This window comes from Lampris incognitus, chromosome 14 (genome assembly GCF_029633865.1).
Source record: "Lampris incognitus isolate fLamInc1 chromosome 14, fLamInc1.hap2, whole genome shotgun sequence".
Classification (NCBI taxonomy): Eukaryota; Metazoa; Chordata; class Actinopteri; order Lampriformes; family Lampridae; genus Lampris; species Lampris incognitus.
In genome coordinates, this window is record NC_079224.1 from 14,904,115 (window position 1) to 14,975,453 (window position 71,339).

General features: G+C 43.4%; 4 protein-coding genes and 1 pseudogene across 4 annotated transcripts in view; 1 reads left to right on the forward strand and 4 right to left on the reverse strand.

Annotated features, from left to right (window-relative positions):
• The window catches only part of nadkb (NAD kinase b), a 17,051-nt gene extending 2,804 nt beyond the window's left edge, over positions 1 to 14,247 (forward strand). Inside the window, exons 4-13 of the mRNA XM_056293164.1 lie at position 1; positions 323 to 431; positions 2,852 to 2,937; positions 3,171 to 3,273; positions 3,917 to 4,095; positions 6,340 to 6,439; positions 6,827 to 6,984; positions 7,842 to 7,924; positions 8,536 to 8,731; positions 14,199 to 14,247. The exon at position 1 is cut by the window's left edge and continues 129 nt beyond it. Coding sequence (XP_056149139.1) covers position 1; positions 323 to 431; positions 2,852 to 2,937; positions 3,171 to 3,273; positions 3,917 to 4,095; positions 6,340 to 6,439; positions 6,827 to 6,984; positions 7,842 to 7,924; positions 8,536 to 8,695 — 979 coding nt within the window. The 3' untranslated portion in view covers positions 8,696 to 8,731; positions 14,199 to 14,247. The remainder of the gene's footprint in view (positions 2 to 322; positions 432 to 2,851; positions 2,938 to 3,170; positions 3,274 to 3,916; positions 4,096 to 6,339; positions 6,440 to 6,826; positions 6,985 to 7,841; positions 7,925 to 8,535; positions 8,732 to 14,198) is intronic.
• Positions 12,820 to 13,991, reverse strand: LOC130124334 (rap guanine nucleotide exchange factor 2-like; annotated as a pseudogene).
• A 4,416-nt stretch (positions 14,248 to 18,663) lies between the features above and the next one.
• On the reverse strand, positions 18,664 to 32,822 carry sec62 (SEC62 homolog, preprotein translocation factor). The gene is made up of 8 exons (XM_056293031.1): positions 32,767 to 32,822; positions 27,738 to 27,846; positions 25,985 to 26,090; positions 24,220 to 24,451; positions 23,300 to 23,395; positions 23,093 to 23,153; positions 22,805 to 22,924; positions 18,664 to 22,166 (listed from the first exon to the last, which is right to left on the reverse strand). The coding sequence occupies exons 1-8, from the start codon at positions 32,800 to 32,802 to the stop codon at positions 21,622 to 21,624; spliced, it is 1,305 nt and encodes a 434-aa protein (XP_056149006.1). The 5' UTR covers positions 32,803 to 32,822; the 3' UTR covers positions 18,664 to 21,621.
• An 839-nt stretch (positions 32,823 to 33,661) lies between these two features.
• samd7 (sterile alpha motif domain containing 7) lies at positions 33,662 to 37,752 on the reverse strand. The gene is made up of 8 exons (XM_056293718.1): positions 37,650 to 37,752; positions 36,628 to 36,751; positions 36,029 to 36,153; positions 35,837 to 35,915; positions 34,904 to 35,580; positions 34,662 to 34,777; positions 34,111 to 34,221; positions 33,662 to 33,898 (listed from the first exon to the last, which is right to left on the reverse strand). Exons 1-8 carry the CDS (start codon positions 37,750 to 37,752, stop codon positions 33,662 to 33,664), a joined length of 1,572 nt encoding a protein of 523 aa, XP_056149693.1.
• Positions 37,753 to 65,940: 28,188 nt separating this feature from the next.
• apoda.2 (apolipoprotein Da, duplicate 2) lies at positions 65,941 to 67,899 on the reverse strand. The gene is made up of 5 exons (XM_056293489.1): positions 67,797 to 67,899; positions 67,296 to 67,429; positions 66,935 to 67,056; positions 66,614 to 66,702; positions 65,941 to 66,337 (listed from the first exon to the last, which is right to left on the reverse strand). Exons 2-5 carry the CDS (start codon positions 67,413 to 67,415, stop codon positions 66,096 to 66,098), a joined length of 573 nt encoding a protein of 190 aa, XP_056149464.1. The 5' UTR covers positions 67,416 to 67,429; positions 67,797 to 67,899; the 3' UTR covers positions 65,941 to 66,095.
• Between the last annotated feature and the right edge of the window lie 3,440 nt (positions 67,900 to 71,339).

Here is a 71,339-nt window from a genome sequence, read left to right on the forward strand (position 1 = left end):
GGTTGGTCTCGCCATGCTGTGTGACAGCTATTGGATATCTGACAAGAGTACAAAGCAACCCCCATGTCTGTCAACAAAGCTGGCATGTAATATTAAACTCACCTTATGGAAAACATAGTGAAGAAATTATGACTCGTAGAGCTGAGTTTACAGTCTTTTCTACAATCTAAAACCAGAACCACAGCAGATGTTCTTATATTTGATTTTCAAACAAAGTTCAAGGTCCCACTGTAAACAAACAGCCCATGTATGTTCAGTTTTGAAAGCTGTATATGTGTGGTTTTTCCCGTTCTGTTGGTGAAACCCTGTCTTTGTACACCAGGAGAAGCAACTGATGGTTTATGTGGAGCGTAGGGTGGTAGATGATGCCACCCTCTCAAAGGATGAGGCCTTTGGCTCTATTCGCAATCAACTCTGCACCTTCAGAGAGGGTATGGCTCTTGCATATCCCCTTTTCACACTTCAAACATATTTGGTAAAAAAAAAAAAGTTTAACAGATTGACACTTCATGTCGGAATAGATTTCTGGAAACTATCATAAAGCTCAGTGTGAAGGGATTTTTTTGTTTTTTTGTTTTTTGAGGCCACCAAGGTTTGGCTGTTATTTTGGATGTCTTCAAGTTGTTTTTTTTTTTTCAAGGTTAGATAAACAGGTCTGCAAATACAAGGGATCTGGCGAAGTGAGATGTTCAACTTGAAGACATAGCATTAAAAAGAATCGCAATGTGCATGATAGGGGTGTCGCAAATGAAATATTGATATCATGTTAATAATTAGTATCATTAATTAATATGATTAATTGATATGTTAATAATAAGAATTAGAAACGAGTATATTAGAGGGACAGCTCAGGTTAGACGGTTTGGAAACAAAGCAAGAGAGGCAAGATTTAGACGGCTTGGACGTGTGGAGGAGAGATGCTGGGTATATTGGGAGAAGGATGCTGAATATGGAGCTGCCAGGGAAGAGGAAAAGAGGAAGGCCAAAGAGGAGGTTTATGGGTGTGGTGAAAGAGGACATGCAGGTGGCTAGTGTGACAGAGGAAGATGCAGAGGACAGGAAGAGATGGAAACGGACGATCCGCTGTGGTGACCCCTAATGGGAGCAGCCGAAAGTAGTAGTAGATGTTATGTTCATAATACACATATGACAATATTGTGTAAATAATCCAGCACCTTAAATCATTTCTGTTTCTTTCGGTTCTCGCTTTGTCCCCCCCACTCATCACCCACACCCACACACACACACACCTGATGTGATGCAGTAACTAGCTAGCTAGCTACTACCACAGTGTGTGGCTACTACTGCTGCACAAAATCATGTCATGAAAAGTGGAAAGAGGAAAAAATTATGTAAGGACATCGTCTGAACATCGAATCACACTATATCAGAGTGGTTAGTTGTCAGCCCGTGATCTCACACACAAACTCTCTGTCCCCTGCTCCCCACAAGTGATTTTGTGTCAGTTGACATTGTATTGATGGCAGATGTTAGGCCTTGTGGATCTTTTGTTTATCAATTCATCTGGTTGCCTTTTCACTAGCCATTAATTGTAATAGTTCTTTTTGTATGCTTTTGTACAGTTATGGTTACAGATTCTCTCTCCATCTCCCGACACTCGTATTTTGAGTGTAATTTATTTGTCAAAAAAGAGATAAAACACACAGTAAACAAAAGTTAAAGATGGATTTGACTGACAGCGGGTTTTTTTCCCCAAATTTTCGATAATCATGTAGTGAAAATCTGATGTCGTCACAGCTCGAATACATGAAAGTACTTGCATACCTAAGAGTAACCGTGATGGCGAGTAAGTAAATTAAGTTGGGAATACTGTTTTCTGTGTGTAGTAGAGGAATCTTTGCAGTGTTTATTGTGATTTTCAGTAATCCCAATCCTAACTCCAGTTCTTCGATTCGAGGCTTCCTCCATCATGTCATGGGGGATACCTTCTCCCAAAGGTGGCGCATTTTTCAGAATGGGAAAATTTAAAGAATAGACAAAAGTTCAGGGAAATTTCTTTTGGTTTCCCGGGTGCCACTGCTGGTTTTACCTCACTTTGTTTGGATTTTCAGTTTAGGCGTCTTGCTTTTTCCAGACTGGATTGTCTGTGGGCTTATCCATTTTGGCGGCTCTATTTGGCGCCTGTACTGTGTGTCTTATTAAAACTTCTTTAGCTGTTGGTTTATTACCCACATCCGGAGCCCCAAGGACATTTTATTCCCTTGACAGCTTGCTTTCTTGTCAGTCGTCAGTTTTAAGTGACTCATACAGTTTTTGAAGTGACGTTTTATTTGATTTGTTTTTTTTGTAGGTAGCCTGATGATGTGAACAGAATAACAATGTACTATTTTCTTGGGCATCGGGGTAGCATAGTGGTCCATTCCATTGCCTACCAACATGAGGATCCTGGTTTGAATCCCCATGTTGCCTCCGTCTTGGTCAGACATCCCTACAGACACAATTGGCCGTATCTGCGGGTGGGAAGCCGGATGTGGGTATGGGTCCTGGTCGCTGCACTAGTGCCTCCTCTGGTTAGTCGGGGCACCTGTTCAGGGGGGAGGGGGAACTGGGGGGAATAGTGTGATTCTCCCACGCGCCACGTCCCCCTGGCGACACTGTCAGGTGAAAAGAAACGGCTGGTGACTCCACATGTATCGGAGGAGGCATATGGTAGTCTGCAGCCCTCCTCGGATCGGCAGAGGGGGTGGAGCAGTGTCTGGGATGACTCGGAAGAGTGGGGCAATTGGCCAGATACAATTGGGGAGAAAAAGAGAGAAAAGAATAATTTTAAAAAAAGCATAACAATGTAATGAATATAGTTTTTTTCACTGCAGTTTTTGTTTGCCTGCAGGCTACGATGACATCTCTGACTGCATAGACCTAATCATCTGTCTGGGTGGAGATGGAACTCTGCTCTATGCCTCCTCTCTCTTTCAGGTAATCCCAATGACCACACCTGGGTCGATTCATTCATATGAGTAAGATGCGGATTTTGGCCTGTGATGAGTCTCTTGAAGGGATGGGCTATCGGGTTCAGGTGAGAAATGGGAATTACCTTGCCATCCCGCCGTAGCTGGGATAGTCATTCCAATGCTGGCTGGGAGGCAGAAAAGAGAGCACCTGAGGGCTGGGGTGGGTTTTACAAGTTTTTCCCCCTTTTCCTTCTTCAGGGCAGTGTGCCTCCTGTGATGGCGTTCCACCTGGGTTCCTTGGGTTTCCTGACGCCTTTCAAGTTTGAATCATACAAGACTGAAGTGGCGAAAGTTTTTGAAGGTAGAGCACTGGTTTATATGAAAATAGTATAGCGTTACCCCAGGAGTCATAGCTACACAATGTGCCTTGTAGCTGTCAAAGTCATTGCCTTGTCAGAGGTGAAAAGGTAAAATGTTTAAATTTTCAGCTCTCCTAGTTGGGTACATATCGATTTATTCAAGAAAAGCTAAACTACTTGATATATGGCGCCACAGTCGCCCAGTGGTTAGCACTGTTGCCTCACAGCAAGAAGGTCCTGGGTTCGAACCCCAGGCCATCCCAGGTCCTTTCTGTGTGGAGTTTGCATGTGCTCCCTGTGTCTGCGTGGGTTTCCTCCGGGTGCTCCGGTTTCCTCCCACCATCAAAAAGACATGCATGTTGGGGTTAATACTCCTGCCTGTGCCCCTGAGCTTGGCAATGGAAAGAAGAACTGGAGTTGGTCCCCGGGCGCTGCAGCTGCCGACTGCTCCTATACAATAGGATGGGTTAAATGCAGAGAACAATTCATTGTAAGAATACAATGTCAAATAATTTGTGCCTTCCTTCTTCCGTCTTCTTTGCTGGATCTTGCAAGTGGAGGTACACCTTTCTGAATGCGGCTCGCGTGACTGAGTGCACTCAAACACATGCTAGATATTGTGTTTTCATGCATGTGGGTTTTCAGGCAATGCAGCCATCACGTTGCGTAGCCGCCTAAAGGTTAAGGTGGTGAAGGACATGCTCCAGAGGGCAGGCCAGCAACAGTATGGTAGAGAGCCTCTTCAGCAGGAGCAGGAACACAACGGATTCCTTCCACACGTGCACACCAACAGCGAGTTGGGCAAGGTCACCCTGCAGCTACAGGTGAGGATGCGGACATGAGCCCCATTTAAGAAGGGTAAGATAGGCGAGACATGGGCCTATATAACACTTTGGAAGTTTAACACATAAAGAGAACAGTACAGTAAAAAGCCATTGTTTTCTGACGGATATTCACAGCAGATTCCTTTTGATTACACTTGACAAACCATGAAGATTCGACTATGCCCTTTCACAGTTTACAGCTAACAGCCACTTCCTACTTCCTGTTTTTTCTCTATTGTGGGGTTTCAAAAATAAAAGCTCTGCTTTCAAAATAAAAGTTCCCAATCATTTGTACATATAACAATACAAAACATACTTGGAACAGTCAACTTAATGTCTCTTCAGCACACAAAAATATTTGGGGCAGAACACTCCCCGTCTGGCATTTACCGATGCCACTTAAGACTTAACTGTCATTACTTGAGCTCTGACTTTCTATGGGCTTATATATGAAGTGGGGTGGTTGTAGGCATAGGTATTTAACCTTCCAATGAGCTGTGATGTGCTTGGTTAAAGCCAATTGGTTTTAAGCCTGTAGTCTGCTTGGTCAGTCTTTTCAATTCCTCAAAAGCTAATTCTTTTTAAACTCAGTTTATTAACATTGCAGTGGTAATGCTATGAATAATGGCAATGAGGCCCGAATAGCTGTTTGATTTGAAAATAAAACAATAGGTAAAATGTACACACTAGGGTAATTTTTTTTCCCTGCGTGTTTGTCTTTCTGATCTCCCCCCTCCCAAAATGATGTCATTTACGAGCGCTGTCTCCCTGATGAGCCTCATAACGTTGATGTAAGCTGGCCATTTCTGCCTGTTTGACCAGGCCAATTGTGTGTTTGTGCATAATTGTATGTGTGCGTATGTGTGCGTATGTGTGCGCGCGTGTGTGTTTGTGTGTACGAGCATGAAAGCGAGCTAGTATCAGCCAGGTTGCTATGGCGACAGTCATAATAAAGCTGCTAGGTGAACACAGCTGCAAAGTTGGATGTTGTTGAGTTCTGTTGAGCCAGTTGCCATGGAGACTGTGCCGTCAACACGACTGAGACCAAATGGGGCTCTAATGAGCTCTGATGCTTTTAGCTGGACACACTCCTAAATCACATGCCACAGCACTGTGGTCACACAAATGCGCGCACACACACACGCAATCACATACACAGTGACAGGTCAACAGAAACAAGACAGTGACACACACAAACATGCTATGCATCATCAACTCATTTCCAGTGCACCTCTTTTCCATTTATTTCTTGGGGCTTTTCCCCATTTTTCCTAATTGATGACAAACGGTAATGGATTGTTTTTGTCTCAGAGCTTCAGTTTGACCTCATTCAACATCGTTTCTGTGGGACCTACCAGAATGTTTACGCCATGCTTACTGGCTGCCAGTGTGTCCTGTAGACTGTAGACATTTGTACTCAGAGGTGGTCATTAGCTCTCTGGCCAGATTCAGGTATGGGAGATGACGTGAACCCTTTTAACAGGACGTACACACAGGGACAGGGTGTCCCACTGGTTAGCGAGGTCGTCACCGAACTGGGAGGGCTCCCATTCATTCATTAGGCGATACCTGTAATAAATACTTGTGCAAGCCCCTCAAAACTCCCTGACGCACCTCCCAAACCTGAGAGAGACAAGAGATTTTACCCCTCGAGGATCTACTATAAAAAAAAGCAAAAGAAACTCATATAGAGATGCCCCCCTTCTTTATGTTTTGGCTAACCGATGATTTTTCCTTGTTTTTTTTTTCTTCTCTGATCACTGCTCAGTTTTCCAAGATGTCTGTTTGTTGCTTCCCCTCACCAACAAAATTCTTAATAACTCCCAAACTGATTCAGTCATTGCCCGTTTTCAGTGCTCACTCACAGATGTTTTGCATTTTATCCTGTTTGACTACCTAGCTCATATGCTTGTAATGTCCCTGCCTCTGTTTTGTTGTCCCATAAACAGGCTGATGGGTTTTATCACTGAAACATTGCTGCTGAACGGATTTCATTTGTTACTATCTGAATTGAGTTGGCTGGTCTTTGTCGTATTGGCTCTGATGAGGAATTCTTCATAGATGAACGTTCTAATAATGCTTAGTGAGAAGTGAAAGTCATACAGAATTGGATAATCTCACTCAATACCGTCTCTACATATGATAACACTGCAGAATTAGGATAGGACAGTAATGCTAGACTCAAGCCAAGCATCTCCGTTGTGTTTTATTCTGTCTTGTGTATTGTGTTCCCTGTGTGTACAGGTGTTGAATGAGGTGGTGGTGGACCGTGGCCCCTCCTCCTACCTGTCTAATGTTGACCTGTACCTGGACGGACGTCTCATCACTTCAGTACAGGGAGACGGTGAGAACAGGGCGGGGTTAACCTCAGAGGCTAATGGATCCAGTTTGTTAACACCTGTCATCTGATGCCACTCGTTTAGCCATTTTAAAGTAGTTTGCGCTCAAATCAGGTGTGTGTGTGTGTGTGTGTGTGTGTGTGTGTGTGTTTGTGTGTGTGAGCTAGACATTTGAAAAAAAGATTCCCTAAATTAAAAAAAATAAAAACAAACCAAACCAGTCCCAGTGCGCTCCATATCTTCCTTCCCTATTCTCTTTTCACTACTCCCCTATTCCTCTTCTTCTCTCTTACCTTCATCTCTGTTTACTTGCCCCTCATCTCCATCTGAGTACTGCCCCAAAACCCTCCTCGTTCCTTCTCTTTCACTCTCCTCTCTCTCTCCCCCACTAGGTGTGATCGTATCCACCCCAACAGGTAGCACAGCATATGCAGCCGCGGCAGGGGCCTCCATGATTCACCCCAATGTTCCAGCCATCATGGTGACCCCCATCTGCCCACACTCGCTCTCCTTCAGGCCCATCGTGGTTCCCGCTGGGGTGGAACTCATGGTGAGAGCCATGGGGTTGTGGATGGGGTGGGATGATGTACAAACACGGCACAGCTCCCCACAGAGGTCATTTTCAGATAAAATGGTCTATGAATCTTCATTGATCGACTACAGGCAGTCGATTTTTTATTTTTCGTTTTTATGGTGATGTACTACATTTGGAAGCTTTGCATAACAAAGACTTTTTCCAAAATGCAACATCTGATGTTACTTCTCCTCACATGGTGTATTTAGTCTGGATGTAGCAAAATTATTCAGCTGTGGACGTCAAAAAAAGGATAGACACCTATCTGAGATGGTCCTGTATATATGAATGGGAAGCGCTCTGCAATATGTGATGTTATAACCAGTCTGACAAACATGGTGATCTCTTACCACATTCTATCCCAAAGTTTGGTGCATTTTGCTCAGTGCCATCTGTAGCTTCTCCAGAAACTTTTGTGTTGGGTTGCATCATATCTTGTTGGGTACTTGACTCAACAAGTCAGTGGGGCGACAGTAGCTCAGGAGGCAGAGCAGTTCCTCTGGCAGCTGGAGGGTTTCTAGTTCGATCCTCGGCTCCTCCTTGCAAAAATGTCGAGGTGCTCTTGAGCAAGGCACCTAACCCCTAACTGCTCCCAATGAGCTGGTTGTTGCCTCGCATGGCTGACATTGCCATTGGTGTATGAGTGTGCGTGAATGTGAGGCATTCATTGATTGTAATACAAATGCATATGTCCATCCATTATCCAAACCGCTTATCCTGCTGTCAGGGTTGCGGGGATGCTGAAGCCTATCCCAGCAGTCATTATGAATGTATTTAAATGCAATCAATTTACCATTTGGGCACTGACTCTACCCTTCCCTTGCTCCAAACAGATAACCCTATCTCCTGATGCCAGGAACACCGCCTGGGTGTCATTTGATGGCAGGAAAAGACAGGAGATCCAGCATGGAGACTGGTAGGTAACGTTAACTATCCATGTGTGGCTCTTCACCATCTACCGTCGCATTGGAATCCCTTTACTTGCTTGGTTTTCTGTCCAAGAATTTTATTGATGTATTAAATAAGAGAGACTGAGTGGAAATGGCAAATTTTATTGAAATTTCCCCCAAGGTGGAAATAGTTTTTGTCGATAAAGGAATTATGGCAATTGTAGTCCAAATATAGCAATAGGAATACATGTGTTTTCAGGTAAATAATGACATGGGCTTGGTATGCTTAGTGATGGGCCAGCTGGCAAAGTGTTTTCAGAAAAAGCTATAAAAATGTGTTCACAAAGACCCTTGAAAATTATTATCAGTACTGCTGCTCACATGTCAAACATGCTTGCTGTCAGAATCATGACAGGTACATTTCTTTATTTTATTTTATTTTTTTGCTGTACAACAGCATGATTACATGAGCTGATCCTAAAGAAGGATAACTTGTCTAATGCCCATCACTTTTTACAAAAACTTAACTGTTCTGAAGGATTCATCTTATGATGTAGTCATATTTAGTTTTAAAGAGTGCTTTTGTACAAGTCAACTGTTTTCTCCTCCCTGATTTTGCCCACTTTGTCTCCCGCAGTATCAAGATCACTACCTCCTGTTACCCGGTGCCATCCATCTGTTGCCACGACCTGGTGTACGACTGGTTTGAGAGCCTGGCCCAGTGTCTGCACTGGAATGTCCGAAAGAGGCAGGCTCGGCTGGCCGACGTCTCCGACTCCTCGGACACAGAGAACTGAAATTGTTAACTTCAGTCTGCATTTGTAAATTCTCATGTAAGACCTTTAGCTATCACACTTTCCTGGAGAAACTGACAGGAACGTCAGCATGGTAGTATTGTGCATCTTGCACAAAGGCATGGTGCTCTTGTTGATCAGCTGTTGTTAGGAATGAGCTTGTGACTATTATGTACAAGTAATGTAACTGTCCAGCTTGCACATGGCATTTTAAGTTCAGCGCGTAAGCTATTTCTTCTTTCCCGAAACTTGATGATGACTAGCGCTGGGCCAGCAGAATTTTTTTTTGTCATTTTTCAACTCCCCATCAAGGAGGCTGCAGTCAGTTTATCTGTGATTTGTTGTCATCATTCGAATTGTTGAACAGTAGATGTAAGCGTCTGGGTAGTAATGACACGTTGCGCCTTTAACAACACACAATCAAACAAGACAAAAAAACAACAACCTTAAACTCTGTCCCTGCAAAATTGGAGACAGAAAAAATGATTGTGTCTACAATCAAAACAGTACAGAATGGATTCAAAACAAAGTAAGAGCTTAACTGGACTGTTGGTCCATGGTATGTTCTTCATACAGTGTATAATGTTGTGACATCGTATTTTCTTGAATGACCGATATGAATCGACACAGTGTAGCATGAGACACTATCCCGTTTAAATCTTGTCTGGGAATATAATGCTAGCTGTTCTTAAGTTTGGGTTCCCACCTGTCTTATAAGCGTTGAATGAGCATCACGCACATTTCACTGAGTATGAATTACCATTTTGAATAGTTTACATAGATAAAGCATAATTTTCATATTGATAGAAACTGGAAAAATCACTGCCCTCTACATTTCATTATCACTGTATGTGAAGGATGAGGAACGTCCAAAGCCCCTTATGAACATAGTCTGTGTCTGCGTGCTTTTGCACTCATTTGTCCATGTGTTTCAGGTTTAGACGCACTACATTCAGATGGTGACTTAAAAGTGATGCCCATCCCTGTGTGTTGCCGGGCTTAATGTGTAGTTCGGTGGCAGGACCACACAGTTAATTGATAGCGGTCAGCAATGATAGATGCCAATGACAAGACAGTGAAACCCTTGATTTAATATCTATTTGGGGCAAATGCCTCTATGTAGGCTAAACTGGAGGGCACATATCGTATTTGATCATTGTTTGACAAAAAGATTGCTTGTGAAATAGCTGAGTGCAGTCGCAAGATGTGAGTTCTTGTCATTTGCAAGTGCATTCGAGTCCTTTCAGGATGCACTGGTATAAGATGTGGGTCATTTAAAAAAAAACGAATGTGAAGAGGAACAGGTTAAAAATTCATGCATCATGCTGAAAAGGTGAGCATGAAGGCCAGCAGTGTGAATGTGGTCTAGGTGTTGACAGCATCTACTACTACTACTACTTTTGGCCGCTCCTGTTAGGGGTCGCCATAGTGGATCATCCATTTCCACATCTTCCTCTTGTCACGCCAGCCACCTGCATGTCCTCCCTCACCACATCTATAAACCTCCTCTTTGGCCTTCCTCTTTTCCTCTTCCCTGTTAGCTCCATATTCAGCATCCTTCTCCCAATATACCCAGCATCTCTCCTCCACACATGTCCAGACCATCTCAATCTTGCATGAGTTTGCCAATATTAGGAGTAAAAAGCAGAAACACCTCTGCAAAATTGGTGTTACAAACCCCAGTTCCAATGAAGTTGGGACGTTGTGTAAAACGTAAACAAAAACAGAATACAATGATTTGCAAATAATTTTCGACCTATATCCAATTGAATACACTACAAAGACAAGATATTTAATGTTCAAACCGATAAACTTTATTGTTTTTTTGCAAATATTCACTCATTTTGAATTTGATGCCTGTAACACGGTCTAAAAAAGCTGGGACGGGCATGTTTACCACTGTGTTACATCACCTTTCCTTTTAACAACACTCAATAAGCGTTTGGGAACTGAGGACACTAATTGTTGAAGCTTTGTAGGTGGAATTCTTTCCCATTCTTGCTTGATGTACGACTTCAGCTGCTCAACAGTCCGGGGTCTCCGTTGTCGTATTTTGTGCTTAATAATGCACCCCTCATTTTCAATGGGAGACAGGTCTGGACTGCAGGCAGGCCAGTCTAGTACCCGCACTCTTTTACTACGAAGCCACACTGTTGTAACACGTGCAGAATGTGGCTTGGCATTGTCTTGCTGAAATAAGCAGGGACGTCCCTGAAAAGGATGTCGCTTGGATGGCAGCATATGTTGCTCCAAAACCTGTATGTACCTTTCAGCATTAATGGTGCCTTCACAGATGTGCAAGTTACCCATGCCATGGGCACTAACACACCCCCATACCATCACAGATGCTGGCTTTTGAACTTTGCGCTGATAACAATCTGGATGGTCCTTTTCCTCTTTAGCCCGGAGGACACGACGTCCATGATTTCCAAAAACAATTTGAAATGTGGACTCGTCAGACCACAGCACACTTTTCCACTTTGCGTCAGTCGATCTCAGATGAGTTCGGGCCCAGAGAAGCCAGCGGCATTTCTGGGTGTTGTTGATATATGGCTTTCGCTTTGCCTGGTAGAGTCTTAACTTGCACTTGTAGATGTAGCGACGAACTGTGTTAACTGACAATGGTTTTCCGAAGTGTTCCTGAGCCCATGTGGTAATATCCTTTACAGAATGATGTCGGTTTTTAATGCAGTGCCGCCTGAGGGATCGAAGGTCACGGGCATTCAATGTTGGTTTTCGGCCTTGCCGCTTACATGCAGAGATTTCTCCGGATTCTCTGAATCTTTTGATGATATTATGGACTGTAGATGATGAAATCCCTAAATCCCCTGCAATTGTACGTTGAGAAACGTTGTTCTTAAACTGTTGGACTATTTGCTCACGCAGTTGTTTACAAAGTGGTGAACCTCACCCCATCCTTGCTTGTGAACAACTGAGCCTTTCGGAGATGCTCCTTTTATACCCAATCATGACACTCACCTGTTTCAAATTAACCTGTTCACCTGTGGAATGTTCCAAACAGGTGTTTTTTGAGCATTCCTCAACTTTCCCAGTCTTCTGTTGCCCCTGTCCCAGCTTCTTTGGAACGTGTTGCAGGCATCAAATTCAAAATGAGTGAATATTTGCAACAAAAAAAAAAGTTCATCAGTTTGAACATTAAATATCTTGTCTTTGTAGTGTATTCAATTGAATAGAGGTCGAAAAGGATTTGCAAATCATTGTATTCTGTTTTTATGTACGTTTTACACAACGTCCCAACTTCATTGGAATTTAGGGTTTGTACTTCCTTAACTCAAACAATAAAATTGTAAACTTATGTGTACATTATGGACGTCAGAATTCTAGAGTGTAATATATATATATACACACACACACACACACACACTGATGATTGTTTGTGGCATGAAACAGTCTTGTACTGTCTCATAAACAATTTACTTGACTCATTGGACTATTTGTTATTTTGCTCCTTATTTGTTTAGCACTTACCCTACCATTGAGTGTTTCTTTTAACAAAGTTTTATCTATCTATCTATCTATCTATCTATCTATCTATCTATCTATCTATCTATCTATCTATCTATCTATCTATCTATCTATCCATTACAGTAATTAATTTGTCAATGCCTGATTTTTTCATTGTATCCAGATAACTCATATAGACCATTGCTCAAAAAAGCTACCATGCTAACCATGCAAGTAGCCACCCAATAGTCCTCACGGGTTTTCAGATGCTTCCAGATGTCACGATTGACTTATTTCCAGAAGTCATCAATTTCACGTAACACATATACTGTTTTAGAACGAAAGAAATTTATTGAGAGAACTTTCCACAGGCTTCGTTATTGTGTTTATGCTGCGGCCAAATGGTTTTGTCAACCTTTGCTTCATGTTTATGGGGTACAGAGAGTTTCTGTAATAAAGCTTAAATGGTTTTAAGTCTTGGTCCATTCCTTTGCCCAGAAGCCTTTTAAGTGGAATGTCATCAGTGCATTTAGTAACTGTAGAACATTGCATTTGTTCCAGTCCATGTTTGACATGTAACAGCCACCATACTAAGGTAGCCACCTACTACTGCTACAGGCAGTCGGTCTGCCAGTTACATACAGAGAGTTCTGTTGTTTCAATCAATAAACTTGGTAAACGTTCTCCAGTGTCTGACCACTCGTCATTCTACACGGTGTCAGAAGTGGGATTTGTTTAGACTGCTTCATTCCCACGATGCCGTCGTCCTGCGATTGGCCCACGCCTGCATCACCATGGAAGCGAGGGACAGGATGGGACGGTTGAGGGAGCAGTTTTTTACAGTTTGTTAGGTAGAATGCTGGTGAGCATCTTGTCAAAGATCTTCTTGAGCTTGTTGCGGCTGCCCACAGTGTTGGCCTCGGCCTTTTTGCTGACCTTTTCCAGACCCATCACCTGTTTCACATCCACCGCCAGGTCAGGGATGGAGTACTGGCTCACCCCCTTGATATCACCAATCTTTGGGAGGTGAAGAACACCATGTTTCCTGTCAGCTCCTCCTCACCATTCACCTCGTGGTCATGCTCTGGCCTGGTTAGCAGCTCTTTAAATACTAATAGGCTGGTTTTCACAGTAATGGAAAGATGTGTGTTCTTTAGAATCTCACTGGCTTTGCTGAGCTGGAAATTCTCAAAGTTCTGTCCGTTCACTTCCAAGATCTGGTCTCCTCTCTTCTCACCAGCCTCTGCTGCCTTGCTCCACGGTGCCAACAAAGTTGCGGGAGCCCTTCTCTTGACCTCCCAGGACAGTGAAGGCAAGGGGAGCCTCCCTAGACAGCTTAGTGAGGGTCACCATTCGTGGCTTGGCTTTAGCCGCACACACTATATTTAACAGTCTGAGGTGCCCGCAGATTTTCTCTCTCCAGATTGTTCTCAAACTCTCCCAGGAAGCGAGTCATGGCGGGGTCTCCCTCAAAGTCACTGAAGTGATTGTTCACCCATAGCAAGACTACCTGTGTAACCTTGTCCCTGAGACTGGGGTCATGGAACCACTCCAGGAGCCTCTTGCCCATGACCATTGGGCTGGAAAGGAAGGTCCTGTAGGTCAACAGGAAGTCCTTGATGTAGGTGGGGTCAACCACTGAATGCTCCTCTACCAGGTGCATGGTGAGATGCTCTGTTGTGTCCTTGATCACGATGTGTCCTTTCCTGGTGCTGGTGTGGTCCAGTTTATGGTGCTCATTCACCATGACGATCGCCCCTTCCTCCTCCACCTTCTGTATGTTCTTCTCCACCTGGTTGAGGATGCAGCAGTAATCCTGCTGGGCTATACACATGAAATTGCTTGCTTACTGGTAGTCCATTGAGTCCGATGATGACATTCCTCCCCATTAACAGTGCATTCTTTGATGACTGTAGAGTACAATTCTTGATCCACAGGTTTTATTGCACATTGGGCATATGAAGTCTGAGTTAGTGGAGGCAGGTATGGTTGTGTGTCTCCTTAGTCTTTTCTGTTTTTTCACATTCCTCTCCATTTCCAGCTGTTCTATACTTCAGTGGCAGATCTCCTGCCAGTTGGAATGGCAGATGGCAGCTTGCTCCAATCTCAAGGGGTCGATACAACACTTCTTCAGCGATGTTTTTAGCTGGTCTTTGTATCGCTTCTTCTGACCACCTGCGGACCGGCGGCCCAGATGAAGCTGTCCATACATCACATGGGGAGGCCGTGTTTGTAAGCCAAACAGAAAATACATGCAATGAACGGTAGAAGGACAACGATCAGAGGGGCAGTTGGAAAAATAAAAGTTTGTTTGTATGCATACAGCAAGACTTTAGGATTTGGATACATTTGATCTCATATTCATTTTATTTCAGGACTATATTGTTATCCTTGCCTGCAGATTATTATTTGTGTTCTTACGTTTTGGAAGCATAGCTAAAGAGAAAGGATGTAGAACATTGTATTTGTTCCAATACATGTTTGACATGTAACAGCCACCATACTAAGGTAACCGCCGACTACTGCTACAGGAAGTACGTCAGTAGTCGGTCTGCTGGTTACATACAAAGAGTTCTGTTGAGAAAAGTTGTGCTTGTAAATCAATTTCCATGCCAGTAAGGCTTGCTTATGATAGGCTGGTAGTGTAAGAGGTAGGTTGTAATTTGATAATTACACATTAACAATAAGGGAAGACCCTCAACCTTTTTGAAGACAGTTCTAGAGATAATGTTCCACATGGGTGGGCTGTTAGATAAGAAGTACTTTAACCAGTTAATCTTCAGGGTATAATTCATAGAAGAAAAATCCAGAAAATCTAAACCACCATTCTTAATAGAGTTGACAACTACAGATTTCCTGGTATAGTGGACTTGATTTTTCCATATAAAATTAATCAATATTTTACCAGCGGCATTAGCAATTTTGTCCTCCAAAAATACAGATGAAGCAATATATTGTAACGTGCATGGATAAGAAGACACGCTGGCCGCTGGCTCGCGGGTCTGACCCTTTAGTCGAGCCGTTAGTGATGTCTTCTGCGGTGCGGGCGATACGGGTTCGCTTCCCGGCCGCGGCAGTTCCTGTGGTTGCGTTGTCCCCCGACTTCGCTACATTGGTGTCAGAAGTGGGATGGAGCGACCGTAAGGCCATCGGAAGCATATGCGCCCTGAGGCGTGAAGGAGCTGATATGCTTAAGCGCGGGGACGCGCTTCCCGAAGGAGGGGGGTAGTGTAACGTGCATGGATAAGAAGACACGCTGGCCGCTGGCATTTACATTGTACATTTTAATTTTCCTGTAACACCCAAAGAATTTGCTATAGTGATGGCAGCTAACCCCAGTGGTTCAATTTCTTTATTGCAAGATACTCAATATCCTTCCGTTATTCCTTTAGTACATCCAAATGAAAAAGTGTTTGGAAGGGTTTGCTTCACTGAAGCCATAAAAAAAACAGTAAGGCTGTCCGTACTCTTTTTCATGGGGAGTTCACCACTTCTCCATATGTTGCAGCTTACTGGTCCCAGTTTGATCAGAATATTCCATGGGGGAAAAAAAGTTGGACATTATCTCATAGATAGTATCTTCTCACAAACAAAGTAAAGGAGGTTTCCTTTAAAATGACTCACAGTTGTTATCCAGTTAAGCAATTTCTTCCTAAATATGTGAGCGATATAAATACATTATGCTCGTTTTGTTCTCTCCATCCAGAAACAATTTCACATATCTATGGCAAGACATATCAATGTTCATTAGAGAAAAGCTATTGGACAACTTTGAGTTATTTTATAAATATGTTTTGTTTGGTTTTCATTCTCAGGATAAGAATTTTGAAAAAAGGTGCTTTTGTGATTAACCTCGTTCTATTTCTGGCAAAATGTCACATTCATCGATGCAAGTTTTCTTTTACAGTGTTTTCACAAAGGACTTGGAACCTTACATGGACGCGGTAAAGTTACAATAAGAAGGCTGTAAAAACGGTGACTTTATTTAACGACTTTTTGTTATGGGAACAGAATTGATAGCCTTGCCGGGTATATTATGGTTATTTTTATTTTATTTTCTTATTTTATTGTATTTATTGTCCACCCCCTGGCATTTATGTTCTTGATTGTTCTTATAATGTCTGTAAGTTCATAAATGTTGCTATTTTAAAACAAAACAAAACAAAGAGTTCTGTTGTTCCAGTCAATAAACTTGTTAAACGTCTCCAGTGTCTCGCCACTCGTTATTCTAGAGTAACTACAGATGAGTCTGGACAGCAGCCCCCAACCCTTAAATCAGGCATAAACAACACAGGCTAAGGCCCCCTTGTCGCGCTTTAAGCGCATTTTTAGGTAGCTAACGTTCTGCCCGTTTAAAAAGATCGCGACACATAGCCTTTGTGGCAAAATAACATTAATATTATATATATTTTTTATAGATAATGAAAATATGATTGACGCTTGATGTAATTAGATTTGTTAGTCAGTCTATGTCCTGGCTAAATTACTGCAAGGTACATCATACGTGAAATTCTGTATGCAGTGTTCGCTGCCAATCAGAGGAGGCAATAACTTAATAACCAATCAATCTCTTGTTGCTGTGCGGAGTCACGAATCACTACGTTCACGCTGTTCAATACAGCTGGCAAAACTTAACAGCTTTGAGGGTGATCTGAGGAGATTGCGATCAAAACACTTTTATCATGCCTTGCGTATTCGCAATGTAATGCGGTGTTAATGTAATTTAAGAAGAGGCTACGAAACAAGACACCCAAAACTTAAAACACGACAGACCGAAAGCTTTAAAACAAACAGGCGAATGAACAAACGACACGGAAGTCGGCCATTGCTAGCTACAGGATTGCTAGTGTAAACTACTGTAACGTGCATGGATTAGTAGACACGCTGGCCGCTGGCTCGCGGGTCTGACCCTTTAGTCGAGCGGTTAGCGATGTCTCCTGCGGTGCGGGCGGTACGGGTTCGCTTCCCGGCCGCAGCAGTTCCCGTGGTTGCGTTGTCCCCCCCCCCCCCGAATTCGCTACATTACTAATAACACACGTTAGTCCTCAACTAACGGGTCTGACCCTTTAGCCGAGCGGTTAGTGTTGTCGCTTTGTGGCGCAGTACACGTCATATCGAATCCCGCACCGGGCAAGAAAATAACCTGTTAAAGTAGTCTTGCTAGCTTGTCCCGTCACCGACGGCGAGTTTGTGACATACTGTATGATGGAGGTAGCATACCGTGGCCTTTGCCCGTGGGCCAAATATGCTTTTAATTTTATTAGTGTCTTGATAACACAACTTTCTGCAAGCCAGTTAAAGAACGGGATCTGACACCTTAGCACGTCAAGAAGGCTCTTCCTGCTCAAGGAATTAAACGAATCGTCACACTTGGGTGCTTGAAAACTTGCAGCAGGCGTTCGCCGTCGATTTCAGCAGTTCAGGTAGGCTTCACCCAGACTACATGCAGCTCGCAGATCCATTCTCTGTGGATACTTAAACTGTACCCGGTGACGTAAAGCTTGAAGTAATTGAACTTGATTGCTCTGCGGTGATGAGGAGTAAGCACGGGGAGATGACCCTGCTGGAGTTTTATCAGGGCCTGGACCGGCATGTTTGGGCCTGGACCTCCATGTTTGGAAGCACCCACACATGCAAACACCTATTTTCCCTAATGAAACTGATAAACGGTTCAGATAATGGATGGATGGATGGAAGTGTCCCCTGAGAACAAGACTGGCAGATGAAAACTTGCAGAGTTGTTACAGATATTAACCAGTAGGTGTCAGAAAAGCACTACGTATCTCCCACTGACAAAGACGTCGGTGTAAGTGTACCAAACCGATCTGAGCAAGTCTATGAATAAGTTCATGTTATAAAGGTATGGACTCTGAACTTTTGTAGCCGTTGGTTGGAGGTGACTGTGAAATTGGCCCTTGTTAAAAATAAGTTGCGCGCCCCTGCCTTAATTATACTGACTTGACTTTTAGGCGTTTTCTCCTCTCCTGCCACTAGGGGTCCCCATTTACCAACCATTTAACAAGTATGGAGGCAGGACATGATACTGTAGCAGATTCTTACGAAAACTTCACTTTGTATTTTAGGTCTATTTTGTTCTGAGCAGTATTTAGTATAGTTAGTGCACTTAAAATGGCGACTCAAAGCATTCCTCATGTCATGCAGTAGTAGTCCATTTAGGAAGGGTCTGTCCTTACAATTACAGCTTCTCAAAGTGAACTACATGGCTTTCATGCAATGGCTGGATTTATTTTTATTCCTTTGACTCCAGATACTCAAAACAAAAATAGATAAACTTATTTAACCCAAAAAGGTGCCTGGTGGGTGTTCAGAATTGTAGGGCTTCTAAATTCTTGAACCAAATTACCCATTCATGTATGACCCCTACAGTTGAGCAGTTATTCACTTCAAGATTACATGTTTTGTTGATAGTCCTGTATTCTACATTGTGCTATCCAACCAAATAATGCCAGAGGAAATAGTCTGCTAAACATATCAGAAGAAGACAATGCTTTCTACATTTTTATTGCAATGATAAGATACAGATACATTTCCAGACATCCAATTCTTTAAATTATACTCCAATATTGCATGGGACAGTCTTAAGGATGATACCGATTGGAACGTGGACGACTGGGCGGTCGAAAGTTTTTTTTTTGACCAGTTTAAAACATGATGGATGTTTGCAGTTTCACTTTTTTCTTCCAGAAATGTGCAATGAGAAGCAGCAGCATAGAGTAATACTACAATATACATGACCGATACTGTGTGACACTCAATAATAATTGGGAGATTTTTTTTTTCCTTTTTGAAAATAATTCTGCCAATATTCAGAGTACAGCTACTGGCACTGGCAACTCTCTCGAGAAGACAATGGGACAAGATGAAAAAAAAATACAATGAACAAACAAAAAACAGAATGACAACATAAAGTGTGTTTTTTTTTAAAAGTCCAAGAGTTACAAGGGTCCGTGAGAGACGAAACAACAAACAAGGCTAAAGTTTTCCAAAATGGCTAAGATCAGCAAGCTCTGTCCAGATAGGGAAACACAGGTGGGCAGTTTAGACATCTTTCAATTTGCTTTATTTCAACTTCTTTTATAGACAAAAATAATGGGCAAAATTTGTACAGTGAACCACGTGGAATATATATTTATATATATAACAATCTGCAAGTCAATACTCGCTTTCACAAACAAAATTAAGCCACTACAGCTTGACAGATTCTTTCATGGGAACCTGTAGGACATAATCGATGTTATACGAGCCACAACTTTCCCAATCTCCAGTTAATGATCCACTGGTAGAGACATACACACACACGTGGCAGTGCTGTACAGTACCCGGCCACACGATAAACCCAGTTATCATTCACACAGTCAACATCATTACGGTGCAAAATGTAAAAAATATATTTGATGTTGTAATAATCTGATATTCTCCCATTGTTTTCTTACCCCAAATGTTAAATTATAATGAGTACACGCTTGACACAGACAACTGATGATCAGACAGGAAAAATAAAAAAATTCAAAAATAAGCCTTACAATAAACAGAAGGGGAAAAAAATATCTATACTTCTTTTCAGAGAGACACTGTTCAAGCTGAACAAGCTGTTCCACAATTTGTTGGACTGTTATTTATGTATGTGTATATATATATATTTAAACAACTCTGCCCAGAAAATAACGTGAACGCAATAAGGGACAGCAATGGACCACAGGCCCCGACAAGTGGCCCACTGCGCCTCGGAGAATTCAGATGGATGTCCAGTCAGTGGGCCAACAACCAGAATTTAGACAAAGGTGATGAGATGATGCAAGTTTATGGTCGACTAGATTCAATATGCGAGCCCCTCCTTTTAAACCGTAAAAACTTGTGCTACGAGACGGGACAGTTCTGCTCGCTCCGGATTGCTTCACGATTGCTTCAGTCTAGTGGGCGCAACCCTTGAATGGCTTTGCCGAGACCAAAAGATTTAGCAAGACACTGTGACGACCCTGTGCTGTGCTTGTTTGTTTTTTTTCCCCTTCAGATGTGTGAAAGGTGAAGAATTTGACACTACAGTTGCAATATGAATGAACAAATGTACCAAAATGCCATGCTCACACTTACTCAGTAGAAAATCAGCATGCATGATAATATCATTGTATGTTGTGTTTGGCACTAGTTTGTTTCACTGCGTATCCCCCCCCCCGTCTTGTTCGTAAATAGAAACTTGAATGGGTGAAGGGCTTATCTTCCTGCTTCGACCATACAGCAATGCTGCGCTCGTCTTCCCTTCCAAGGAAAAGAAATCAAATCAGCTTTGTCTCAAATGCTCCACTTTTACTCTCCAACATGAGTCCCACTGTGGTGAACATCAACTAAAAGCACATTTTAGACTGTGTGTGGAGAATTGCAACGTGATCATCATCAGCAATACAAAACCCATTACTTCTCAGTGATTGAATTCTCATTTTCTCATCTTTTAGTATCTCATACAACCGCTGCTCAAAAGCTCTATCCGGTCGACCTATTGTGGATCTTCGAATCCAAACGGTAAACTATGGAATTTGGTCCACGGGATCAGCTCAGTTTTTCATGGCCAACATGGACACGCTGGTTGGTTGGTCAGTTAAGTGCTGCCTGAGAAAGCCGTCAGACTAAATGGCATTGAATGGGGGGGGGGGGGGCTGGCACATTGGGCACAATGCCACCCAAAGGATCAAGAGGGCAGATTTTACTAGTTAAATGAGCTGTGGTTATGTGGCTCGATGTCGCCACCTCCATTCCTACCTTGATTGTATCAATTATAAGAGGGCAACCGAGTTGAAGACATGGGGGGCTGAAGGGAAATCAGATGCCAGCATATGTTCTCTAGCAAATCTAGCAGAACTGTATTCCTTCCTTCATATCGAAGGATGGTGATTTAGGGACTTGGTCTTTCGTTAAAAAAACAAAAACAAAACAGCAACAACAGAAAACAAAGAAATGAGTAACATACAAAGGAAACAAAAAGATGGACAACAAAGATAAACCATGAGTCATTTTGAATGTACGTGCTTGGGTGAGCTAAATCATGACGTGACCAAATCAGACGGAAAAAAAAACTTCCTCAGGCAAGCATTTCTGGTGGCAGTTTTCACTTTTTTATGAATTACAGAGGTAAACAGGGGGGCTAAGGGGCTCAGGTTAGATCCACCGTAAGGCCTTTTTTTTTTTTTTTGCTTTGTTATGAAACCTAGTTCCATTGTCCTCTCCGTGCTGTGTCTATCCCGGTTCTGGTCTATCAGCTTAGTTAAGTGGAAGATCTCAACAGACAAGGAGAGATGGGAGCCTTCCCCTCATGGCCTCGGCAAGGTCAGAGGGGACTGGAGTACCAGTGTGCCTGACGGCACACGAGGAAGAGTGGAACGTAGACAGAGCGAGAGAGAGAGAGAAAGAGAGAGAGGGAGAGAGACAGAGAGAGATTGGGTGGAGAAAGTTTATGTTTCAACAGCCTGAGGCTTAGTCTTGTGGCCTTCCTCTTCTTTGCTCGGCTCCGTCTCAGCCTCTTCTTCTTCCTCCTCCTCCTCTTCTTCCTCTGTATGCTGTTCCAGCTCTTCTCTGGTGATCATCTCGAAATCATTGCCATTGCTGTGTTGCGAGCCTTCGTCCTCCCTGCGGTCGCTGTCCGAATCCGAGTGTCGCTCTGCCCCCTCCCCCTCATTGGCCTCCCTGGTCTCCTCTGGCTCTGCCTCTTTGCTCTCCTCTTCTTCCTCCTCCTCTTCCTCATCCGCTTCCTTCTTTTCGTTGTCCGACTTCTCATCACTGTCTGACTTCTGGGCCTTGGCGGAGGCGCTGCCCTCCCCGGCTTTGTCCTCTGCCTTGTCCGAGCTCTTCTTGGAGGTGCGCGGGCCCTTGTACTCATGGGTGTAGAGGGGCCGGAATGAATCGATGAAGCCCACGTCAGCTGTCAGGTTGGGCAGAAACCAGAAGTGGTGGCGTCCGCCTGTCACCAGCCAGATGATCAGGAAGAGGATGCAGCGCGCTGGAAAGGGAAACAGGTAACAACCAACGGATCAGTTGTAAACCACAGAATTTGGCACTTTTTTTTTTAAACTTATGACCACCAAGACCTTCACTTTTGTCAAGTACTTCATTTCTTGAATGGATTTGAAGGAACTATAATAAACTTTCAATGAACTATAATTTAAAAAAAAGCCTTCATCATAGCAAAAGAAAATTATTCACAAGAAGGAAAATCACTCTACATGCAGAGACAGCAGACCCGTAACTGCGTAAAACATGTAGTGATTTGCGGACCAAGACTAGTAAAAAAAAAAAAATTGTTCCATTCATTTAGTTTCCAACCTTTCAATATTTAGAAATAATCACGTTGGCTTTTCATGTTCCAAGACTTTCCACAGCCGCACATGAACACCAAGGCTTTCAATTTTCACCAGTGAAGACAGTCCATGCCCACTGTAACTAGGTTCATATTCCATCAGGGCCTTTTCTCAGCCTCTTAACTTTCCAACAAGCTTAATGAACATCACACTAAAAAAGTAAGTAGACAGCCCATTAGTTTGAAAAAAAAAAAAAAACCAACCCCAAAACAAAACCAAGACAGTAATAGGTTAGATATCTTGTGTAGGTGCGGTGGATCAGCTTTTGATGACAACTTACCGACGGCTAGTAGCAGTATACTGGCCACAAAGCAGCCTGCTGCAACACTTAGGTAATACACCCCTACACGCATCTCAGCTGGCCACAAGGGGAAAAGCGTGGCTGCGATGACTGCAATAACTGAAAAAATGCAACAACAAACAACACACACATATGGATCCGATTTGAGTTGAAAGAGGGGGAATCAATGGTTAAGTATTACATACCAAAAAACCCCTGCAGCTTAGCGGTTTTTTTTCCCAGTAGAGGGCCATTTATCCCAAGCTTTGGTGTTACCCTTTCACTCACCAAGGATCAGTCCCATAGCGAAAGTTTTGAAATGGACCGGGTCGTAAATCCAAACGTAGACCTAGAGGGAGGGAGGGAAGGGACACATTTTCAATAAACTTAAGTTTATTCATAAATAATCATATTTACGAAGGCATCCATCAAGGGCGACACTGTTGCCATCAGCTCTTAGCCGAGGCCCTTTGTTGCCATCTACAGCCCACTCACCTCGTTTCCGTCCAGGAAGAGCTGGTCCTCGTGGGGCTCCAGTTTAAATTTCTTCTTCACCTCCTTCTTCTTCTTGGGAGTTCCAGGGCTGTCATCCTGTAACAATAATAATGGAAGAGAGGGGAAAAAAAAAACAAGTGTTAGAAAAACTGTTTCAATTTGAATTAAAACAGTAGGATTGGCAGGGTGGCCTAATGGAAAGAAACATTGTCCTGGAACTAAAAACATCCTTGCAGCGGTCTGATATTGTGTTAAGGTGACCTTATGCGCGACACCAATGCCCCCCACCTGATCACCCGTCATTACGCCGCTCTGGATAAGATCATCAGCTGGAAAGCGTTTGACTTTTTACACAAGTAATCCGTTAATCATCACAAAAGTAACGTTGGCACGTCATCAGTCACTAATGGCAGTAATGCATCACAACACAACTCGCCTGTGCTCTTGTGTGTTAATTTTTTTGTTTTCTAAAACCAAAAAGTCAGAGAGAATAAACCTTTCACACACTCCTGACCCATGCCTGTCTGGATCTGTAACTGGATCCTGAAATTTAAATGGGGTTGGGTCAAAAGTGGGGATTCTTTTACTTCATTGATAATAGTCACATTATTATTTTATCACATTATCACATGTGATTTGTTACTGGAAGAAAAAAATAACACTTATTAGCTATTCTATGATATTAAAACACTTGACCACACCGCACTGAAAAACAAAAACATTTATGCGCACAACTCTTAGTAATCTCAAAATCTTTGTTGCTGATTTCGTCACCGTCTTTAGTGTGATATTGTGCCATGTGTATGTAAGAGGCCAGGGAGGTGATAAGACTATCTCGTCAGGACAGCCACAATCTACAGCAGTGAGCTTTCAGCAAAAAAGGAGGTGACCGACATCGGCCGCTGAGGATAACAACATACGCTCTTCTCCTTCTTTGCGTCGAGTGCCTCCGAGTCTTTCTTCTTATCTTTCTCCTTCTTCCCCCTTTTCTCGTCCTCTTTGCTGCTGTCACCCTTGGCCTTCTCCCTCTCCTTCTCCTTTTCTTTCTTGGCTTCCTTCTCTGGCTTCTCCGGCTTCTCTGGCTTCTCTGGCTTCTCTGGCTTCTTCTTCATTACCTTGAGAGCGCGGTGGAAGAACTGCTTCTTTAGGAGTCTGCAGTGGGAGAGAGAGAAAGATGGGGGGAGGGCAGGTGGTGACCGCCGGTTATAAACACCGATTAATCGTCTCTTTCCAATGGACGTTACTTCAACGCAAACTAAAAAAACGCTTTTCGTAAACAATGGGAAGGATTTCACTATGGAATCCCGTTAACGCCATTTTGAAAACTAAACGAAACCTCAGTGCCAGAAACTCAAATCCATAAATCACTAATAAATACATCTTTCATAACAGGATTTCTCGATCAAATGTCTTAGAAGTGGTTAATAAAATCAGTCATTTTTTTGTTGTAAACAAAACACACCATTGCAGTGTCCAATGTTGAGAATTTTTTCCATTTACCTGGGAGGCCTGTAGGTCAGCGTCCTGCTTGCCCCTTGAATATTTTCAGTGGCCCAACATGCAAAAATAAATTCACTGGTAATTCTCTCCATCCATGCGAACATGATGAGGGGCTGTCTGCTACCCACCAAGCCACCATACAGGCAAGATGGTGCTGGCCCTTGTCGTGAACCTGAAATGCTTGCTTACAGTGGTTATCTCTGTGCCTTGTAAAACTGCGCTATCTTTGTGCCTTGTAAAAATTAGTCTGCTCGGTCAACTTATCATTTTCCACCCACTGAAACTCCTGTCTCCACAATGTAATAAACAGCCTTTTCCTTTTTGCTTTCCAACTTGAAGTAACCACCGCCATTGCCTCTGTCTCTCCTACACGCAAGCACGCACATGTACACACAGGCATCTTTTCTGCATGGAGGTGACTTGCAAACTGATTAGTCAGTAATGAATGGTGTGCAAGTAACAAAGTAGCAAAACTGATTTTCATCATTGGGTGAAAATGTGTAGCACTGGTTTGGTTGGGCCAGCAACTAATGAATCAACTGGCCCAATTCATTATCTGACTGGCCCCGGGCCATCGAGCTGTCTTTCCTCCCCAATTGTATCCGGCCAATTACCCCACTCTTCTGAGCCATCGCGGTTGCTGCTCCACCCCCTCTGTCAATCCGGGGAGGGCTGCAGACTACCACATGCCTCCTCCGACACATGTGGAGTTGCCAGCCGCTTCTTTTCACCTGACAGTGAGGAGTTTCACCTGGGGGAATAGCGTGATCCTCCGCGTGGGAGGATCACGCTATTCCCCCAGGTCCCCCCCCCCCCTGAAAAGGCACCCCGACCGACCAGAGGAGGTGCTAGTGCAGCGACCAGGACACATACCCACATCTAGCTTCCCACCCACTGATGCGGCCATTTGTGTCTGTAGGGACGCCCAACCAAGCCGAAGGTAACACGGGGTTTCTAACAGGCGATCCCCGTGTTTGTAGGCAACGGAATAGGCTGCTACACTACCCGGATGCCCTGACCCGTCCTTTTTGTTAGACACTGCACTATTTCTTTTTTTTTTTCTTAACAGTAGGTGTTAAATTTATGGATCTTTCAGTTGGGAATGAAACCATATGACAAATGGTATGATAAATGATAACCTGTTTGAAACACCAGAGGACTGATGGAGGGCGAGTGGTGGCTCACCTGTTGCAGTAATCAACCACAGACTCTCTGGTGGTGAAGACGGTCTCCTCTCCCTTCTTGGCCTTGGCCCACTTGGAGTCCAGCAGACAGTCCACTGCCTTGGAGGCTAGGGAGGGGAAACAAAGATACATAGTGAGGCAGAGCGAGTAGTCATCTAAGCTTTATTTTACGTAGCACCTAAACACATAAAACTAGTTTCAAGTGCTCCACAAAGCAAAGAAAAACAAAGACACCATGAAGAACATAAAGAAATAAATGTTTCTGCTTGCAGTTTGTACAATCAGGATATGATATCGCAACAAAATGCCATTATCACACTAATTTATCTACTCTTTAATCAGCTGAAAATGTTAAATCCCATCTCTGCCTCTGCTGCAGCGCAGAAACACTTAAGAAACATCAACGCTATAATGTTTGATTTGGCTTGTCACAAATGATTACATTATACACCATGCCAGCTACATAATGACTTCAGTTTCTGGTTTTGAACTGGTCAGTTGACTGGATGGTGCATACTCATCATGCTGCCAGGAAGCAACCATGGCATGGACTGGCAGCCATGTCAGTACCTTTGCACATAAATAAAGTGTTGTGCCAGCCCACGCCTAAAACAGAGTAGAATAACAGCCATGGACATAGAAAAATGTTGCTGCCCACAGGCTACACAAGCACCTTTAAAGCAATACTGACATCAAAATCAGAAAATTCTTATTGACAGGCTATGTTCCGAGTTGGAATGTGACCACAGAGAAATTCAGTGGCCAAAACAGCGCGTCTGCGGCCACTCGAGAGAGATCTGTGATTGACTGTAGATGGTGTCCAATGTCAAATTGTGCCGGTGTATATGTAGACACCAGTCAATTTGCATGTAGGGTGTGTCCGTAGCAAGATGCTTTAAAACCACAGAGAAGCCGTTCTTTCACTCCCTCCTGCTAGCTACTTGGCTCGAGTTTGTGCTATGTTGTTGAGACTTTATTATCGATCTTGCTATGACGTATTGCTACCTACCTACCTACCTACCTACCTACCTACCTACCTACCTACCTACCTACCTACCTACCTACCTACCTACCTACCTACCTACCTACCTACCTACCTACCTACCTACCTACCTACCTACCTACCTACCTATCTAGCTATCTAGCTATCTATCTATCAATGTTATTTGTATCAGTGAATCCTCCTCCTCAAAATTGTACTCCTCGCAGAGGATCTCCCTCTCGCTCTCCAACATTTTTTGTAAATAACAAGTGACGAGCGGTACCGAGCCTCACCCACCCAGGAAGATGGTAGCCAATAGCCAAAAATGTGTTCAGAAAGGGCATGTCAGTGTCTCTTTAAGGTCACATCATGAGTTTTACAAGAGATAACTTTGAGGACAAATACCCTGTACCCCCAGCCATTCGCAATGCCACAGTACTTGGTAAATGGCATTTACAGAATAAGATGACAAACAGGTTCCTGTGGGGCTCAAGTACAGGTTAAATGTAAACATTAAGTCTGAGGATTAAGTTTGCAGTTGCAAAAGTCAGAGAAACGTTTTTTTTTGATACATTTTTTAACAATTTTCAAAATGAAACCCACACACTGATTTGCTCCTTCTTCACCACTGACTAACAAAAACATAATGCATCACGGATCTTCCATCAGGAAAACATCTACCTGCATGTCTACATATTCTGGCCCCCGTAATTGATGGATTGATAACTAATAGTGCACAGATTCGAACAATCTTGTGTGTGCAAACACTGACCGATGAAATAGTCCACTCGGTGGCTCATCATGTTGGTGGACTTGGTGGGGCAGTTGAAACGGAGGTACTTGGCCACCGCCCTCTCCTCCTTGGTGGGCTCACTCACCTCCTGCAGGGGTGGGCAGACACATGAATGTTAAGCATGCACGCAAGCAAGCACAGTGGTACAAACAGTTGTAGGTATACACAAAAACACACACCACCACCAGTCTAGCTAGCAAAGTGAGGTCTTGCTCAGGTAGGTGGGGAGGGGTGGGGTGTTAAGTTGCAACCTCCTGTGGACAAGCAGGTTACCTAGTAGTTTAAAAAAAATGCGCATGTGTTGAGTGAGATCTTTGCGACCTAATGGCATGCTTACACGACGACTTGCAGTAAAAACCATTTCACTGCATGCACTCGGGTAGTAGGCTGCAACACTTACATTTAGAAAACCAAAGGTCATGCTCTTCTTTGACATATCTAGATGCAACACTTTAGGACAAGTATTGTTTAGAACAGAAGCTGGAAAAAAACATTGCCCATAAAAATTTGAGGATCTCTCAAGTTCTGAATACAATCATCCAGCTTTTACCATTCCTCAAAAGTGAAATCATTTCACCCCCCACTGACAAAACCATCGCCCCTCCCACACACATGCACACACTTAACAAGGCAGCCAAATTCTCTGCTACCCTGTTCTGAGTTATCACAACATCTGCACTTCTTGCCAGCCAGAGGTGACAAACCAGCATGCCAGTACAGTGGGAAATGAGAGCATCAGCACAATGAGACCCCACGCTGCTGCCTCTCTGGCCAAGTGGCGCCAGCAATGTGAGGAAGACGGGGCCCACAAATGACCTTTTGTTTAAAGCAGCGGGTATCAGTCATGCTACACAGCTACGAGACCGCCTTTGCAGAAAGCCCCATGTCTATATCTATGTGATTTACCTGGGCTGATCACACTAGGATTAACTTGGCTCTTCTCACTCTGTAAGATAAGTACCAGGCCAAAACCAGCAGCCACCCAAGGGCCCATTGTGCTCAAATAGTGGGCTCAACTTCTTGGATCTTGGCAGAGGCCCCAGTCTGTGAGGCACACTGGGCTAATACAGCATAGCAGAGGCAACAGGTTGGCCCATTTAATATACATTATTCACACGACAGTCCCACCAAGGAGAGACGGTCACTATCAAAAACAGTTAAATGAACATAAGAACTCAATTCAACCCTTCTGCAGCAGCAAATGCTAGCTCCTTCATAACGAACAGGGAACCTGTCAAGAAAAGAGCCAACTGTTGCATAATGTAAATAAATGTTCTTGTGAACATGTAGAACCATCAAGGAGACAAGTTTCTACACCTGTTGTAGTAGCACCATAAATGAGATAGGAGTCTATGCCATTACGCAACTGAATTACCATCTAACTACCTAGATACAGACAAGAGAACTATAGGACAATGTTGTGAGGCACAATAAACAGTGACGTGACCTATATAAATATACTCTGCAATATGCTTGTTAAGGGTTTTTTTATAAATAAAGAAGCATTCTGCTTTGCATTGCTTTCTGCCTTTTTTAATTGCCTTCTTTGCAGGGCTGCCCAGACAACCAAAAAGGATAACTGCAATCATACCATAACAACACCAAAGAAAACCCAACCCCAGCACTGCTTAGGCCTGTATTCAGATAATGTTTTTTCAGTAAACACATCCCTTCCTTTGCATCAGTTCCTACCGTAATATATACATGACTACGTTCTGCTAGACACAATAGTCAAAACGAGTTTAACTGTCAGCATTCCTTTCAAGGCAAATTAGAAGTCATTAAATCATGGTTAAGTTCCAGTGAGCAGACACATGCACAGGTAGGGTTCAAGTAGGAGTTACGCTCCTGCCCCTTTGCTCTGTCAGTCATAAATGTTTGAATCCAGTTTTGAAAAATAACATTCATGATTCAATAAAAGGGTACAGACAAACAGCTTTATGGGATACTGATGATAGGCTGCTTGATTGAAAAAGGGAACTCACCTTTCAAAAAGTGATTGCAACCAAAACCAAATTTGTTAACATCACCTCAAATGACCAAAAGATGTGCTCAAGGTGCTCTACACCTGTTGCCAAAGCCAAAAAGTCCCCCCCCCTTTTTTTAAAACACAGGTATTGATGATGTGATGTTATGTCATTCCATATTAAGAGACAATTTAATGGATGCATGGACAGTGTGTCCTACTATATAGCTTGAGCTTCTTAGCAACACTACTTTTGTTAGGCTAGCTCTGCTGTCATGTTAGCTAATTTTGTCATTGCCCATGCCATGTCCAAGTTATAACAGATGACTGCAGCATGTCTGTTTTTTTGTTGCTTATTTTCAGGTCTGTTTTCTCAGCAACAGCTTAAAGTGATGTTCTCCCTCACCTTTTCACTCCCTCAGAAAGAACAATAGCCCGCCTGCCTTATCCAGTCCACAGACCCATCCTCAGTTGAAGACCCAGAAAGTTGCAGGTACCCTGTATAGCAAAATATCCCTGACAAATATTGCCAATGGCTGCACACAACATTTAGTATCACCGATTTTCCGCCAATTTAACATCACAAATGCTGTGTGTGTCTCCAGCCCTCAAAGACATTGCACATAGGAGATAAACAGTGAATCAACAAGTGGTGGCAATTTTGTCTTTCAAGTGATCAGACAATTTGTTATTTAATTTGGGATGGGTTCATGTTGATTCTTTTGAAATGTCTTCTGTACAATGTCACCCAATGTAATGAATGACACTTAAAGATAAAAAAAACCCATATAGCTAAAGGACATTTATCATTAATAGGGATGCACCAATACTGGCATCGGGCCAATACCAGGCTAAAATGGACCACCAGTATCAGAGATTTTACCCAAGACTAAAATCTGCTACCAAAAGCTATGACAACATGTCATATATAAAAGCAAAATGGCTTTATTTACTGCATTTTTTGGCACATGGGAGCCTGTATTTCTTTAATGGTGTAAAAGAAATTGAGTCAATTTCAATTATTTTGGCCACAAACCCCAAATTAATCATCCAAGTTGGCACTGTTCAGCAAAAGTAATGGATCGGCTTGGTAGCTACTTGGTATCAGTCAGTGCGTAAAGATTCCTACTCGGAATCGGTATTGGAGTGAAAAAGTGATATCAGTGCATCCCTAATCATTAAAACCAAAAGTATTAAAAGCCATACTAGATTATTTAAATTTTCAATTTTCTTTTCAATATTGGATGATTGACTGATTTACTGATTAATGGACTGCACTTTTCTTATGTTTCTATGAATGTTCTCGATCCAATACAAGAGATTATTATTGCTGCAGGACAATCAAGGCTTGTTATAACTGATCAGTGTCAGCTATATTAAACCCAATCAAATTCTGATCCTGTTACCCCTTTGCACTCCATCTGTGCCAGCTGTCATATAAGTATCATCACTGCCCCATTGGCCTCCATCAAGGTTTCATTATCCACAAATTGTAGCACTGAGGGGTACATTTTAAAAAGTAAACAACAAGCAGCTACAATGTCTGCAGTAGGGATCTATTCTAAATTGGGAGGTGAAAGCAGCCCAATGTCTGCAATGCCAGTGTTTTGCGAGGCGGTAGTAAACAAGCTACTTTCAACAGAACCAATTAGAAAGCGCACTTAAAAAGTAACCATTCTAAGGAGTACGAGTTCACATGTTACTCTTTGGAGTGTCCTTTATTTTTGGCCAGTGTTTTTACATTTGCTGTGATCCTATTTTTTCCCTTTAAGCAGAGCTATTAAATTGTCAAGCATATCTTAACTAAATTGGATTGTTTTGATCGACTTAAATATACTTGGGAGTGTTCACTGTGCAGCTGTATTATGCAGGAATCTAGAACTATCAGATTGGGAATTAATAATGGCAGATACACAATGATTCAGATTGGATCGGGGCAAAAAAAACTTGGATCAGGATATCATTAGTAAAGCCAAGGGTTTGTTTAATCCTGATCTTTTAATAGATGCTAACTATTGACTATTAAGGCTCATTATAATAACTTGTTTGTCAGTCAGTTTTAGCATGTGTGCCAGGTGGAGCTATATGTGTGTTTTTAACAAGACATCGGTGACCGTTCTGTAAACACTCCATGATGAAGAGGTGTTGCAGTCCTCTATATGTCATAGAAAAGCACATAGGAAAACGGTTAGTAGCAGCACACAAGTAGCCAGTTTTATTTCCAGATAGGACTTTGATGTGCCCTTTTAGATTCCCATATCTCTGCCTGTCTAAATGAAGTGCCCAGTCTTGTCAGTAAGTATTGGTAGGAATATGCAACTAACGGTATGACGTGATGAAATGTGTGACTTAAGTGTTTTAATTACTATTCGATAATAAGAGATTGACATTCATCAGAAATGTATGGCTTGATTACATACAGGTATAAGAGATTGACATTCATCAGAAATTTATGGCTTGATTACATACAGGTTAAACTTGAATGTATCAAAAGTTACACTTGGACAATACCATGTAACTCGGAGATCGTCTGTTGCCATGCCTAAAACAACTGCATCACTTAAACTGCGTGCACGGTGCAGATGCACGATGTATTAAATATAACATAGGGGGGGATTTTAGGTAAGGCTGGCAATGCAAATTAAGAACTGACGCAGGTTAGCAAGCTAACGTTTAGCAGCAGTTGAATTAGTTAGGTTGAAAATTGGTGTATCTGTAAGCTAACTAGGGAGACAGCTAATTATGTTGCTTGCAACGCTGGCAACATTGTTTATTCACCAGGATACCACTAATACTACAAGAGAGAATGGAAAATGGCTGCAAACGACTTTTCGAAATAAAATTACTGACATGTTTGGCCCGTCGAGCTAACGCTAGCTTGCGTTAGCTATCATCTGTACCATCTGTTAGCCTCTAACGGACACCCCTCAGACTAGCCGCCCTGACAAGGAAAGCTCATGTATCAATTTATAATGTCATGCATTATTTCATTCATGTTCGACGTGTTTGCACGGATGAGATTTACTTAAAAAAAAATGTTACCTGGATCCGCTTCTTGTGCCTCCTGCGCTCTGCCATGATCCTCCAACTCAGCTCGTCCAACGTGACCGCGCATGCGCAGTGCGGACAGTATCGTGATTTGCTGGACCCACTAATTAAATCGATCAAATTAAGGGCTTTAAAAATAATTCATTGCAGTAAACTTAACTCTAGTCACTTTTTAGTTTATAAAATTATGTAAGAGAGATGTAGAGAAATCTGCAACGTAGTTTTCAAACCAGCTGGAAGAAAAATGCTACAGGATGTTGTTTAGAAAAAGCCTTTATTTACATTCCACATGATGGCAACATTTGAAAATATTTAACATTTAAATATTTATCTTAAACCTTGGTCATGTTCAAATGGTGAAAAACAAAGCAGACATTATCGTCTTAAACGTAATACTCAAAAATATGTTAGTATTTGTTGATCAAACTGTACACGTGAACTATAGAAAAGAGAACAGCAGCTTAAAGGAACAGTTCACCCAAACGTGGCTTATAGCTACAAACTGGCAGACCATTTAAAACTGGAGTGTATTCACATATTTGGTGAGTTCGACTTGCAAATGCAAAATAAGTTCAATCAAAATTCCTTAGCTCACCACAGCTCAAAATACATGCCTGTTTTACTTAATTATTTGCAAAACTTACAAGTGTAAATAAACTACAAAATTCATGTAACATGTAAGAGTCATGTTAAGCTCTTATCTAATGTGGACCCTCGTATCGCTGGCCCAGGCAGAATTTCATAAGGACAAAAGCATTCTCAGTCAAAAAAAAAAGACTATACAAGAAAAGCCAGCAGTAGGGTAACAGCATTTCATCGGCAGATGTCCTGCTGCAAATACATGTTGATCCTGGTCTGGTCAACATCCATCCCCTCAAATCAGTGCTGCTCAGGCTGTCTCACTGCTGGCAGATGGAGGGGAGTTGTTTTCTGTCTCGTGTAGGTGCTCTGTGGATTTGAGGAGGTCTGCGTCTCTTGGACTTCCCAACATATCCTCGCTGTTGCAGTTGACGGGGGAACCAATCTCCGAGGAGCGGTCCCCAGGTTTTTCGGGGGTAGGCTGCAGGGCAGCAGTGGGGAGCGGCAGGTTCATCATATAGAACATACTGCCCATACGCCTGGAAACCTTTGGGAGAGAAAATAAAGTTGTGTCAAACATGACCTTTGCTTGTGTGTGTATAAACACAAGTCAGAGGCATCTATTGTGTAACTCTTACTGCCCCAGTGAGAGGTTTGAAGTGTTATGTTTGCTCAGCAAGTGAGTGTTGTTTTTTTTTCTATGTTACATCTGAGTTTCCTCACAGAGAGTAGAGTCTGAGTCCATCTGTGTTTCTATACCTGTGAGCGGATCTTGAGGACTGGCCCTAGCTTCAGTCCCAATGTGTCCAGGAGATGCTCTTCCGAGAGGAGGGGCAGTGTCTCCCCATCAATCATGTGGTCCTTGAACATCTGCAAGTTAGTGTAATCAATCACACTGTTAAATCCAAGTAGTGCTGGGCAGGGACCAGGTGCCTCATTTATCAGTCGTTCGTATGTACAAATTTTTACTTATACTGCCTTACTATGGAATTTTTTAGCCCTGAAATTTGTCTCAGAGCAGTGTAGAACCAGGGTAACCCTTGAATTTAGACACCAATTCGCCAACACTGATGCCTTTGCAAGCCTGAATGATTGCTCATTGCAAGAGGTAGACAATAGATGTTAGAAGGAAGGAATTACCTATAAGCATCAGGCTTTGAATCTGACCGTCAGACAATCACGAGAGCTCCATGAGTGTGTAAGAACGAATTTGTACGAACAAGCAATTGCTGAATGAGGCCCCCAGGACAAAACAACTGCAAGAGTATGACAGAAACAGAAAAGCTTCTTAGAGGATTATTGGTACAGACCTGAGCATATTCTGCGCAGGTGGGTATGCTGTTGATGAAGTTGTAGACGTCATCCACTGTCCACTTCCGTATGTCCTCAGATGCATCTTCCCCATTGAGAAAGAGATTGGCTGGGCCTGTGCAAAACAAAACATGAAATCACTCAAAATACATGCTATAAAACTAGTTTTGATGTTGAAATGCACTAGCTAAGTGACTGATGAGAGAATGACAGTCTCACAATCAGGTTTTTTTAAACGTACCTGATGGAAGGAGACCATTTCCTGGGACAGGGCACATGTAAGGCATGCCTGTGAGAGGTCCACCAGAGGCAGGATACATGAATTTGTCCTGAAAAGCAGAGCATTGGCTAGACATGTCTTTATCAGTGCTGCTGGTGTTGGTCACATCGGAGCAGCCATCCTGGCTGTTGACACAGGCTTTATGGAGGCTCTGCTCCCCCTCTTTGTAGTTCTTCCTGCTTCCTGTGTCAAGCTCAGAGTCCATTTTGGTTTGATGGTGTGTCTTGCCATTGGCAGCCTCCTCTCCCATGTCCCCCTTCACATCTGCCTCTTTCTCTTCCCCTGAAATGGCCCCCGGGCTCCGCTCAACACCTTTATCTTCCGTTTGGCCCTTCAAGCTGGGCACATGACTCTCTGTGCTCTTCTGACTAGCTGGTCTTCTGCCGGCCCTACGTCCTCTCTCTCTTTGGAGCGTGCTGATTGGTGGGTAGGGGCTGGCCGACATCAGTATGCTGTTGGAGTGCAATTCATCCAGGGTGGGGCGTTGGACAAAGACATCATGGCTGTCAGGCATCCGCTGGCGACCTCTGAACGCCATGGGGTTGGACTGGTACATCATGGGATTGTCTATTCCCATCAGCCCTTTCTGGTGGGCATTCTCCAACTCTTTCTGATGTAGGATGGCATTCATCTCCATTCTGAACAGGAACATACCAAATATATTTTTTAGATGTATATTTGTGTGTGATCAGCGATGATGACACCCTCATCACCAGTCATATAAACACTCGGTAAGGACTGAGAATGTACCAGGTATCACTATCACACAGATATTTAATTACATGCTGTGGTGTGTGTGTGTGTGTGTGTGTGTGTGTGTGTGTGTGTGTGTGTGTGTGTGTGTGTGCAGTCTCGTGAGTATTAGGAGTGTGTCTGATGTTCTGCTGGCAATACCTGGCTATATTCTGCTTGTGAATGAGTTCCTGTCGCCGGGCAACATTTTCTATGGGCTCCGAGGGCAAGAAACCATAGCCTGCAGGGAAAGAGGAAGGGGGTGGGTGGGTTGTCCTTCATATTCTCATTTCAAGAAACTAAAGATGGGTTAGGAATTCTGTCAGTAATGTGCGGATGTATTTGCATGCTCACCTGCTCCAGGAAAGCCTCTCCCAGGGAGGACACTGGCATGTGGGGGAAGGGGTGGGCCCAGGTGAGTTCCAAGATGCATCTGTCTTGCCTCAGAGGATACCATCTCATTAGGAGGGATAAGCTCCCTGTAGAGAGAAAAGCACAGAGGGTCAATCAAAAACACTTACCTTGGTATGTTTTCAACTAGCCATTGGATACTCGGACTGTTAAATAAATGCAGTGAGTAAGAATTGGCGCTCTTGACTCTTGACTATGTAGCGCTGGATGACGCCAGTTGGCGACATTCGAACTAAACTGCAGTTGCTTTGGATGAAAGCATCGGCTAAATGAAGTGTAAATGTGAAATTCAAGCCTCTAACAGGCTAAATATTAACTGTCTGTGTCTTGTTGTAGACATAATTTAGATATGACAATGAGATGTGGTACAAGACCATAATGTCACATGCCTCTTCTCAGTGTTTTTATTGAAAGGAGCAGACTGGAGTTTTTCTTTCATTTTATAGGCTGCCAAGTCTTCTCCTAGGGACATGTTAGGAACAATACACAGGAGTGTATGAAAGCTCCTGTTATTAGGTTGAACAGGGGACGTTGAGGCAGACCTCTCCATGAAGCGGGGCTCAAACTGGGCCGGGACGCCCTGTAATCTCTGCTGGCCCTGGGCTAGAATCTGTGGAGCCATGGCCATCTGGTTGCGCATCATCAACTCCTGCCTCTGTCTTAGCTCTGGGGGAGGAGAACATGAAACCACATAAGAAGACAATACATCACATAGACACTAATACAGCGGCGGTATCTTAAACATGATTTAACACTTTGGGTTTTTTTTTTTGATTCCCCCCATTTACCCACTCTTCTGAGCTGTCCTGGTCTATGCTCCACCCCCTCTGCCGATCCGGGGAGGGCTGCAGACACCACATGCCTCCTCCGATACAGCCGCTTCTTTTCACCTGACAGTGAGGAGTTTCGCCAGGGGAACGTAGCACGTGGGAGGCTCACGCTATTCCCCCCCAGTTCCCCCTCCCCCCCGAACAGGCGCCCCGACCAACCAGAGGAGGCACTAGTGCAGCAACCAGGACACATACCCACATCCGGCTTCCCACCGGCAGACATGGCCAATTGTGTCTGTAGGGACGCTTGACCAAGCCGGAGGTAACACGGGGATTCGAACCGGAGATCCCCGTGTTGGTGACCGCTACGCTACCCGGACGCCCTCAACACTTATTTTTATTGTTTCTCTCTGCCATTCTGTCAGTATATAATGTTGGATACCAAACACACTCTAATGTAATTGATAAGACTTACTGCCATTAAGCTAAATCAGTGCACCTATCAGACCCTGGTCAACTAGTATGAGCACACGTATCCAAGTTTTATTTTGTTTCATCCCAGATAAAAAAGTAAAACATGGGGGTGGTTTACTAGATGGCCAATTCAGACAGTGTTGGGTAAATTATAAAACCTGGAAAATTAAATCTAATTTAATGTCCAAAGCATTTGTAAATATGGCATAACCCAGGTCTGGTGCACTGCACTCACAAAGTATTTTGATACCCAGAATGCAAAGAAATAGTCTAAATGTGTTTGGTTATGATGAGTCATGCTGTTCCATCCTCGCGCTCACCTCCAGCAGACATGCTGTTGACCAGCCGATACCAGTGTTTCTCATCCAGTGCGCCCTGTTCTCCCAGTGCTGTCATCTTTCTCAGCTGTTCCCGTGGGGTCATGACACGACCTTTGACCTTCAGGCGTGAGCTGTGTGCGTTAAAAGGTAAATAATGGTCAGGCTATGTTATATCAATATGTGAAGTGTGTAATTATTACACTATGGTTACAGAGGAAATTTAAACCTAGGTCTGTGATGTAGTAACCCAAATATCTTCACGTTAGCCAAATACGTATGTCTCCCCAGGCAAAGGAAATAGATGGGGTTATGAATATTTATCCCCCCCCCTTTTTTTTTTCTTCCCAATATTGTATCCGGCCAATTACCCCACTCTTCTGAGCCATTCCGATCTCTGCTCCACCCCCTCTGCTGATCCGGGGAGGGCTGCAGACTACCCCATGCCAGCCGCTTCTTTTCACCTGACAGTGAGGAGTTTCGCCAGGGGGGACATAGCGCATGGGAGGATCACGCTACTCCCCCCAGTTCCCTGTCCTCCCTGAACAAGCGCCCCGACCGACCAGAGGAGGCGCTAGTGCAGCGACAAGGACACATACCCACATCGGGCTTCCTACCCGCAGACACGGCCAGTTGTGTCTGTAGGGACGCCCGACCAAGCCGGAGGCAACATGGAGATTCGAACAGGCGATCCCCATGTTGGAAGGCAACGGGGGGTTATGAATATTTAGTCAAAGGAATTCCAGCCCACCAGTACATTTTTCATTGTAAATTGGCTTGAGAATCAGGGCAGACTCCTGGCAGCCCTGTAAATATTTTGTAATATCTACTAACTACCACTAGGGTGAGACACCAACACATGAATGGAAGCATTTCTGTTTTCGTTTTGTTTGGCAGCACACCAGCTTCACTATAATGGGTAGCGTTATTTCAGTACATGGAATGCAACTGAATTACATTTTACACCCACACAGAAAACAAACAGATGTTTCCATTTCTTCTAACTAGGCCAATTATCACACACCGAACATTGTCATCCCAATGAAAAACATGAGTACTGTTTCCTATTTTATCACATAAAGGTGACCTTCACAGCAACTGTGATTTTGGTATTACTGAAGATTATTGTACTTATTGAACTTTACTTAATGGGCCTTTGCTGTTGATGACGAGATGTGAGAATAAATGTATTCCTATTGACTAGGGTGGATTGGCACATTGTTGGCACAAAATTTAGGCATTCAAGAAAATGTATTGGTTTACTGGCAAGACCAAAGAGTGACTGTGCCCCTTAGAAAAGCAGAACTGTGAAGAAAATAAACTGGCCAATAATTCACGAATCCCCCCCCCCCCACACACACACGTGCAGAAAACACACAGACTTGTGTGTTGTATATGCACGCACGCACACAGGCAAACACAAATAGGTATAAACACCCATACACTCGCATCCCAATTTGCTAATTTGCGACTCGATGAGCCAACAGCTTATGAACACCAACACAATCGACTTAGAACCCCTGCTATTAGCCAGCCACACTGTAGAAATCCCATTACTAAAAATGATACTGTAAACAACAGCATAATAATCCAGTTCTGCTAATCCAAGGCCTGTGTCAGTTTGGTCCCTGGAGAGAAATATCTGAACTGAAATTGGGCAGAAGTTACACAGCCACTCCTTTACCAGTGGCTATGCTTAGTTTATTCTGCTTAGAATTTCTATATGGCTCATATGCATGTGTTTAGCATTGTGCATATTCGTACGCAAAACTGTGAAATCGTTTCCTTGAATTTAGCATATAACCGCTCCTGCCCCCTCCCCCGGTCATGTGTACCCATAAGATTTGCCCCGGGTCCCTTTGCATTATCCACAGTCTCTTGAGTTCTCTCAGAAACTCATCTAATCTGAAGCCTGTAATCCCCCTGTTAGTACAGCAGCAGTCTGCTCGATACATCTGTTGACCTGCCCGTGGACTGGCCAACCCCCATCCCCACCTCTCCAGGCCCCTGCTACCCCCCCTGTATCCTATTAGCTAAGTCCTGGCTATACAGCACTTTAAAGGGATGTGTTGGAGGTAATCCTCCCGTTTAGAGTTTTACCCTCAGCAAACCTTGCCTGTAAGCATCCCGGACAATACACCCTAAGTGCTAAGCCTATTAGCCTCCATTAGCCCCTGAGATGTCCTAAAAACACCTTGGGGATAAATCTGGGGATGCAATCGGTTTATGTAGAGCTATGTGGTGCTCACACATGCATCCTGCCTCTCTCCCCTTCTCGCCCAATGTCATATTAGCTTGCGTCAGCGTATGTGGCGAGAGAAGAAAAGTGTTTTAAATGTTTATATCCCTGTAATTCCAGAGTGGGCACTAAGCTATGGCCTTTACCTTACGATGAGTGATCGCCGTGGCATATATTTACAACACATTGCTGACTTGCACTTTCATGTACGGTACAGCAAGCGGCGGTAAATATCCAAATATTTTTATTTTCAATTTAAAGCATTGCGCAAACCTGACAAGACTCATCCAGTCTATGAGCAAATGAAGTCCTAAAAGTGACAAGCCTGGCGGCCACATACATCCCCGGCCATAACAAACAACCAAACAAACGAGACGGTACAGAGAAAGGACGGCTTTGTCCTTGCAAACCTGTTTTCAGCCAAAGTTTAGCCAGCGTATCACTGCCAAACAGCGAGTGATGCCTCAGGGAAAGAGGGCTTCGTTTAAACTCCGGTCGTTAGTGCACATCTTCTATCCTGTCATAAGAAATTATCCTAAATCCACTCATCATCATACAATCATGCACATTTTCATTTATGCCTGGCAAGACATTCATGGGGCTCTGATGCCATTACGACTGGTGTGTTTTTTGCACAATGCCCAACTAAAGAACCGGAAAACTTTAAAGTATGCACAGTGACGAAACATAAAATTCGTGATAATTTTTTGTCTTAATTCTCTGCAGACACGGAAAACCTTCTGCACAACTCAAATACTGAATTTGTTACGGGCAGCAAGTTTTAAATCTCGCCATGTTTCCTCAGCAAGTGGAGGCCACAAGACGGTGATCAAGTCCAGGGATTGGACTGCCTGGATTTGCTGTTGCCTGGCTAATCTTATTACAAGAATGAATTAAATGGAAAAATTGCTGACGACTTAGATGGAGCCCTGAGGAGGTCATATCAGACAAGACAGAAGCATTGTCTAGCCCTCCTAATCCCCTGCATGACATACACATGCTAAAGCCATGCATGTCCCTTCAGCAGTTGCATGAAGCTGCTTACATTTCAGGGGATACATGAGCCTGAAATGAGCAGCAAGCTGAGTATTGATTTGGGATTTGTTTGCAGTGTTATAAGCTCCAAATTAAGGACAAACAGTTTGAAAACATGCAGATAAGCAGGTGTTTCAAGGTTGTATGATACTTATATTTTTTAAGACTTTTAAGGTATAACATATTCAATTTACAATCTAAGACAAATATGGACATGGATATATTTAAACACCATACGTATAACGGAAGCCATTTCAGTCGAAACGTCGTAGCATTGGTACCAGTGGAGTTTATCGCCTCAAAATTTGTGAGATGCTCATTAATTTAAATACGTAACACATTGGATTTATATTTTAGGAGAAACGTGTGAACTAAATTTAGAGATATATAGATGTATAGAGCTTTTTTTGTGTGCAGTTGACACTGTTATAGGAATTATTTTCAAGGCTAAGATCTACTTTAATTGGCTTGTAATTACACAGATTTCCAAGTTGTTCAGGTAATCCCATATGTCTAAAGATTAGTCACTTGCTAAAGGATCAGTACACATTTACTCCATTTACCGTTTACAGTTTACACTTCACTGTTCTTTGTCACTGTTCTTGCAGAAAAAAGCCAGAAAGCGAGAGAACATCTCCATTATGTAGGGATTTCAAGGCTGCTCTGATATTCACCTAGGTCTCAAGATTAATAACTTGCTGAGGGATCAGTCAGTCTTTAAGCCATTTCTGTTTGCATTATCTGCAAACACTTGATATGCAGCTCAGATTGCTACTGACATTTTGTGCAAGAAAAACATCAGAAATTTGCATATTCGGGATAAAAAAAAACAACGACCTTAACCGCAACCAATCACGAGCAGGAACACGAGGAGATGGGTGGAATTGGGAACAAGGGAGAGGGAAACATGGGGAGACAAAAAGTTTTAGTCCACTCACCTTCAAGTTCCCACAAGAAAGAAGAGCCCAGAACTGGGTTGCCCAGTTTAAATGGGGAAAAAAAAGAAGATACCAACGGGATACAAAGAAATGAAGTCAGTGTCTGGTGCTTTTTCAGGCGCTCTCAGAAGATGGCTCTCTACCTCCTTCACTCACAAGTGATCGGCCTCCCACTGACCAGTCAACTTATCCTGCCTCAGTCTGGTGCCAGCTAACTGGCGTAACTAAAAAAGACCTTTTAAATACCGTTTCGATTCATCTCCATTAGCTGGCCTTATCTCCCGTGGTAAGCCCTCCCTGTCCTGACATCACTGTGATCTCCCGTCCAACTGCTTGCTGCACCTTGTAACTGATGTGTAATTACTGGAGCAGCACTGGCCCTAAGCGTGGAGCGCTAAACCTCTTTGAACGTTTACCTCACTAATCCCTTGTTAGCACTTTAGGCCGCAGTTAAGACACCTAAATGCTTAGCTTCCTTTTCCGATGGCAAAATGGACGCCCCCTAACTGCACAAAATGCCACATGCAGAGAAACAGCATGGTGTCGCTTGTGGAATAACAGAAAAAAAAAAGAAAGATCAGTCTTGTTTTTGTTTTCTTTCAGATGTCTAGTTTGAGTGTGAGAAGTATTGGACACCCCAGGGTGCAGAGGGGTTGACCCAAACACACCTGGTCATAATTTGCTGGAAAGCCGCCTAAATGTGTTGGCTGGATCATCCTCTCAGACCTCTTAATCTGACAGTTTGTGCTCACCATCCACTTACAGCACGGGCCTGCACTTCCCTGAATTATGTTTTTTTATGCTTAGGGGGGATAAACAGTATTAGCTAACAGCTGGGTGTGCACAACTGTGGGGCTGAGGGCTAATTTTACTAAACAGCAGACATGAAGGGGGGCGGGGGGTATTTCACACTTTGGTACTTCTGTCTATCTCCCTATAGGGTTGTACGGAGCTCTTCGGGGCTCAGTAGGCTCATTATCCCCTACAGTGGGCCACTGCCCATCACATATAGATATGCACAGGCAAGCATGTCCAAACACATTCATATATACATACACACAGAAATTCACATACAAACACCTAAAATAATAATCGAAAAACTAATAATTTAATTACATTTTCTATCCCCACTGAATCCTATTCCGGGTCCTGTGACTTGAGGCAGGGAGACACCCTGGTGGGCTACCAGTTCACTACTGGGCCAGATGGGAATCATGGTGAGGATGATGAGGATGATAATAATAATAATAATAATAATGCTAATTATCTTTTTAAAATTTCTCACTCTTTTCACTAAGAAAATCTTAAAGTACTGCATAAAATGGTTAGAAAAAAAAACAACTTTGGACAAATACTACTAAAATAACATAAATAAGCAGAAACTCAAAGGGTTAAAGGTCAGGGCTGTTCAGAGAGGAAGGCCAATCTGAAAAGCTCAGTTTTGGGGCACTTGGTTTCGAGGAGGATGTTACACAGAACCTGTAAGACAGCAGGTAAAGAAGCCCAGTCTCAGTCTCAGTCCTGAGGGCTCACAGAAGCAGGTCGCTGCTGACTGAAGAGGGCAGGTTGATGGTGGAGTGAAAGTCTGCCGGGTGTGGAGGCGCTTTTCCATGGAGGTGAGTTGTAAATTCAGCCCTGAGGGGGGAGTAAACAGTACAGCAAGTAGAGGATGAGTGTGATTTGCTGGCGTGTAGGCACTCTCCTCTGGATGCCAGCAGCACTGACCTGGTTGCCATGACGCCTTGTTCAGGCGTGAGAAAAGGGACGGCCATAGGGCCAAACGAAGCTGATGAAAAAGAAAATTTCAGATTCACTTTGCAGACAGTAAGGTAGGGGTTTCGCAGAATAGCCGATTAATCGACTATCAAAACCACTAGTCGACAGTGTGAATAGTTGTAGACCATTCATCCGTGGTTTTAGCACTGTGCAGTGGCAATGCATCTACAGCAGATATGCAGCTGGGGGCGCTGTGGTTCCAACATAGATTTGTTTGGTTTGAACGGTCTTTTTCTACGTTATGCCAAGTTAAATAAAGAAATTTAAAGTATTTAGAGAAGGAAAGACTCCTGTTATCACCGTGTTTCGGTTTAATGAGTGACCATGTTAACTGGTGACTTTAGTGAAGGTAGCTGTTGAACACACGAACAGAACACACAGTGTCCTCCTAAAAGCCTTTAATTTTACTTTATCAATTTCTAATACACACTAATCTGTGTACAATAGCTACACTAAGCATTGATGTAAATCAAATTGTGCTCAACAAGACTCATTCGCCTCTCGTAACGTTTCTTATAATGCGGGAAGCAAGTGTGCAGCTGTATTTTATACCGTTACCCTCAATCAGAAAGTGACACATATTCAGTCAGTTAACCTGTAATGTTATAAGGTCAAACTCCTCATTAGCTGCTAGCTGCTCTGCTAGTCTATGTTGCCCCCCACTTTAAAAGTACCTTCAAGAAATATGAATGCTTCTTGTTGGCAACACCATTTAATTTACATAATGTAGGACAAAAAGGACATTGTGATCTGTAGTGAGAGTTGGTTGCAGGTTAAGGAGAGGCTGGAGAGGTGGAGGTATGTACTGGGGGGGAGAGGAATGAAAGTCAGTAGGAGAAAGATGGAATACATATGCGTGAATGAGAGGGAGGACAGTGGAACGGTGAGGATGCAAGGAGTAGAGGTGACGAGGCATGTGAGTTTAAATACTTGAGGTCAACTGTCCAAAGTAACGGGGAGTGCAGAAGAGAGGTGAAGAAGAGAGTGCAGGCAGGGTGGAGTGGGTGGAGAAGAGTGTCAGGAGTGATTTGCGACAGAAGGGTACCAGCAAGAGTTAAAGGGAAGGTTTACAAGATGATTGTGAGACCAGCTATGTTGTATGGTTTGGAGACAGTGGCACTGATGAAAAGACAGGAGATGGAGCTGGAGGTGGCAGAGTTGAAGATGCTAAGATTTTCATTGGGATTGACGAAGGACAGGATAAGGAACGAGTATATTAGAGGGACCGCTCAGGTTGGATGGTTTGGAGACAAAGCAAGAGAGGTAAGACTGAGATGGTTTGGACATGTGTGGAGGAGAGGTGCTGGGTATATTGGGAGAAGGATGCTGAACATGGAGCTGCCAGGGAAGAGGAAAAGAGGAGGTTTATGGATGTGGTGAGGGAGGACATGCAAGTGGCAGGTGTGACAGAGAAAGATGCAGAGGACACGAAGACATGGAAATGGATGATCCGCTGTGGGGACCCCTAACGGGAGCAGCTGAAAGTAGTAGGAGTAGAATGTACGTCAAAAAGGACCAGACAAATTGAAGATTCAATTTAAGATAATTTAAGGCTTTTAGGCTTTTCAACAGCTGCCGTCACCATGACAACCACAGACGCACTTGACTGAAAGTCACCAGTTAAAGCATCATTATGCAACTTTTTTTACCTTAAAATAACAGCTTTGCCATCATGGGAGATCGTATCCACTCAACCCAAATCACATAGTGCAAGAAGAGGCGCTGGGGGTGCGGAGTCGGAATCAAAGAGGCACATTCTCCCCATTACAAGTCAGTGTACCATAAGAATGATTTTGAAGCTATAATTTTAAGGTGAAAAAGTTGCGTAATCTTGCTTTAAAACACGTCACTGGTTAAACCAAAACACCTGCAAAAAGCAGTCGCGTTGTTACTGCAGTCAAACAGCATCCAGCTCAGATGGGCTTGCTGGGGGTTTAGTCCAATCAGATTGTGGCTCATTTGTAAACAGTGTCCCAGAGCCAGTCGAGGACTCTGCTATTTCATCCATCCCCAGGTAGGACCCACCTACTATATTAGTTAACCATTTACTGGTTGTATTTGAGATCTTTCTGACGAGAACTGATCGTTGTTATTGGGTGAAAAAATATATCTCCCACGACTAATCGACGATTTTTGGGGAGTAGTTGACAACTACTAAAATGGAGCAGTCGGGAATGCCCTACTGTAAGGACAGACTATACAGCCACAACGAGGAGATGAAAATTCCCAGGCAATTGTATTTTTCAAGGATTATTGTGAGTAACAATAACAGTGCCCGGATTCTGCTTTCCACTAAAGAGCACCTGGTTAACACTACCCTGCCACTCTCAGTTTCAAATCCCTTTATCATAGCTGCAAAATGTGAAGAATCTGATGCTTTTTCCTATGCAAGAATATGGTTGTTAGAGACGATACTGCTAAAACTCCTCCTGAGAGGAGGAGGAGTTGATCCTCTCCCCCTGAGAGTTGATCCTCCTCCAATCTTTTATCAGTGCACCTCTATTTTTTACAATTTCTCTACTGTCAATGCCTTTGAACTTGAAAGAGTTGCATGCAAATCATCTCTTTGAGTGTCTATTTGAGAGTCTTTTTAAGTTTCTGTCTAATGGTGTATTGACTATTTTGAACACCTCTCCATGATCTAGTATGTTTTCTAGTTTTATTAAAACTGCGATTATCAAAACCCAGTCTAGATGTCTCTACAATCAATAATTATGGGCCTATCTCCATTCTTCTTTTTGTCAGTCAGATCAATGAAATGTTGTCTACAAGCAACTGTATAATTACTTAACCCTCAATAATATTCAAGATGTTTACCAGTCAGGTTTTTGTGTCAACCAAAGTACAAAAAAGCTATTTTTAAGATAATTAACGATCTCAGACTCAATAAAGGTTTTGATATATCAATGAAAACATTCTGCTTAAAGTGTCTTGATGAATGCTTAATAATCCAGGTAAGGAAATCCCAGAACGTGGAATCAGTTCATCTGGACACAGTTTAGTGGGAGAAATGTTTCATAACTCAACTAATTGATTTCGTCAGTCCAGCGGACTGCAGGTATCCCCAACCTTATAAACAGCAGTTGCATAATGACCGAAACCGGCGATCAGTTTCATACTGTGACCATCAATTACGAGTTACAATAGCCATGTGTACTATTCACACAGGAATGGGGAATAGCTGCAATCACAACATTGTAAGATGGCAACAGATGTACTCTTGGGCCCCCTTCATGACATATATACTTATGAGCCCCTGAAATGAGATCCAGGTAGAGGTTACAAGAAAAAGGGTGATAGATTGTCTGAAGCTGTTAAAACAGGACTATGCTACTGATAGAATTCTGTACCATAAATTATACCCAGGGGAAGCTACACCTAGTCTGTATGGTTTACCTAAGATCGTTGTTGGTGTCTCTTGTGTCTGAGCATCCATTCCAAGAGATTAAGGTGTGTGCTTAAAAACTTAGAGCCATTCGCTAAAGCCTTGATTAAAGTGTTGATCAGGTTGCGACGCTGGTCCACACTGCTTGGCCTGGGAGGATCTAGTTCCATGGCAACACAAGAGTGAAGACGATGGGATCTGCCACAGGTTGCACCCAAGTGATGGTCGGATTGGGAGTCTGGACTGCCCACTTGTTAGGCACTTACGAGCAAGGGATGTGTGGGATTTTTATAACCGCCAGTCCGCGGTCCTGTTAGCCTTTAGCCAGCTGAGTGCTGCCCAGGTTACACCAACTCCACAAGTGAAGTCCGGTGAATACCGCGAGGAGGGGCCTATCTGGGGTTTGTCATGCATGCAGGAATAGGTAGCCTGTACCTTTCAGCCTACATCACATGACGCTTCAGCAACTCACCTAAGATACATTAACAGGATATGCCATTACGGCCTATTGTTAGTATGATTAACTCAGTGACCTATAACATCTCTAAGATTCTGGCATCTATGTTTAACCCATTGGTAGGCAGTACTTAACATCACATTCAGAACCCTATGGATTTTGTGGATAAGGTGAGGGATGTCATCATTGAGGTGGATGAATATGATGTTATGTCCAAGCATCTTACAATGCTGTGATTGCAGCTATTCCCCATTCCTCTGTGGATAGTACACATGGCTATTGTAATGTTAATTAAGGGCCACAGCATTTGTATATGAAACCGATTGCCGGTTTCGGTCATTATGCAACTGTGCTTTTTATAAGATTGGGGATTCCTGCAGTCAGCTGAGACTGACGAAGTCAATTAGATGAGTGATTAAACGTTTCTCCCACTAATTTTTTTGTCTAGATGAACTGATTTAACTTTCTGGGATTCTATGTGAAATAACTTGAGAATTGGATTGACTTTACTGGCCTAATTCTTACTTGGATTGTTTCTTCCCTTAAAGTGTGATATTTTTCTGTCTTGGGAATTTTGAGTCTATAATAGTTTGAATTGTGTGTGGGGTCTCACAAGGATGAATTCTTATTCAATATGTACATGCTCTGACTTGGTCAGATCATCCAAGAAAAATAGTATTCATCACACTTTGCTGATGATAAACAACTCTTCATCTCAGTGTCCCCTGAGAATATCAATCAATCAATCAATCAATCAATCAAAGTTGCATTTTATATAGTGCTTTTCTAGCTGCAACAGCCCCTCAAAGCACTGATCTTTTGATGCAAATCTTAACTCAGTTAAAACAGAAATAAAATTAAACAAAAATGAATGTACAACCAAAATTGCAGCACATTAGAAATTAGGGAATGTTCACTTCCAGCGCTTCACAAAAAAATTAAATGTATCCTTTGTTGGGCCAAAATGCACTTATTATCAGTTATCAATTATTTACAGTCTATGTTTCCCCCTTTTAACATTCACTTAAGTTCCCTTGACGTTATTAGTCTTATTTGGTCCTGAGTTCCTTTGCTTTGAATGATCCTTTAATGTTGTTTGTCATCCTTGAGTTTCTTCATGACATCAGATCTAGTCAGGGTTTTTTTCTGTCTTGGGCCCAAGAACAAAAGATAATCTGAGATCTCAAAAAAGAAAATGCAAAATAAAATGGAATTCTCCTTAGTAAGCCAAGGTTCCTAAGGAATACTGTGAGATCAGATTAATTGTTATAATGAAGTAAATATTTGAATGCGCCACATTTTATTTTTTACGAGGCAGAATCAGAATCATCTTTATTTGGCCATGTATGTTTACACAGACATGGAATTTGACTCCAGTTTAGTGACTCTTAATGTACTTACATAGAATAACAGCACAACAATCTTCAGGAAATGATACAATGCATGACTATATACAGGTGAAACAGGGAGGCAATAGTGTAATGGTGCAGAGTGCAAAGATGCTGGAATAAGTATGTTAGCAGGTTACTTATATACATGAGGTAGGTGGGCATGACAGAATATGCATGTACACATACAATATACAGTATATACTGCATACAGTGCTCTGTAGCTCCCACCAGAGGGAAGGAGTTGGAACGAACAGGTTGTGTCCAGGTTGTGATGGGTCAGCAGTGATGTTGCCTGCCTGACTTTGGAGTTGTATAAATCCTGAATGGAGGGCAGATTGGCACCAATGATATTCTCTGCAGTCCCGACTGTCCATTGTTGTCTGTTCCTGTCCTGTTTGGTGGCTGATCCAAACCAGACAGTGATGGATGTGCAGAGAACACACTGGGTTATTGCAGAGTAGAACTGAATCAGAATTCCTGAGAAAGGTTGAACTTTCTGAGCTGATGAAGATAGTACATCCTCTGCTGGGCCTTTTTGATGATTATGTCTGTGTTGGATGCCCACCTAAGGTCCTGGGAGATTGTTTATCCCAGAAACTTGACAGTGTCCACAGCAGACACAGTGCTGTTGAGTATGGTTAGGGGGAGCAGTGTTGGGGTTCTCCTCCTTAAGTCCTCTGTCATCTCCAGTTTTTAGCATGTTCAGCTCTAGGTTGTTATGACTGCACCAGAGGGCCAGCTGTTCAACCTCCCATCTGTATGCAGACTTGTCACCATCCTAGATCAGGCCAATGATCGTTATGTCATCTGCAATCTTCAGGAGTTTAACAGACAGGTCTCCTGAGATGGAATGATTTGTGTAGCGGGAGAAGAGTAGAGGGGAGAGCACACATCCCTGGGGGGCGCCAGTGCTGATTGTCTAGGTGCTGGATGTGATTTCCCCCAGCCTCACCTGCTATCTCCTGTCTGTCAGAAATGTTTGATCCACCGACAGGTGGGGGCTGGTACAGTGAGCTGGATGAGTTTGGGGTGGAGGATGCCTGGGATGATGGTGTTAAACGCTGAGCTGAAGTCCACAAACAGTACCCTTTCATATGTCCCTAGGGTGTCGAGGTGTTGCAACATGTAGTACAGTCCCATGATGGCTGCATCATCCACTGACCTGTTTGCCCAGAAGGCAAAATGCAGGGAGTTCAGTAGGAGGCCTATGATGTCCTTCAGGTGGGCCAACACCAGTCTCTCAAAGGATTTAATAACCATAGATGTCTGGGCAATGGATCTATAGTCATTTAATCCTGAGATACAGGGTTTCTTGGGGACTGGGATGATAATGGAGCTTTTGAAGCAGGAGGGGACTTCACACAGCTCCAGTGATCCGTTGAAGATCAGTGTGACGATAGGGGCTAGCTGGCCAGCATAGACTTTTAGGCAGGAGGGAGACATGCTGTCAGGGCCTGGTGTCTTCCTGATCTTTTTTCTCTGGAAGAGCTGACACACATCCTCTTCACAGATCATGAGTGCAGATGGGAGGGGGGGGGGTCAGTGGTGAGGGGTGAGGGGCTAGCAGGGGGTGCAGTTGGTTGTGTAATTTGGCTGGAGAGGGTGAGGGGTGTGAAAATTGTTCTCTGCAGAGTGGGAGGATGGTCTCCTGTAGTTGGTGATGTTCTGCAGGCCTCTCCACACAGATGCAGGATTCTTTGCTGAAAACCTGTTTTTCAGCTTTACAGTGTAGCCCCTTTTGGCTACTCTGATCTCTGGCAGGATCTCGGGTGGCATGGTGGCCCAGTGGTTAGCACTGTTGCCTCACAGCAAGGAGGTCCTGGGTTCGAATCCCAAGCCGTCCCAGGTCCTTTCTGTGTGGAGTTTGCATTTTTTCCCTGTGTCTGTGTGGGTTTCCTCTGGGTGCAACGGTTTACTCCCACCATCAAAAAGACATGCATGTTTCCTGTCTGTGTCCCTGACCAAGGCAATGGAAATAACAAGAGTTTGTCCCCAGGCGCTGCAGCTGCCCACTGCTCCTATACAATAGGATGGGTTAAATACAGAGAACACATTTCATTGAATGTATGTACAATGATAAATAAAGCGTATGCTATTCTATTCTATTCTCCTTTGTCAGTGTGTTCCTGGCCTGATTATACAGGATCCTGTCTCCACTCCTGTAGGCCTCTTCCTTGGCCTGACAAAGCTGCCGGAGTTTTGCTGTGAACCAGGGCTTATTGTTATTGAAGGTGCAGAAAGTACGTTTGTCCAGATCTGTAGATGCAACCTCAAAAAAAAAAACCCTCCAATCAGTGCAGTCAAAGTAGGCCTGAAGCTCCAGTTTTGATTTGTTGGTCTATCACCTCATAGTTTAACCACAGGCGTTGCAGTTTTTAGTTTCTGCCTGAAGGTTGGGAGAAGATGAACCAGACAGTGGTCAGAGAGTACCTAAGCTTCAATATGTGGCAGTGATCCAGTGTGTTTTTGTCCCTGGTGGGACACCTAACATGCTGTCTGTATTCTGGCAGTTTGTGGCTGAGGTTTGCTCTTTTAAAATCTCCAGGGATAATGAGTAGGGAGTCTGGATGTTTGTGCTCCATGTTTATTATCTGGTTAGCCAGGTGTTGTAACGCCTCACTAACTCAGGCCTGGGGTGGAATATAGACACCAGCCGGAATAAATGATGAGAATTCCCACGGTGAACAAAATGGCTTACAGTAAATGAAAATGGTCTTTAAGTGAGGGCTGCATGTGTTCTTCAACACTGTGACATCTGTACACCAACCTTCGTTTATAAAGAAGCAGATGCCACCTCACTATTTTTCCCCGTTAGCTCCATTTCACGGTCCGCATGGAGGAATTGGGAGTGCAGCAGATGGAGTGTGCTGTCCAGTATATGCTCACCAAGCCAGGTTTCAGTGAGGCACAGGGCGGCAGATCTGGAAAAGTACACGTTTTTTTTTTCCTGTCGGGGAGCAGCAGTTTGTCCATCTTGTTGGCCAGAGAGCGGGCATTCGCCAGGTGATGGGAGCGCAGTTTGAAATCCCCACTGTCGCAGTTTAATGAGCCCTGCGGCTCGCTTCCCTCATCGTCGGTTCCGGCGAAGCCCATACAGAGCTGCTGTTCCTCCAACTAAAAGGTTGGTAAAACGTTCTGGTTCAATGAAAAACTGCAAAAAAAGTTTGACCTGTAGTAGATAGTCGGAGGTTTAAAAGTTCTAAACAAATAAACAAAAACAGAAAAAATACTAGAGAGCGCAGAACTGAGACTGCCACCTGTGGCACCATCTTGAAATCACTATTTGCTACTCAATAATGATAAGGCTATAGTTATCTTATTGTTTTGTATTTATGTATTGTTTTTATTTGTTTAAATGAGCAGCACATTGCGTTCACCATTTCTTATCAGGACCGATGCTGGTTATTTGGGTGCCTTAAGCGTAATTGCTTTGCCCCCCCACAAAAAAAACCCCACTCACACACACACACAGAAAAAAAATCTCAGTATAAATACATTAATCAAACAATTATGTAGGCTTATTATTATTATTATTATTATTCAAACCTGATATGATTAGTGCACCAGCCGATTGAAGAGAGGAGAAGGACAACAGCTGTTTAAACCAGTGGTGATTCCATATGTGGCACGAGTGTCGCAACAGTTGAGACGCGTATTTTCAAAACACAGCATCTCGGTTGCTTCCAACCCCAAAACACGCTGCTCCAGAAGTTGGTCCACCCCAAGGATTGGGTCCCCTGGCACAAACAGAGCAATCTAGTGTACGCTGTTAAGTGTCAGGAGGATTGCCGTGAATTGTTCATTGGGGAAACCAATCAGAAGCTGGCCAAGAGGATGGCACAACACAGAAGAGCTAACACGTCAGGCCAGGACTCTGCAGTCTACACCATCTACAGGCCGGTGGTCACTCTTTCAAGGATGAGGATGTGCACATCCTTGATAGGGAGGAGGAACGCTGGTTTGAACGGGGAGTCAAAGAGGCCATTTATGTTAAGAGGGAATGACCATCCCTAAATCGGGGGTGGGGGGGGGCGCTAAGAGAACATCTGTCACCATCTTACAATGCTGTGATTGTAAACATTCCCAAATCCTCTGTGAATAGTACATGTGACCATCAAAACGCTAATCAATGGTCACGGCAATTTGCATATGAAACCGATCACTGGTTCGGTTGTTTTGCACTTGTATTGTTTATAAGGGTGGGGATATCTGCAGTCAGCTGAGACCGAAGAAGTCACTTATATGGGTGATGAAATATTTCTCTCTTGTGTCCAGATGAACTGATTCAACTTTAATTGATTTCCTTACCTGAATTACTGAGCATGCACAAAGATGCATTACTACTACTACTACTACTACTACTACTACCGCTAGTACTACTACTACTACTATTGTAATAACAAGAGGAACAAGAATAGTACATTTGTGACTACTACTAGGCTACAGGATGTAACCGTTGTGACATGCTACTTCATATATGTCTCTAGAGAGCGCTCACACATTTTAAAGCCTACAAAGCAGCACTGTATAGTTGCCTAACCTACGAACGGATTGTAACATGATGCAGATAGAGTCCAGTTATGAAATTAAAATTCAGTTTGTTATACATCTCCATGAATAACATTATTCTTCTTACTGCATATCAGCTGGGTCGTGACCATTGCCACTCTCTCATTATAAGATATTTGGGGCTGCACGCCATTCGTTTTTCTTCTTTTGCTGTGTGCCATTCTTTCCGAAATGGTCGCAGCAGCGTTGACGTCAGCGCAGGTGCAAACCACAGGGAGAGATGGGTGAGGGGGACACCATAATTCATTTTATAATTTTGAGCAATTATGTATAACTTGTATTACCTATAATGTTCTTCTTCTTTCAGCTTTTGCCCTGTTTTTCAGGGGTCGCCACAGCAGATTTGACAGTTCCCATCAGGACCCTGTGAGGGCACAGCATCAATGCTGGCCGTTGTTAATGCGAGCCTTGACTGATCTGGTATGGTCCTGTCAATCCGCATACTGATTTGGCAAAATTTTATGATGGATGCCCTTCCTGACACAACCACTAACCCTATGGACAAGGGGGGAAAAGGGTGGATGCCATCCCAGTATTCATGGACTTGCACCCATGCCTGTCACCATATTACCTATAATGTTCGAATAGTGCCTACTGTAGTAGCACTCCATCCTAAATTAAAATAATTCATCATGATTATTATGATTATTATGATGATCATTAGGCCCCTCTGGCACATGTCTTTATGCATGCTCAATAATCCAGGTAAGAAAACCAAAGAAGGTTGAATCTGGATACGTTTATTGACAGATATGTTTCATCACTCGTCTAAGTGACCTCTTCAGTCTAAACTGACTGCAGGTATCCAGCCCCAATGTATTGTACTGTATTGTTTATAAGGGTGGGGATACCTGCAGTCAGTTTAGACTGAAGAGGTCACTTAGACGAGTGATGAAACGTATCTGTCAATAAACTTTGTATCCAGATGAACTGATTCAACCTTCTTTGACCTCCGGCACTTGATGCCCTATGCACAGCGTGTGATGCGCGTGTACATAGTGATGGCACTGCTCTTTATGAGAAGTGCTATACAAAAAAGTCTGAGTTGGAACCACTGAATGCTCCCATTTGGACTGCATTGCAGTAGTCCAGCTTTGAGAAGGTAAAGGAATGGCAAGCTTCCCTGTGTCAGGCAGGGTTAGAGCACACCGGTTGTTTGAAACGTGACTCTCAAATATGAAATGTGCTGTCTGACAAGTTGGTCACACTATAAGCATGCATATGCATGAATGCACACAATAAAATTGCTAATAAAGATACTTTGATATTCCACAAACACATACATACAAACGCACAAAAAACCCCACACACGCACGCACGCACAAAGAAATGAGAATGTAAAAGAATGAGAGCACATTTTAAGAACAATATAAATGCTGTGTTTGTTATATGTTGTATTTGGATAACGTATTAGCATATTTCAAAATTTGTTTTAACCATTAATGCATGATATTTTTTGTCGTGTATATTCAACCATGGCATTGGTAATGAAGTAGCTCAATTTCCTTGCCATTATTGCATCTCTGCTCTTCGCAGATGATGTGGTTTTCTTGGCTTCATCAGAATGCGACCTCCAGTGTGCACTGGGGCGGCTTGCAGCTGAGTGTGAAATGGCTGGGATGAGAGTCAGCATCTCCAAGTCTGAGGCCATGGTTCTCTACTGGAAAATGGTGGATTGCTCCCTCCGGGTTGGGGTTGAGTTGTTGCCTCAAGTGAAGGAGTTCAAGTATCTCAGGGTCTTGTTCACGAGTGAGGGTAGGATGGAGTGGGAGATTGACAGGCGGATTGGTGCAGCATCAGCAGTGATGCGGATGTTGTACCGGACCGTTGTGGTGAAGAAGGAGCTGAGCCGGAAGGCAAAGCTCTCAATTTACCAGTCAATCTTCGTTCCAACCCTCACCTATGGTCATGAGGTTTGGGGAGTGACCGAAAGGGTGAGATCGTGGATGCAAGCGGCTGAAATGAGTTTCCTCCGTAGGGTGTCTGGGCTCAGCCTTAGAGATAGGGTGAGGAGCTCGGACATCCGGAGGGAGTTTGGAGTAGAGCCGCTGCTCCTTCGCATCAAAGGGAGCCAGTTGAGATGGTTCGGGCATCTGATTAGGATGCCCCCTGGGCACCTTCCTTTGGAGGTTTACCAGACACGACCAACTGGGAGGAGATCCCGGGGTAGACCCAGAACTCGCTGGAGGGACTACATGTCCAATCTGGCCTGGGAATGCCTTGGGATCCCCCAGGAGGAGCTGGAAGGCGTTGCTGGAGAGAGGGACGTCTGGAGTGCCCTACTTAGCTTGCTGCCACCGCAACCTGACACCGGAAAAGCGACTGATGATGAATGAATGAATGAATGAATTTCCTTGCCAATATCCTAGCATAATAAACTGAACAAATGACAGTGAAATGGCTGCAAACCTCTAACTCCAGGTGGCTCTTGTGTAAAATGCCCTCTGTCACATCACTACTGTCATAATTTTGATCAGCAGAAGATCGCAATAGTGTTATTTATAGTGTGTCAGTGGAACATGGGGCCGTAGAAGAGCACGGGCCTTTACATGTTGCCTTACTTTCTATAAAGCAGTTACAGTCGGGCATCCGGGTAACGTAGCGGTCTATTCGGTTGCCTACCAACACGGGGCTCGCCTGTTCGAATCCCCGTGTTACCTCTGGCTTGGTCAGGCCAGAGCCCTAGAAAGAGAGAGTTACGTCAATGAGGGGTCAGAACACGAGAGGGTCACGTGGTTCATGTAGCCGCCGAATAGTTCCAAACGAAGCTTGGCGGGTCATTTAAATGAACTGCTTAGCCGCAATTTCTGGTAACTACTAACCAATATTTTCAGATTTTTACATTTATATATAGATATATTCCAACGTGACACATATTCTATGCGCATGTGTAGGAATTGACGAGCTGTCACGCTTTAAATTACATCGTTAATTTGATTCAAACGTGCTTGTAAAATGGTCATCATTAAAATGTCAACTGTAGCTTCTTACCTGTAAATTAACCTTTGATTAATGCGAGAAACATACCTTCGCCATAGAAATCCTATTGCCCCGGGTCGCACTGTTTGGAACTATCCGGGCCTCCCATGATCCGCCATTGCTGTTAAATAATTGTCCCATTGCCGTCTACGGAGTTGACGTAACTCTCTCTTTCTAGGGCTCTGGGTCGGGCGTCCCTACAGACGCAATAGCCTGGGTGCGTAAGATGGCGTCGTTCGACTTTCGACGTACGAGTACTTGCACAAGAACTTCCGGTCTGGTTTGTCGACAGAAGAGCTTTGTTTTACACTCGCTGTTTGCAGGACCTCCCTAAAATCACGGTCAACGATGTACAGCGCATCGTGAGTATTTCCTCGGTAGCTCAGACGAGCGAAAAAGAAAAGGGGTGTAAGATGTATATTTTGAGCTACATCGACAACTTCGAGGGTGAGTAACGGCATCATTAGAACTATGCTAGCAGCTAGCTAGCTAGCTAGCTAACTAACGTTAGCTGGATGCCTTGCAACTAACGTTATCTTGCTACTTTGTTTTTATTAGTCAGCTAATGTTGCTAACTTACATCTGCATTCAAAATCACAAAATCAGAAACGTTACATTCTTGACTAACGTAAATCTGTCTCTTTTTCCAGTACCAAACAAAGATAAAAGTACAGTTGTTAAAGTATAGCCCAGTACTTAGTGCACTCTACTACGTGTGTGTGTGTGTGTGTGTGAGAGAGAGAGAGGCATGGTGGGGGCTGGAGAGACTGAACAGGTGAGTTAATTTGGCAGGGGCGATTAACTGAAATAATACAAATCAGACATACCTGGTGTAAAACCGAATGTCCTCATTGGAACCTGCAAATCACCTCAGGCTGAATTTGGACTGTAGCTGGACGTTGTTTCTGGAGCACTTCTATTTGTTTCCTCATTGACTCGTTTTGGGCCAGGGCAAAGCGGCAAGATTAGGAGCCACGCGATAGTAATGCTCTTGCAGGCAGCTGCAGACATCCATCTCATTATCAGAGGAGTCCAGAGCTGGCAGAGGGGCGACAGCAGGACGCTCCCGGCGCCCCCACATACCGAGCCTAGGTGCAGGTTTGGAGTACTCATTCCACGGCCACGCAGTGTGGGGACAGCTCCTTTCTTGAGCTTCCTTAACACACTTGTAGAAAATCACTTGTAAAATCACCCGGTTCAAAATGCTGACTCAACACTTTTGTACTCTTGGTGAAGGTAAATGCATCCCTCCGAATCTTTGCTAGCGACTTAGGTCTTTCCTCGCAGTTACTAGGGAATGAATGGAAACGTCAAAGAGAATTATTGCGCGCTAAATTCGTACAGTGCCACACAACAGTGCTCAGTGGAGCCCGATTCACGGCGTTGATACTTGAAGTTAAGATTTCGGACGGATAAGTTAGCAGCTAACTAATGATTCAGTAGGACGTAAGCATCCGGTTGTACCGGAAGTTATTATGCAAACAGACACACCTGGAAGTTCCGCAGCGCGGCATTAATGCGCCGAGCCTATAGACCAGTGGTTCTCAACCTTTTTGGGGTCCTGGACCCCCTGCGTATTTTTGATCTACCCTGAGGACCCCTCCACCTGATCTTGGGGGAGGGGGGTTGCAATTTGATAGAAACAGCAGAAATTGCATTTTAAATTGCATTATAGCATTTATTCACTCTTTGGGGCAAAAATAAGAGCTTTCAGTTGTAACTTAGATATATGTAACAAAACAGAATATGTATTCAGTAACTTTCAGATATATGTAACAACAGAATTTTTATGCAGTAACTTTTAACAATGCAAACGGGAGCGAGATCTCTTATTAAAATACAATAAATTACACTTGTGAAACAGATGTAATTAGAGAAAAAAGTCCTGTTAGCCTTTATAGTTTAGGTAGATAAAGGTCTCAGTCACATTTGAGTAAAATAATCCTATTTCTATAAATGTCATAGGATCTTTTTTTTAAAGATATTTTATTTTCACGGACCCCTTGCAATTACACCACGGACCACTAGGGGTCCGCGGACCCCCGGTTGAGAAACACTGCTATAGACCACCGGAACACTTCCGGGTACCTTGACAACAGGATGCCAGGAGAGGGGGATAGAAAACCCAAGCCGCCAAGCCGCACTGTATTAGATACGCAGCCTAGCCGTAGCTACGATGCCCAAAAGTTGCAAAGGCAGAAGGAGGGAGAAAAACGATTGAAATGGCTCCAGGCGATCAGAAGGAAAGACAAGGATGGACAACTTTGGGATCCTGACAGCAAACATGTTTACATCTGCGGTCTGCACTTCATCACTGGTAATGTCAGGTTGAGCCGGTGGCTATATGGAATTCCACAGTTAGCTAAACCTGTCTGAATGGGATCACATTCTTCAAACCCATATGTATTTTTATCCATTAAAAATCATAAAATGGTCCCTCCCCCCTGAATATTTGGTCACATGCTCAATTTTGTTTATCTTTCTTAGAAAGAAGGGGTAACTACCCCGGTCTCCCTTACCCAGTTAAAATGCAAACATTGTTATCACATTATTATTGTCATCCTTGTTTAGTAGTATATCATGCATCATCGCTCTAACGTTCGAACGCGGAAGTGCAGCGGTCTATTGGCCGTGTCTGTGGGTGGGAAGCCAGATGTGGGTACGTGTCCTGGTCGCTGCGCTAGCGCCTCCTCTGGTCGGTCGGGGTATCTGTTTAGGGGGGAGGGGGAACTGGAGGGAATAGTCCCACGCGCTTCGTCCCCCTGGCGAAACTCCTCGCTGTCAGGTGAAAAGAAGCGGCTGGAGACTCCACATGTATCGAAGGAGGCATGAGGTAGTCTGCAGCCCTCCCCGGATCGGCAGAGGGGGTGGGGCAACGAGCGGAACGGCTCGGAAGAGTGGCGAAATTGGCAAAGTGGGGGACTCCCCCCCCCCCCAAAAAAAAACAGTTACAGTCTCTAACTTCACAAGTCTTTACCTTGTCTTTATGACTGTCCATCTCTCTGTCAACATAACTGACACCAAAATGTCAAGGAGGAGTGATCAATTAAAAAAAACCCAAACAAACCAACAACAACAAACAAAAAAAATCATTAATAGAGAGTACTTAGGAGGAATTAAGTGAGCAGCGCATTAGTGTGTGTAAATCACTAATTTAAGAATCTGGTGCTGGGAGTAATCTTTTTAATGGGATTTCTGTCCGGCTTGTTTGCACCTAGCATTAATGTGTCAAAGTGAGGTGATGCCATCAGGACATGTTTAACCTTAAAAGACAGATCTGGCTATAAATGCCTTGGGCTGGCGTGGATGCGATCACAGGCTGTCGTCTAATTACAATGACAACCTGCTGTCCGTACAACCCGTATACTCAGTAGTCGTTGTCACTGGATGCCAAATGGACCAACACTTAATCTGTTAAGGTGCAGCATTAAGTCTTTTGCACTATCCCTGGTGGCAATCTTGTTTAGGTCTTGATTACAGTAAGATCCTGGTAGTAGGATTCTTTAGGATCATGAATCCCTTAAAATAACTGGAAATCTTCAGATCCTGGTTGTATTACCTGCAGAAAAGCATGTTGTTATTGAGCTGATATGCTGTATGGTCCACTGCTTAAAAGCCAAGAGCACTTTGCTATGCTATGTACATGACTGATGATACAAGCAGATGCGATGGTGCAAAGGATAGCGATTTGCCTTCGATTTTAAGCCGATGACCATATGATAAATTTACAGTTGTGGCTGAATCAAGTTGTTGCTCTAAAGCAAATACACCATCAGTTATTTATTTCAATGAGTTGATTGTAAGGGACCAGGGAAGAAGGAAGGGTGTGTCCAGGCTGAGCAAACACCTCATATGAATAGATGGGAATGCATGGCTCAAAGGTTCTTAGTGCATGGCGTAAAGGTTCTTAGCATGGATTTGAAAAAAGGCTTTTAAGCTCAAAGTGATTTGCTGAGGTCTTGGTACACTGACTTATTGCAAGACAACAATAAGAGCTAGCTACAAAGATTTTGACACGTTGGAATTTATATATATATATAAAACAGTATATGATTTTTTTTAACTCAATACAGTGATTGATAACCTAAAGCGTTAACCTAAAACAGGGCTATCATGATACCCCTATTTTATGTCAAAATCTTTGCCAGACTATTAATTACAATACAAAATAGTATCACAATGACACTGTAAATAACATTTAAAACTGCTTGTTAATTGACATTTAAGACCCGGAATAGTGGTTGGCACTTGCACTAGCATCTGGCTGCAGTCCTGTGTAGATTAGTACCTACAGTAATTTCAGTGCTGCTAAGCATCAGAATTTCTGGCTTCACAATAGAACTAACTGTCCCATATGGGCCAGTAATTTCACTGGTCATGACTAGTGACTCTCTCAAAACTAAGAACTGAAATGTGGAAAGGGAACATTTTCAAAAAGCGTATATTACTTTCTGTATACAAACCCTCTCTGATGAATCCTGTGGATCTATGGGTATTAGGGTATTAGAATAGCCCATATATCCTGTCCTTTGAGTGACTCAGCGTACCACAATGATCAGATTACTCCACCAGCCTATCAGTCATCCTTGTGTTCGGTCACAGGGATGACTATTCAAATAATACAGAGTTATTATGTAAATGACTATTTGAAAAGGAGCCAGTTCCCTCACACCCAATCCTCTAATCCATCACGAGTATTTTCACCCCTGCTCATGAAGAATCTGATTCGTGAAATCAACTTCTTGAGAAACCTCCAAACCAATTGAAATTGAAATCACAGGGTTATTTTAAAATAGTGTTTACAGTCCTAAGGTAAATATAAATTAAATTCTGTCAATATCTTACTGTCATTATCTTCTCTCCTGTCACAAACTATACATGTCAAACACCTGATGGACAAAAATGTTGTACTGTGTTTAAATCACTACACCAAGCAAAGCTGGTAGCAGGATGGTATTTTTTCAGGTATTAGCATTCAAAAGCAGACATTTTTAAAAGTTAGGTAGTAACATGACTTGATTGTTTTTGTGTTATTTCCTCTTATTCTTTTTTTTAAATGTCTATTTCAGTGCTGATATCACAAATTACAAATTGGCTTCAGGGGAATTTACAGCAACACAACATTCTGTCTTTAGACCCTCCCATTGGATAAGGAACAACTCTCTAAAAAAAAAAACCCATTTAACAAGGAGAAAAATCGGAAGAAACCTCGGGGAGATCAACAGAGGAGGGATCTCCCAAGATGGAAATGGATGTGTGTACAGAATAAAACACAATTAGAATATAATACTGAAAGAGGATAACAGAATTATAATGGGATATATGAAGAATATGATGAGGAGAACGTCAAGCAGTGTCCAAATGCCACCGGAACAGTATAGTACCTGAGCCACGTGACCACCATCACCATGTAGACCTGGCAGGAGGACAGACTACAATAGGAGAGGGAAAAGGACACAACACTGAAATAGGATAACAAAATTATATGGATTTATAAGCTATATAAAAAATATAATGAGGAGGATGCCAAGCAGCATCCAGATGGTGACCACCATCACCATGGAGACCTGGCAGAAGGACAGACTTCTCGGGCACATGGGGAGACTCCTATCACACCATTCACATACACAGGCGAAGAGACAGGAGAAGACATCATTCAGACAGAGAGAAAAGACGTGAGAGAGAAGAGAACGGTTGCAATAATCCATCCATTATCCAAACCACTTATCCTGTTCTCAGGGCCGTGGGGATGCTTGGAGTCTATCCCAGCAGTCATTGGGCGGCAGGTGGGGGTACACCCTGGACAGGCCACCAGGCCATCACAGGGCCCAATAGATATAATTAATAATTATAATCTCATCAGCAGAACAGTATTTGGTAAATTCATTGAGACAGAAACCAACCTGCCATGCAGTACAGGTTGTGAGCTATTCAATTTAAAGGCAACTAATTGTAGGTTAAGGCTAAAAGATGAATTTTATGTTTGGATTTAAAGGACTCAACAGACACTGATTGTCTGATGGATGAAGGCAGGTTATTCCATAAGAACGGGGCCCGATAGAAAAAAAGCGCTGCCACCCGCTGACTTCTTTTTAACTTTGGGTAACACACAGGAGCCCTGTATTTTGAGAACGGAGGGCTCGAGATGGAATGTACAGTTTAAGAAGGTCGGACAGGTATGAATGGGCAGCCAGGAGTCCCAAGTCAGCCGACCTGAGGGACCTGAAGGGGTTTAAAGGTGTGCGACATTGTAGGAGGCCAGCCCATTTAGGGCTTTATAAACAAACAGGAGAACCTTAAAATCAATTCTGAACCGCACAGGCAGCCAGTGGAGAGAGGCCAGTATAGGGGTAATATGGTTCCTCTTCTGGGTACCTGTCAGGAGCCTGGCTGCGGCATTTTGGACCAGTTGTAGGCGGGACAGGGACGACTGACAAATCCCAATATACAATAATCAAGTGTGTTACCACTGCAGTGAGTCAGCTCTTGAACAAACTGAGCGAACCCAAAAGTATCAGCAAGCGCCAGAAAGGCTTTACTTCGAGGATCATCTGCCTTATTCAGATCAACATTGAATCACCAAGAATTAGAATCTAATCAGAATGAGTAACAGGACCTGAGACAAATTCTCCAAATTCTTCAAGAAATAGTGAGGAAGTGTCAGGAGGTCAATAGCGTATCACAATGTAGACTGAGCAGAGTCTGTTCCTGGCTGAGGGAGATGGACTTAGAGCCTCGAAAGATTTGAAATTAATTTAAAGTTTAAAAGTTAAATTAAGAATAGACTTAAATATTAAGGCGACACTGCCACCTTGTTTATTTGCCTGAGCTACATGGGCAGAAGTATAGTCAGGTGAGGAAGCTTCATTTAAGTGAAGGAAAACATTTGGTTTCAGCCATGTTTCACATAACCCAATCATATAAACCTATGTTCAAGAATCAGATCATTTATTATTAGTAAGGCTTTGGTAGACAGTGATCTGATATTTATAAAAACAATTTAAGCATCTTGTTGCAGAGGTCTGTAGTAGACAGAACTTTAGAGCTACCAATAGATGAAATATTAATTGGAATTAGACACCTTGTATTAGTTTATAATTTTGAAGACCTATGCTTTGGACGATGTGTGGTCACACTTTTGATAACATTAGATGTTTGGTTCTGATTATTGGGTGCTTCGTTGCACATTTCACAACCACCAGTGGTAGGAATGATTTAGATTATTGTGAATTACACAGGAGAGGAGAGCTTGGGAGCAATACAGCAGGGTAGGGAGATGGTCTCAATGTTATAGATCATGCTGTCAGTCTGATAATAAATTCCCTGACTAGAAACATTGACTAAACCAGTTGACTCCACACCCGCACTAGATTTAAACCTAGCAGGCTCTCTAATCACCTGCAACCTGCTGAATGATAAGTCCCTCGTGTCAAACTAAATGTAGACAGCTATCTATATTGCTAGACAAAAGAGTGGTGCCGTCCCCAGTAGGGTGAATGCTGTCCACTTTCAGCAGGTAAGGGCGGCCCCAGAAAGAAGTCCAGTTAGCAACAAAGCCAAATCCCTGCTCATTACAGCAACAAGCCAGCCAGCAGTTCATTGAGGTGAGCCTACTGTACATTGTTACATATCATCATTGCCCCTCATGGATAAGGGGCCAGAGACAATGAATCGGTGCCGACACATCTTTCTGGCCAACTCAAGTGTCCTGATTAGGCTGGCTTTTTTTATCCCCGATTCCTTCATCCTTGCATTATTGGTGCTGACATGAATAACAATGTTGCTGAAAGTAGTGGTGCTGTGTGCCTTGGTTCCCTGATTCTCCATCCGTGATGCCAGCACCCTAAGATTATCCTCTGTGTCAGAGCCTCTGGCCCTGGGTAAACACTGAACCAAGGCTGGTGAAGCTAATCAGATATTGCGAGTAATGGAGTCTCCTATCACTAGCGTATGTTGCTTTACCCTGTCGACAGGCGTGGGAGAGGCAAACTGGCCGGTGGGACTACCAACAAGGTTGCTACTCCATCACTGGCTTTGCAAATCCCACCGACCCTCCTGAAACTGCCAAGCCAGAGTTGACCTTCCTTGAGGGCGAGGACCTCTTATTCATCACAGCCATATTCTTCACTAACATTTGGTTTGCCAGTCTCAGGGTATTTGCAGCTGAGCATGGTCTTAACAGAAAGATGATTTATAAAACAAAAAAATATTCACATTTGTCAACAGGATACTTATTCTTTTAGTTGGAATATTCAAGTATCCCTAAATGATCCATGCATTCCTCCATACCAGACTCTCCTCCTTATGCATTACTAGGTATTCTCCACTGAGCGTGACAGTCACATCCTGGTTGGTCTATGGCTGCAGTGGCTATGGCTGCAACTGTGCCTGGATCGTTGAGGGAACTGTGTGGCATTCTGGCCTCTGCTCAGCATGTAAAGCTGTTCATTGGCAAGTGGGACAAGGCCTTCTGCAGTGCTATGAACTTGTGCAGTCAGAGACAGATAGTCCCGTTTCAGTGACTATCTGAGTCAGCACTTTCTGAATCAGCACTATCTGAGTCATTCAGAAAGACTCACTGAGATTCACCGAGTCATTCTGTAGCTCACACTGGACAACACTGCATGTTGTGCATTGTAGTGCATGCCTCATGATTGCGGTAAAGATGTAGAAGGCCATTTGCAGTAACATTTTACCCTGGAAAGCGCTACCCGACAGTAACCATTAAAATGGGCAACCACAAAAATGTTCATGATTTGTTTCTTTGTGGATTAGCTAATGCCCTAAATAAGCCGCTGATAGAAAGGATCTGAAAATCTATTTTTGTTTGCATGTAAATCGTCAGGATTGTCGGTTTAAAACTCATCTAAAAGTTACTGCTGTTGCTAATAAAAAAAGAAAAAGCCCAACACAAAACTCACAAACATCATTTATTTGTTTACAGCATTAATTAAAATGCTAATTACCTAACCACAAAGTAATGACTAATTTTCTTATTACATGATTTCCTCACCTATTATCTTTTACTGTGTAAATTAATAATTTACCAAATATTTGTCAATACTGTAGGTATTTAGAATGGCCAATTAATATTTAGGTAATCAATAACTGGACAGAGAGCACTTGCTGAAATTTTTTTAACCGTGACCCTACTGTGGTTCTTCTAATATTTAATATCTAATGTTTAATACTTGTAAGTGATAATTCAGTACGTAATGGCTGCTTTGAGATTGTGGATGATTTTTTTTTTAAAACAGAAAGACATTTGTAATGTTCTGTATAACATTAGCAACTCTCCGCTCTGGAGTCAAAACAGAAGTGGGTTTATCACAACTACATTTTCACAGGCACTAAGTTTTAATCAAGACTCCAAAAAATTGGACCGAACTTGCATCATAAACTCCTCCCTAACTGACATAACACATTTTAGTTTGCGTGTGCCAGTTTTGTGTGGGGAAAACCCGGCATGCTATAAATTTTAAGGTCTAATGAATCATGAAATCATACATTTTCAAACGCAGATCATTCAGTAAAGAGACGACGACACATCTCTTTTATTTGTTCATTGCATAGACATGGCCAGGGAAAGTACAGTGTGGTACACGCCAGTGCCACGAATCCAAGTGGTTGGGGCGGGAGACTGACTCAGTATAGTCGTATATAGAGTACAGCGTCTGAGTTTACTGGTCCATAGCCCTGCAGAAAGCCTCATCCTGCTGGGTGGTGGTCATTTTGGCTTCGCTGAGTCCATAAGAGGCCATGAGGCTGTGCAGCTCCTCGATGGTCCCCTCAGCCAGCGTGGGCTGTCGGCTCAGGATCCATGCCCGCTCCACGTGGAACGTGCCAAAGTTCCTGCAACTGTAGACCAGGGAGTGGCCCTCATAGTCGGTGGACAGCACCCAGTAGGGGCCGGGGGGAGAGTCTGGAGGAGAGGAGTACACATGAATTGGTTGTGCCATTATTCAGATTGATATCGGCAGATGTAGTTGAATACATTTTTTTTGTGTGTCGTGTACTTTATATTCTTCTCTTTTCTGTATTGTCAATCTGTAAAGATGAAAGCCATATGGAAAACCCAGACCTTATGAATCAGTCCATTTTAATTGGTATGTTTTTTTTTCTAATCCAGCACCTGTGTCTACATATACTTTTTCTGGATTTGCGTGTTATCCTTTCATCTTTATTATAAGGTTCCTACCTTCGAAGAAGGAGACCTCCAGCTTGGCGGGCTCAGAGGGGTCTTTGGGTTTGGCAGAGCCGGTGATGGAGCTCACGGTTCCATCAGCACTGAGAGAGAGACAGAGACAGAGACAGACAGAGAGAGTGAGACAGAGAGAGAGAGAGAGAGAGAGAGAGAGAGAGAAATTTACAAGATGAAAAGATAAAAGTTCTTACAAAAGTGTATCTTGCTAAGCTTCAGCAAGACTATCTAAACCTTATCTAAACCTAAAGTTGAGATAAAATGAATGGTCTTTTAAGGCCTACTCTTATCTACTAAGTGGGGATGGTCTCTACTTACAGCAGCCCCCTGTTGAGGACGCCGATGACTCCGGGGCTCTTCAGGCTGTAGATGGCGTTGCCGCACTCACCCTTCTGGAAGCTGTTTGGCAGTTTCTGGATCTCGTACCACTTACCAAGGTACTGCAAAAGAAGCAACGAGCATATAAACGCTCACTGACTGATAAATGCTGGAACAATTATTTGGTAGATGTAACAGTTGTAACGTTTCTAAAGTTGTATTCTGAAATGAAGAAAACAGACTTGGTCCTGTACAGTGGTGTGACTTAAACTCTTAGCCAGAAGGGCAATTTTTAAAAGTAGAGTTACCCCGGAAATAGGAAAAAAAAAGAGTGGAAAATACAAGTAAATTTGGCATTTACCCTTGCAGGATCAAAGTTCTCCTTGACAGGGGGTTTGGGGCATTTGTCCGGCACGAAGATCTGTGCACTTGCTGTCATAATTGACAGCAAAGTCAGGGAAATTACCTGCATTGCCTTCATTTTACCAAGATGATCTATTGAGAGAGAAAAAAAGACAATGTGTGAGCATAGACGACGTCACCAAACTCAGTCATTCAGATACTAACGCTAGAATATTGTTCTAATATTAACCCAATCACCCTTGAATGGATTTCTGAATATAATATTGCATCATTCATAGTATACATTATCCATTCATGAAAAGGAGAGAGACACCGAGCGAGAGACACAATCTATGGAGAGAGAGAGAGAGAGAGAGAGAGAGAGAGAGAGAGCGAGAGAGAGAGAGAGAGAGAGAGAGAGCGAGCGAGCGAGAGAGAGCGAGAGAGAGAGAGAGAGAGAGAGAGAGAGAGAGCGAGAGAGAGCGAGCGAGAGCGAGAGAGAGAGCTGTGCCCTGCTTACCTGTGAGTATTCAGGAGTACTACCAGGCTAAAGCAACATCCAGGGTTACGGGTGGGTTTTTATACGTGTTTAGACACACAGCTTCATCAGTGACCTTGTGCCTCAGCCCCTCTTCCTTGTTTACTTATGAGGCTATCGTGATGGAGGAGTGAAGCTGGCACCTGTTCAGGTTGTTGTTTTGCTTAAATCATCTCTCCGATGGCGCAGTCGGATCACTGAAGGGCTCTGCATCACTTCTTTGGGGAGCTCTGGGTTACTGTGGTATACTAATACCATAAAACTATGAGATGCAGGGAATGCGCGGAAGGTCTTTTTCATAGTTCCTATCCGAAGCATTTGCTAATGAATGGAAATATGCATGTCAAACTTGCATGGCCTATGAAAGTTATTCTGAAATATACGCGTTGGAGTTGCACAATACCTTAATACTACCAAGTTCATGCAATCATGCAACACAAACCCTTGTGATACATAGAACCAAACACTGATTATTTTATAGTGCTGACACTTGGTCGTAAAACTCATAATTGGTACAGCACTACACCATGTGTTGATCCCAAAAGTCCAACCAAACCTTCAACTGATGAATTTCTAGAAACCTACATGTTTGGTCCCCCCCCCCCCTTTTTCTTCCCAATTGTACTTGGCCAATCACCCTGCTCTCTGAGCCATTCCGGTCTCTGCTCCACCCTGTGCCGATGAGGGGAGGGCTGCAGACTACACATGTCTCCTCTGATACATGTGGAGTCGCCAGCCGGTTCATTTCACCTGACAGTGAGGAGTTTCACCAGGGGGACGTAGCGCATGGGAGGATCACGCTATTCCCCCCAGTTCCCCCTCCCCCCTCAACAGGCACCCCGACCAACCAGAGGAGGCGCTAGTGCAGCGACCAGGACACATACCCACATCCGGCTTCCCACCCACAGACATGGCCAATTGTGTCTGTAGGGGCGCCCAACCAAGCCGGAGGTAACACGGGGATTCGAACCAGTGATCCCCATGTTGGTAGGCAACGGAATAGACCGCTGGGCTACTCGGATGCAGAAACCCGCATGTTTGAGAATTCTTCAGCTAACCCGGTTTATTGTCCGCCCTGGTCTAGCTTGATGCGATCCGTTCACAGCTAAAATTTGAAAACAAAATGTAAGCTTATCAGTCTGCTGTTGGTGTCAGTTTCTTGACTGAAAGCCCTGGCCATCAGCTGGAGAGAGAGGGCAGATCTCAATGCCCAACCTGATACATTTTGGGAAAATGCATGAAAAATTATATAACCTTATTTAACAGTTGATTCATCGTCTCAAGATAGGCAACATTTGGCCTGGTTAACAGGTAACCTGTCACTGAAACTTATCGCTTCAGATGAATGGGGTGCTGCAAAGTCAAATAAGGTGAGTCAACACTGAGATCGATCGGCCCCCGCTGGATTATTCTTTTGTTTGTGGTGAACATGGACAGATGTATTGACTTACAGAGGAATGTGTCAGTAGAGAAATAACCTTTGACCCACCAATGTGGCACGTTCTCACGCTTGTTTGACCTAGACCCTCGAAATAAAGACCCGAGGAATGCTTCACTTCCAGCTCAGAGAGCCTCAGCATGCCAGAGCCTCCTCACAGGTGCTCATGAATAACAAGAGATGATGGAAAGTAAATCTACTTTTGCAGTGTAGAAGAGTGGGTTAAATGTCTGGTCTCTTCTTCTTTACATTCACTTGTTGTTTCAGGTCGAAAAACTCCCAAACCGGTTAATGTAATGAGCTAGCTGGCAGAACAGAAAACCCGCAGAACCGAACAGAGAAGTACTGATGTAGCAGGTATAAAAATACTGCATTACACAACACCTTGATTACACAGCTACAGACCGTCTGTTGATATGCCATAACTGATCCAGCGTGAGTCATAAAGGCTTTATTTGCATGTTGTGATTCCACCTGGCAGGCTGATAATTCCTGTGTTAGGCCTGCTGACCGGTTTTGTAAGCTTGATGATCATACCCTACCATGTCTGGAGAGCCGGATGCTCACGTCAGGATGAGAAGTAGCATCAAGGATCTTTTAGATGAATTGAGCATGACATTCAAATTTCACATTCAATTTTAATTTTCATAGCGACAAAGGCATGGAACTGGGTATGATAAACTTGGTATTAAAAGAAGTGATGACAATTAAGTTAGAGTTGCAGCAACACAGAGAGCAGAAATACGCTAGCTACCCCCACCCACACACACACACACAAACACACACACTCTCTCTCTATCTTGCTTCTCCTCTCTACACCTACCCCCCCTCCTCCCAATCTGGCATACAGGAGCATTCACAGACACAGACACACACACACAGACACACACACACACACACACACACACATATATATATATATGTGTGTGTGTGTGTGTGTGTGTTATCAAAACAAGGACAGGCGTACAGTAAAAACAATTCATGTCTGATTAACAGCTGCTTTGCTGGTTTAGACGTCGTCTACCCTTGTGAATACCCCACCCCCACTCCCACCCCCTGATTTGATTATGGTCCTCTTGCAATACAATTACACGAGTTTGGCTGAACTTACAGGGAGTTGAGGGTTAGGGCAATCCTTTTTTTAATTTGTGCGGCATGACCTTACTCACAAACAAGACGGCCGGCGAGAAACCCCCACGGGGACTCAAAGCACCCTGATTCCACTGGAATCTCACAAGCGTCCATGTCGAGTTCAGCCGTATTTCAGCAGTGACAGGACATTTAGGGGAAAAGTCATGAGTGACGCACCGTCCTCAAAAGCGGCCATTTTTCGAAATGCGTGTGTCTGTGTTTGAGCATGTATATATATATATATATATATATATATATATATATATATATATATATATGTTCAAGCATATGTGTGGCACGTTAGCTAGCTCGTGTGTGACCAGCAGCTCCCCCCCCTCCCCCCAGCACCGTGTGTTTACGCAGGTGCCAGAGACTGAGGTTTCACTATGGCTGTCAAGTAATGTAGCTTGTCAACTTTGCTATCACTGTTGTTGTGCAACAACCTTGTGACGTATCAATATCAAATGTGTGTATGGACAAAACAGATTGAGTTTTTTTAAATTTTTTGCATTTTCCCCCCTTTTTCTCCCCAGTTGTAGTATTTGGCCAATTAACCCACTCCTCCGAGCCATCCCGGTTGCTGCTCCACCCCCTCTGCCGATGCGGGGAGGGCTGCAGACTACCACATGCCTCCTCCGATATATGTGGAGTCGCCAGCCACTTCTTTTCACCTGACAGTGAGGAGTTTTGCCAGGGGAATGTAGCGCGTAGGAGGATCACGCTATTCCCCCTAGTTACCCCCCCTAATAGGCGCCCCGACAGACTAGAGGAGGCGCTAGTGCAGCAACCAGGACACATACCCACACGGCCAAGTGTGTCTGTAGGGACACCCGACCAAGCCAGAGATAACACCGGGATTCGAACAGGCGATCCCTGTGTTGGTAGGCAACGGAATAGACCGCTACGCTACCCGGACGCCCCTGGAGGCAACACACTTAATGAATGTTTACATGTGT

Bases quoted from the DNA above. Each gene is read 5' to 3' on its own strand.
- sec62 (XM_056293031.1), bottom strand. From the start codon at position 32,802: ATGGCAGAGCGCAGGAGGCACAAGAAGCGGATCCAG. The intron at 27,847-32,766 runs GTAACATTTTTT...CCACCCCTGCAG, and splicing joins GGCACAAGAAGCGGATCCAG to GAGGTGAGTGAGCCCACCAA. The intron at 24,452-25,984 runs GTGAGCCACCAC...CTCCCACTGCAG, and splicing joins GTGGTTGATTACTGCAACAG to ACTCCTAAAGAAGCAGTTCT.
- samd7 (XM_056293718.1), bottom strand. From the start codon at position 37,752: ATGACCCCACGGGAACAGCTGAGAAAGATGACAGCACTGGGAGAACAG. The intron at 35,916-36,028 runs GTGAGCATGCAA...CTTTCCCTGCAG, and splicing joins GAGAGGCTTTCCTGGAGCAG to GCTATGGTTTCTTGCCCTCG. The intron at 34,778-34,903 runs GTACGTTTAAAA...TGTTTTGCACAG, and splicing joins AAATGGTCTCCTTCCATCAG to GCCCAGCCAATCTCTTTCTC.
- apoda.2 (XM_056293489.1), bottom strand. From the start codon at position 67,415: ATGAAGGCAATGCAGGTAATTTCCCTGACTTTGCTGTCAATTATGACA. The intron at 66,703-66,934 runs GTAAGTAGAGAC...TCTCTCTCTCAG, and splicing joins GTCCTCAACAGGGGGCTGCT to TGCTGATGGAACCGTGAGCT. The intron at 66,338-66,613 runs GTAGGAACCTTA...CCTCTCCTCCAG, and splicing joins GGAGGTCTCCTTCTTCGAAG to ACTCTCCCCCCGGCCCCTAC.